Below are 72,089 nucleotides of genomic sequence, written 5' to 3' on the forward strand. Positions count from 1 at the left end.
ATGCAGAATATGGCACAGCAGGGAGCATAGGGCAGGCAGAGTATGGCACGCGCAGGGAGCATAGGGCAGGCAGAGTATGACACACACAGGGAACCTAGGGAAGGCAGAACAGACCAGGAGGCAGGGAAACCTAGCAGGACCTGTACTACAGCACCCCATTATTTTGTTGTACAAGGTGTGAACAGTGTGGACAGTTTCAGTCTGGGTTTCAGGCATGAGCAGTACAGGGCTTTAGGGATGTGAACAATAGAGGTGTCACAAGTGTGAACAATACAGGAGATTACAGTGTAAATTTGAGGTTTAAACAATGCAGGGACCAGTTAATCTCTGTAGTGATACCTTTTACACATGGTAAACAGACACAGCTGGCAGACTTTAATGTGGGGGGTCACCAGTTGAACAACCCTGGTCTAGAATAATGGAAACCTTAGTGAAGGAACTGGGTACACCACAGATAATGGACCCAGCAGTCTTGTTTGTTAGAAGTAATAGACATGGTACTACCTACTAATGCAGGTAGAGTTCGGTTATGAGCTCTCACATTCTATGCCAAAAAAAACTGTGAGCATGCAGTGGATGGGAGAAAATCTTCCCTCTCTAACCTCCTGGAGACGCCTGGTAGATGGAGCTCTTCCTCTTATAAAGTTAACCTATGAGACAAGGGGAGCTTATAACAAGTTTGACAAAATATGGGGGGACTGGTGTGATCAAGACTTGGCTACAATATAACTAGTGATGGGATCTACTCTGCAAACTATTTATATTTACACACAGGAAGTCAACTGCTATATCTAGCAATAAAACTACTGTACCTGTACAAGCTGATACTGAACTTGACATCAACTATATGTTGCACTACGAGATGTTGTATTGTAATTGTTTGTTTTGTGTTTATTGTTGTAAAATCAATAAAATTTTACCTTTAAAAAAAATAATATCCTACGTTAATATGTACAAACTTTAAATGAACAATACTTTTCAATCCTTCACAAGGAATCACATACAAAAATTTTTATTATAGCAATTAGAGGGCTGAGTGAAATAAAATCTTTCCATTCATTCCCTAATTCAGGCTAAACTCTCTTGTTCATAATCCACTTGTAACTTGATTTGAGTTTTATAAAAAAAATTTAAATGAGATTTTTGAGAGTTATCATATTCTGGCCCTTTAAGAACTCGAATTCAACTGTTCACCACCTAAAACCTGCCAAATTGCTGTTTAAGTCAATGGGAGAGGTCCATTAATCAATTTTGAGTTGTTTGCAGCCTTTCTTACATTCGAGTTTTTTTTGGAGAAAAAAACTCAAATTGAGTTTTCACAATTCAAATCAAATTTGAGTTGAGTTTTTGGGTTGATTCAATCCGATTTAAATAATTTTTGATAAGTCAAATTTTGAATTTATGGGAGTTTAGGGGAGTTTTTAAAAACTCACATGAATTCAAATTTGACCTTTGATAAATGTGCCTCACTGTGTTAATAATCAGCTATCCAGCATGATTATATTACAGGAAATGTATTCTTTCACCAATTGCACAGGTATACACTTTTTATGTATTTTAAAGGGAAAAGGTGGGCACATGAGAAATTGATCAAAGATTGCAGTGAAGGATTGCTTCAAATTGTAGTAAAATAACTGCAAAAAAAATGTTGGTTAGATTTAATACGACCTTCAAACACATGGTACAAAAGTTTTATTTCTTTATTTCCATGTATTTATATAGTGCCAACACCTTTTACACAGCACTTTACAGAGATTTTATATCATTCACTGCCCCAATGGAGCTACAGTGGAAGGCCCCTAATTCATTCACACAGTAGGGTCAATTTTATTTCAATGTTTATGCTATCATATTAAGACTGGGATGTCAATAATTTGTTAGTAATTTTTCCAGATCGGAAAGAATATGTTAATTTGTGAATCGAATAACAAAGTTCTGTAATCTTAATAGTGAAACAATGATTTGCAGAGCAGAAACCTGGTTCTGTCAACTTATATTGTAGTAGATCAATTACGGGTTGCTCACCATTCAGTTCAGCTGTTTTCAGATAGTACACCAGAAATAATTGCCTCCTACTCTGTAACACTAGAGACAGAACATTAAACTGTATGCTCATTCTGCTCTAAGCTGTTAGCTTAAAGGAGAACTAAAGTCACACTCACTGGGGGTGCCAAACATTAGGCAGAAAACTGCACCGGCCCAGAAATTTCTGCAGCAGTTCTTTGGTGCAATCTTTCTTCCTCTCCTCTTTTCTTTTCTCCAGACAGGGGATGCACATGCACACTAGAGGGAAAAAGCTGGCATTTTGTTTCCAAGTTTGGCTTTCACACTACTGCACAAGCACTGGGACTGTAAAGAAAAGAAGAATTTGAAAAAGATCTTCTCCAGAAATACCTAAGCCAGAGCATTTTTTTAAGCGAACAGGAGCACCAGCCTAAGTATCAGGTAAGTGATTTAATCACTAGGAGATCCTAACATATTGGAACCCCCCAGTGATATTAAACTTTAGTCATATTTTAATGGCACCTATTCCACCTGTAGTCCCCAGTCCTAAATGAGATTGTTGCACAATCATAAATGTACCTCAATGTATTTCACATCTCATCATAAAAGCATACATAGTATAATTATATGTAAAAATTGGATCTATTATATGCTCCACCATATAAAAGATGTGAGCCATATAATAACTGTATGATGGTGAATCCAATGCATCTATATCTACAGGCCTACTTCCAATGAACCTAAATGTTAAGTTGTATCTCAAAGTTACACACAAAGTATTGTCAGACTTGGAAGACTTGTGTTCAACACAACACACTTGCAGGGAAAGATATACATTATTGTCATTATATATTGCCTTGATTTCATTTTTTTTGTGAGGTAAAATATACAGATTACAATATCTAAATCCATGCAGTGTCAGGAATAGTTTATTTATCTAAATCCATGCAGTCAGGAATAGTTTATTTATGCATGTACATTTAACAACATTTATAAAAGCATTTCATTTTTCATTACAGTGGAAGTGTCAGTGAACTCTGCTGTGAGTATAACCAGTTAAATATGCGCCCCTGTATGAAATTGTTTGAAAGGGACATTTCCTCGGAATGATTGAACAATGTGTGTACTGTACATGAAAAAAACATTTGTTGTTTGGCACCTTCGGTTTCATCCACAGTGTAGTCAGAGAGCAGAGTGAAAAGAGATAACATTGGAGCCTGCAAGACCCTTCCCCCATGAACATGATCACACATACAGACAGGAGCAGGAGGTCCAGAAGGTAGGGTGGTGCCTCAGGATAATGGCAGCAGAAGGCAAAAGAAGCAGACAGCTGGCATGCTCTGCCCCAATATGCTTCCCTGAAAGAGGCGAGGAAAATTCTGAAGATGTGATGCTTGAATGGCCAGCTCTTCAGCAAAGAAAATGATTGCAAATAAAATTCAAAACATCTTGCATATCACAAGACTCTAGCACAATCCCTTTTGTAGCAATAATGTAAAGTTGAAAGAACGACCAAATCTCTAACCCCAGGCATATGGATGCTGCATTGATTTGTTAGGACTTTGTATAAAAAGTACCAGACACAAACTTTGTACAATAATGCTTTTCATGCTTAAATGCTCATTATTCCTTTCTAAAATTCCCAAATAGCAAGCATTTTAATTGTCCATACCTCATTATGCTCATGTTTTTTTATTGTCAGTTGTATTCACTAGAAATGTGTGGGTTTTTCCTTGCCTACAAAACATATGCATATCTAAAATTCAAATTGACTGCTGATTACCGCACAATTCTCTTTGTATTACTAATGCAAAAATATACATTAATGGTGGAAAGTTATTTAGTGCTGCACAGAGTTAATTGCTTCTAATCACTGCTTACATCCATCTGGTTTTATGGTAGACAACAAACCTCTTCATCACATTTGCTCATTAGACATATTGTAAATCACAACGAAGCACTGGCATCTTTCATATTGTGTTTCCATTAGTTAAAATGCATTGCTATACAGACCAGCAACAGTAACTATTCAAAATTTTAGTCCAGCCAGAAAGTTAGATTGGATGCAGATTTGCTGTTATAGCCTAAGCTATAAAACAAGAATTAAGGTTGGTATTGATCTTCAAAGCTAAACTACTGTGGAACGTGCAGATGTGTATTAAATTGAATGTGATGACATAGGTAAATAGATCACAAATCATAATTATTTCCTGTGCATGTCCCTCCTCCTTTTTAAGCAGCATTTTTATAACTTATATACATTGATCTACACAAAAGAAAATAATTTGCTCACAGCATTATACCATGGTAACTTACTGTACAGTTTGAGCATTTCTCAGTGCACCATACTGTACATTATATCCATAATATCCATGTTCTAGCATCAGAGCCATTTTTCGTGCATGTCTGCACTGCATTCAGAACTAATACTAACACTAAAGAACCCCTCTTGGTTGCTAGCAGCAGGGTTGGACCTGGCCAGCAGTAACCCAGTGGACCCCAGCCCTTGTGGGGCGCCGCTGACCCAGACCTGCCTGAAAACATGGGAGATTTTCCCCCAACCTCCCCTTGCAATCATAGCCACAACAGAGAATATGTACACACAAGGGAGGAAGGGGGTGTTGTGGCATCAGTGGAGGACCTTACGACTGAGGCCCCTGCCCCCCCAGTCCAACTCTAGCTATCAGTGCTGTTATAAACCCTATCTTGGACATGCTTTTAAACTAGGGTCCATAGGTAACTTTTACACAAATAAAAATGTGCATTTCACAATGTAATATTCTTCATTAAACTGTAATTGGATTGCAAATTTAATTGAGCACTTCAATAACATGCTTGATGGTGGCATAATCTTTTGTAGCAAACACATTTTCCAGTAAGAAATGTAATTACATACACTCCACACAGCTGTAAACTATAAGGTTCCAAATCTTTCTTCCACTGTAAGAAGTGGTGGTGAAACAGTTTCCGGATTCAACAAAACCTATACAAAATTTGTGTGAAATTTCTTGAGTAAAGGCATACATTTTCATATTGTCAGACCAGCATACTGTAGGTGCTGATTTATTATTGCTCGAGCCTTTGGACTCTGGACTTTGGTGATCATTTACAGAAACCATGTGTGAGTTCCTGAACTAATGTGTGGTTTCTGCTCCAATAACCTCAGCTTGTAGCCAAAAAAAGTTCAGCAGGTTTTAGGTGTAATTTTTTCAAAAGCCCCTTGGGGAAAAATTGCTTTAGTGCTAATAGCATTGCTGACATGCACTAACATGGATGTAGTGAAGATTATCTAGGATAATACCTGTATACAATTAAATTTTAAAATTATTATTAGAAGTCTCAGAGTTCTGGTAGCCTCATGAATTATAGCAGTGGATATGCTATTCTCTATATGAATAATGCCAAATATAAAGACCCAGTATTTTGGCTAACTAAACACCTTATAGATAGCTACCTGTACTCATACTGCTTTCCAATAAAGTCTCTATTCAAAATAAGTGCTTGGAACAATTGGCATTCTGCATTAAAGGGGAGGTTTACCTTTAAAAGAAAAAAGACTTAGGGGTTTATTTACTAAACTCCGAATGCAAAAATCCTGAAAAATTTATGATTTTTTTTTTTTAATAAAAGTCATGAATTTTTCGGAATTTATTAAACTCCTGGGGAAGTCCAAATCAGAAAATCCGGTATCTCAGACGTATCAAGGTTGCATATAAGTCAATGGGAGAAGTCCCAATGATTTTTTCATGTGTGCTGGGTTTCGTGCCATACCCTGAAGTTTTCGGGCAAAAAGCATAACATAAGCATAAGCATAACAAATTAAAAATCAGATAAAAAATCCGAAAAAATCATGAAAATCAGATTTTTACGCAAAGCAAATTTTCTGGAAAATTTTATAACAAATAAGCATTAAAAAACCTGAGCGGATTTTATTGGAGTTTGTAGCAGAAAATATTGAGATAAATTCAGACTATGATAAATACCCCCCTTACCCTCATATGTAATCAAAAGGCACTAAGTTTGCCCAGGAGCAGTAACCCATAGCAACCAATTAGATGTTTGATTTTAAACAGGTGACTGGTAAATTCTACCTGCTGATTGGTTGATTGGCCCCTGGGCAAATTTAAAGCCTTTTATTACATAACCCCCATAGTGTGTTATATATTTGTAGCTGTTATTCAATGCTTTAAGGGTTGAGATTTAAAAATTTGGCTAAGCATTAATGATATAATGCAATAATATATAATATAGTGGTCCAGATTCAATTCAGTGAGAAAAGGGTTTATCACTTGAAAAGTCATGGAGGAGATTCAATTTGAGATGCAATTCAATTCAGAAAAACATATCTCACTGTTTATCATATGTAAACACTATTGAAGTCTATGGAAAAGAAACTGGAACTGAATTTGAAGAAAAGTTCTCCTCCAATTGAATCTCGTCAATGACTTTTCAGTGAGATTTTTCTCACTGAACTGAATCTGGCCCAATATTTCAAACTGAGCAAGATGTGTTTGGGATTAAGACAAATCCCAATCTGAATCCTGGATTTGGTGTACCCAGTACAGAACCCTGAACAATTGGAACCATAGTCCCATTAGAGAATGCATCATAAAAATCAATTCTGTAGCCAGCTCTCTATCTATGTTTAAATAAAATTATCAAGAACTACAGACCTTAGCTTGGAATGCAAAGTGTTATGCTTGTATGCACTGTATCAAAACGTATTAAAAAGCAGTTGTGTTTTATTTGTCTATCCTTCACGCTGATTACAATATATAATGGCATTCTCCAAACATAATCTTGAATATGATCTCTTAATAAAACTGTACATTTCTTGCCCACCAAACTTTCAGACCTATAATTGCAATTTTAAAACCATAACCTGCATATTGGCTTTCTTCCAATCCAATTGTGCCATAACAGATGAAAGTAAGATCGGAAGGTGTAATAAGGAGAAAGTGCGGTAAGGAGGGTTTTTGGATATAGTACAAAAAGGCAAGAATCATAGACCAGGTAAGTTGTGGCTCTTAGTAAGCAGTAGCTCAACAGGTATAAGCACTCCCAGGAACTCAGGAACACCTACAATGTTCTGAAATGATTGTGATGATATCAACATGTTTGTGTGCTACGAATTCCGTAGTGAATTCTCTAATGCAGATGAAAATTTATAGGTGATATTCCCTTTGAATAGATAGAACTTTTTTCCTAATTTAGTTCCAATTATTCCCATCAATAGAGTTTTCATATGATAACATTGAGATGTGTTTTTTTTCATTAAATGCATCTGTCTCTATGGGACAATCTAGAATTGAATAAGGAAATAAAAGTTTTCTCATCTATCTGAATCTGGTCCAATATCTGAGAAATAAGAATTCAACATAAATAATTCATTTATAGGAATCGTGGATATCAGCTGGAATTTCATTTTAAGGCCACCAAAAATGGGGGACGTTATGTACCCTTACGCACTTCACAATATTGTTGTGCTGGAAAAAATTATTTTGCAGCAAATTTGATCAAACAATTATACAGTACCTGCACAAGTTAACTATTTGCTTTACTGTATATCTTGAACCTTGGCTTAATTATCCCCTAAGCATCATTACTATAAAATAGAGCACACAACTTTCCATAATTAAAAATCTTTGATATAAAAAAAATACATAAGAATTTTTTAAATACTTTTGGTCCATAACCCTAACTAGACAAGTAATGCTGACTAAAAAAGAAACAAGTAGGAGTAAATTTATTCAGAGAGAGTATTGGAAACCATCCAGGTTTCTCTAAGAGAAAATATCAAATTTATCACAAACATATGTTATCTAATTGTCAGGATAAGCCCAGGATCGATCCCTGGTTTCCTGGGTTCTGGACACGGCACCTTGCCAGATGAGCCACCAGGGGCTCTTGGGGCTCATCATGAACTCTTGTTGTTACTTATGTTATCTGCCTGTTCACAGTTTGTTCTTCTGTTCCTCCCTATTCTCCACCCACCTCGTTTACCCTCATGTGTTCCCCATTCCCAATTACCTGCCCTTTATTAACCCCGCCCTGAGCTTTGCTCAGGGCTGAGTCATAAATGTTTCTGTGCTGTTGTATCCTGGATCCTGTGCCCTAAATGCTTTGGACTTTGATTACCTTGTTCCAGAAATCCTTGTTTCCTGTGTGAGTACCCCATTACCTCGTATCCCGTGGAACCCCTGTTTTGACTTTGGCCTGACCCTATCTTCACCTTGCCCTTCTTGCCTTTGTTTACCCTTTTGTTGCTATTAAATCATCGTTTCAACCCTGCCCATGCCTCCTACCATCTTTGGCTACACCCCAGGGCTTCCCCCATATCCGCTCCCCAGGGAGTGGCTCTCCTCGATCACCCTGGTTCCCAGCGGTGATCATTACACTAATTGTTAAGTACTTGTTCCAAATGATCTAATTTTTAATAGAGGAAATAAACACGTAACAGTCATTGTTATAAGATGATAATGGGTCCACACATTGGATTGTCATCGAATGACAATTAACTGTGTATATGTTTTGGGTGTAGGGGACTGCTATACAATGACATTCATTTATGAATGAAAATGCAACAAGCACAGTTCAGTCATGTTTTATTACCCAGAATTCCAGAAAAATAATGAGCATATGTAAATAACATTGATCACTGATGCAGACATACATGAATTCTTTGGTAAAGTGTGTACAATTAGCAAAGCAAGGAAGTGTCACTTCTGATGCACAATGTCAATAAAAGTGTCAGCCAACAAGCTAAGGGAAAAATACTACCTCTTAAAAAAGTGTTACTTTTATTGCTTCTTTGAGTCCATGGGGCAAATTTACTAAAGGGTAAAGAGGCTGTAGATAGCAAAAATTTGGCAAAACAACACTTTGCAGGGACACTGCCAATTTACTAAAAGTTGTAGAGGACAATTCACAGGTTATACCTGATGAACCTGGTGATCATATCCTGTATGCTGAAAAGTCATAAAAAAGACAAAACTCTGGTGTTTTTTTCATATTTTAAAGTGGGATTATGTTGTAACTGTTAAATATATTTTTTTTATTATTTTTTTTAGTCAAGGTCATGCCACATTTGTTTTAGGGTAGGCTCAAGTCTCTTTTGTCTTTATTTTGCTTCCTGACCTACAGTATATGTACCCACCCTATTAATAAGCATATGCAATGTCCACTAAGCCAAAGCAAATTATCTTGATTTATAATATATGCAATTATGCATCTCAACCTGATTTTGAATATCTTGATATGCTTTCTATTGTTTCATCTTGTTTCAACATGTCATACATAATAAAAGATTAATGTATTGTTTACTGATATACTACATATACTACATTACATGTAAGGGTGTTTTCCTGTTTTGCCATACAGTTTATGTAAACAAACAAGCAGGTAAATTGTGGTATTGCTACATGATCTGTACTGATACATTTCTAAACAAAGTCATCAAAAATATAGTTCTCTATCCATGCTTTGGTTATTAAAGATATTTATATTTTGGTTAACTTTGGTTTTCAGGACTCAGCCAGGATAAGTAAAAATATTGGTAGGAAAACACCATAAAATTTTTGGCAAATGTTCTTCTACTAAAAATCCGGTATTATTTTTATCATGATCATCTTTATTATTGCATTTTCTACCAGTGAAACACAGTGCATGACAAAATTCCTGAGCAGGTACGCAAAAAGTTTGCTGCTAGCAAAGCTGAGTGTGAATGTTGAAACTGTACAATCCCTACTCACTACACCTGTCAGACCCAGAACACAAAAAGGGATAAATAAACATTGAAAAATTACAATAGCATTTAAATTTACATATAACTTTAAAGCTTCCATTTATATTTTCTTTCACTGTGTTTAACACAGTACAGGATTTTTAAATGTCTTTAAACAAATACAAATAACGGCTGATATATACACTGATACAAACACATACAGTATATAAACTTTACATATTTAAAATGTTTTTACTGTTCCTTTCCTTGCAGGCTTTGAATTCTACATAACCATAATGCTTGTCTGGAATGCCATGAAGTATCCATATGTCCCTTTGATGCAGTGGGCGGCCAAGAAGCCAAAGCTTGCCGGGTAACATAAGGATATCTGAAGGTGACACATGCTGTCATTTGATGAACAGAGATACAAAAGGGTATGCTGGCATTCAACACATTGGCCTAGACAACTTGTGATGGCGACCAGGTGGGGGTGTGTTATCTTAACAGTCTGGAGCTCTAGCGAATTATTTGCTGATAGATGTAAATAGCTGTTATTCTTAGTAATGGAAAGCAATTAGAAACATCTGTACTCTTGGCTATGACTAATGCCTCCTATCCTCACACCTCCCATGTGCCAATTGGATATAACTAGATCATCTGAATGGAGCTGGCAGTAGTACACTGCATTATGGACTGATGATTAGTACTGAGCTGTGAAGAACAAGAGGTGAAATGCAGTGCAACTCTACCTTATTGTTACAAGCAGGAAATTAAACTTTGCACAAAATCTTTCAAAGTATGATATAGTTACCAAGACATTGATTATTTATATGCATTACTACTATAAAGCTATAACAAATCGTATTAGGCTAAATGATAAATAGTAGGTATGCTTGTCATAATGTTAATTATTTATATCAAAAGATATATATCCCAAGGCTTGTTTTCAGTAAAAAATATTATTTATTAGTATTCAAAATTTAAAAGGTTTACGATACATACTGACCCCACATGGCCCACCTTACGTGTTTCGTACCCTCCGGCACTTAGTCATAGGTGTCTCACCCATGTGGGGTCAGTATGTATCGTAAAACATGGATTTGCTAATTCATTTAAAACTGGACACTTATGTCTCATGACTGACTAGTAATAAAACATATTGCCACATGGCTGCACAGACTTATACTGTAATTATTAATTAACAGTCCAACATGCATACTATTTATAAGGTTGATCTAATTAATCTTGTTTTCTATGGAGCCAATTTATTTTTTGTCTAATACAATTCAGGGGTAATGCTTGTTACAAGCAAGAAAACATGCCAAACAGCAACATCTCCTGGATAAAATGATACTCTTATGTATGAGTCTGAATAAAGACACAGTCAACAAACACTTCAAAGTACTGTATATGGAATGACTGAACATGTGTGGGCTGCTTCTAAAGCTGTTACTAACCTATTAAAATACCCTAAAAAGCATCTAGCTAGTTGGTGATTCCAACTAAAGACCTGATTTGTCCTTATTGGGCTCGTCAGTGTTATTTTAGGGTTTTCTGATCCGTATGAATTTTCCCTTCAGAAGTCTCTGCCATACTTTGCGCAACTAAGTCAGATATTATATCATGATGAATATTCTTGAAAATGTGCAATTACGTCTCGGAAAAAGAACGTTGACGTACCTTAGTCACCTTAGGTCACATATGTATGTATTTATTAGTGATGTTGGTTAAATTGATGGAAATGGCCACTTTTTATTAAAAATGTACAAGAGAGCAAAATGAAGACAGAGAACCTCTAGTCTATTAGGCCATAAGCCCACACTAAAATAAATGTGGCATGAGCTTCAAATGTTAAAAAAAAATGTAAATAAGATATGTTTAATAGTTACAATTTGTAAACATAATCACACTTTATATATGAAAAAACACCAGAATTTTGACCTTTGCTTATAACCTTTTTGGAATACAGGATATGATGACATAATAATAATGTTGAGGATGTAGCTTCATTGTATTAATTCGCCAGTCAGAACCTGGCAAAATAGATTCTGTTGAAAAGGGTAATGAATTGAAATTCTCACACTTTGATAAATTAGTGGATTTACGATCGCCTAGCAACACGCGCCGAAAGTTCTTCAGCAACAAGGTCATTTGCTAGTGAAGTGTGTTGCTTGTCTTTTAGTAAATAGGCAATGTTGCTGCAAATTATTTTCTGAATATTCTTCAGAAAACCACAATTTGCTCTTTAGTAAATGTGCTCCTTTATTGGTTGCAGTTTCAAAATGGTGGAAACCCCTTACTTTTTTTAAAACACAGTATACCATAAAGCATTATTTCAGTCATTTTATATTCTAGCTGAATTCTATTTCCTCGGCATTTCAAATTCTCTGTTTGATTTCATTAAAAACACTTCTTTATGGCTTGTTGCCTAGAAATTTCAGTAAGCAGCATTTAAATGTTGAAACATTTTCGTAAGCAGTCCATATGCCCAGCAATCAGGTTTGCAGAACGCTTAAGTAAATTTTTTAAAAATAATTATTTAATCTTTAATTAAATGGCTTAAATTGTTTGTCAGCTTGATATGGGTGCATATACACAGGTAGATTAATGGCACACTTATACAGAATTAGTTACTGGGACACTGTTTCCTGATAAATCTTTGCAAGCAATTCCTGATTTATTGCCTAATTCCTGTGTATGACTTGGTCTGTTTTTTGAGTACCCCTCTGAAAATAATTGGTACTGCATCTTAGAAAATTGTTTTGAAACCGCTATACCTCCAGAGCTGATTCCTGTGGTCAATCTCCCTATCATGTGGCAGCCTTCCCTGCAGGTTAACAGAACCTCGATTCCTCAGCTGTGAATCCTCTGGCTAAAGGGTTACGTATATTATTAGCTACATTAGTATCAAAAACACACACACACACATTTTCTCACTGCACAGCTTATTATCCACAAAACAGGGCCCTCAATATAACTGGAAACATGACCCTCACTTCTGTTGGTGGCATCCAAAGCCATTCCTAAAAGCATTAGAATCTGCCATCACAATATAATTTTTGCTGCTTCAAATTAAAGCTCAGTTGCTCTTGACTCTCTCTAGTGCCTTAATCCTTCTTAAGAACTGGGGCTCAAAATTGCACTGTATACTCATGGTGAGACCTTACCAGTGACCTATAAAAAGGCCAAATTATGGGGGGGCGTGGCCTGCATTTGATCTGATTAAGCTGCAAGTCTGGTCACAAAGTCACAAACAGAACATGGAGACTTAGCTCCTACTGGATTAAACACCCACAATTAACTGATCCTATACTTAACACCTCAATGATGATGGTGCAGCTGTTTTGGGAGAGAAGATGGCTAGACGGTTGGAGGAGATTTTAAACTAGGCGTGGGGGGGAGGGTTTAGTAAAAGATTCAGTGGAAGACAGGTTAGATGAGATAGTGGGCAAAGGAAGGTAAAATGGGGGAGGAGATTTGGTTGGGGTACTGTTAAGAATACTGGAGGTGCTGGAGGTAAAATATGATGTGATTGCTGTGGCCGAAACATGGCTGAATGAGTCGCATGACTGGACAGTTAATATCAGTGGCTATACTTTGTTTCGGAGGGACAGAGGCAATAGAAAAGGAGGAGGGGTATGTCTGTTTGTTAGGCAGGATTTAATAGCTTATATAAAGGAGGAGGTTATGTTAGAAAATGAGGGGGCAGAAGTCTTATGGGTGGAGTTCTTCACTAATTGTAAAGAGTCCAGCAAATTGATTGTAGGAGTAGACCCCCTAATGTAAGTGAGGAGAAGGAGGCTAAGCTCCTGATGCAAATAGAAAAGGCTGCTAGTTTGGGTAAAGTAATGATAATGGGGGATTTTAATTACCCAGATATTGACTGGAACAACAGTACTGCCAGATCAGTTAATGGGAACAAGTTTATAAACTTGTTGCATGACAATTTTATGGCAGGAGCCAACCAGAAAAAAATGCTATTCTTGATCTAGTGATCTCAAATGAACCAGAGATTATAGCAAATGTGCAAGTCATTGAACCCCTGGATAATAGTGACCATAATGTTTCATTTAGGGGCAGATTTACTAAGGGTTGAAGTGAATTTTCAAAGTTAAAAATTCGAATTTCTTTGGGTACTTTGAGCATTGAATAGGCCTTAATTCGACTTCGACTTCGGTTCGAAGTGAAAATACTTTGACTATTTGACCATTCGATAATCGAAGTACTGTCTCTTAAAAAAACTTCGACACTTCGCCACCATTAACCTGCCGAATTGCTATGTTAGCCTATGGAGACCTCCTAGAAGTTTTTAGAAGTCGAAGTATAATCGTGCGATCGTAAAAAAAAAAAAAAAATCCTTTTAATTCTACTTCGAATATCGAAGTATGCAATTCGATGGGTAAATTTCAAAGTTTTTTCCACTTTGAAATTCGACCCTTGATAAATCTGCCCCCATATGTCTGGTGCAAAAAACAAATATACACTGAGGCAAATTGGAGATGCTTCAGATGGTATTTTTTTGCCTACCTCTGGATGAGCTCGCAGTTAGGCGGGTCAAAAAAAAAGTTAAAAGGTTGAACTTGATGGACGTGTGTCTTTTTTCAACTTAATTTACTATGTTACTATGTAACTCAGACTCCTCCAGTCCCGATATCATTTGGTACACTCTGAAAGCCTATATAAGGGGAGAGTATATTAGTAACATTAAGGTACTCCCTAATATGCTCACCTAACCCGGGGAGACACCTTTGCAACAGGAATCCCCATTGTCAGAATGGCCAACAAAGAAACTTCCACATGCCCTGACCAGATTAACAACAGATTCGCGGAATATTACTCTGCCCTCCACTCAACAAAGCTGAATGCTACAGAGTCAGAAAAAGATGATTACCTGCAAGACATAAATCTGCCCAAACTTGAAGATAGAATAATGTTCTAGGCCAATATTTCTGTAATCTTTTGTATGAAGTTTCAAATGCTCACCTCCTCATAGAAGACAATTATATTTGACAAAATCCGTTGCATGTAAAACTGTTGGCAAAAACTCATAGTTTTTAAATGGATTGCTGTATTTTATGCTGTATTTTATGCCTTATAACCCCTCCAAAAGATGAGAACAAAATCCCTCTTTGAATAATGGCACCACATTAGCAATTTGTCAGTCTCTCAGCACCATGCCACACATCAAAGAATCATGTAATATTGAATAAAGTGGTTTGGGCCATTGTGTACAAGAAATGCCAGGGCCTATTTTGAATGCCAATCCAGATCTGAATTCATCCTTTTGTTTAGCCCTGTGAAAAGACATACAGGGGAATGTCGCAAAGAGCAAAACAATTCGCACCAATAAGACTAAAAATCCACATCTCGCAATGCAATGTAATATTGTTCCTTAAACGGTTATTGCATTGCGAATTTTAATTGCGCATTGCGAATTTTAATTGCGCACTCATAAGAAGTGCTTGAAGGTGTCGTAATCTTTTGGAGCAAACATAACGACTTTTTCAGTAAGAAGTTTTATTACATTGACTGCACATTGGCGCAAACTATAAAATTCGCAAACGGTCTTTCATTGTCGGAAGTGGTCGCTAAACAGTTTCTGGGCTCACAAAAGCTATATTAAATTCGCACAAAGCAAAATTTGCTCGCACAAAGGCATAACTTTTCGCATTGCGAATAGTTTTTCCGTTAGCGATTTTTATTACATTCCCCCCTTTGTATGAAAGGTAATATATTGCTGAGATGCCCCCATTCTAAAAAGGTTTGGTTTTAGTGTTAGTGTCACTGTTCCCTAAATACTCACCCCAATAGTGCAGATATGCGTTTCTTTATGGAGTAACTTAAAGAATCATAGTTAAATGTAGGTAAATGTCAGGTCTTGCCACTGTTGAGAGACTGGAAGGTAGGCGTCAGTGTGCTGAGTAACCCGGGATGCACCCATTAATCGCTAGATAACATGTGGAAGCCATTGTATGATGAAAATAGATTTAATGAGGAAATAAGGAAAACAGAATTGCAGGCCTATGGTTTAGGCTAGCAGCAGGCAAAGGCAGAGTCCGGTAACAGACAGGAAGTTCAGGGCTAGCTAAGACAGACATGATGTGAAAGGCAGGCCTACACAGACTGCAAGCGAGCATAGTCGAGAAACAGGCTGGAGTTCAAACTAGGGATTCCACAGCAACAGGAATTGGGAACCAGATGGGGACTGGAGATCAGGAACAAGGAGATGCATGAAGCAGGCTTATAAAGCCCCTTAATTGTAGACTGCTTACACATGGAGGCCCATTTATTAAAGGTCAAATTTTTGTGGTATTAGAGCTTTTTGAAACCATGATTAAACTCTCTTTCTCTAAAACCACAAATGTCAGGAAAGTTTTTAAAATATCAAAATATAACAAGCTCGAAAGAAAGAAAATGCTGATTGATTAAAAAAAATATAAATGTCTTTAAAACCTCTAAAAATTAACATTTTTTTGGACAACAACAAGGGAAAAAAATCTGAAAGACCTCTAAAAGTCTGAATGGCTTAAAAAAAAGGTTAGTGCAACTCCCATTGACTTCTATAGGACCTTGAAAGCTTTTACTTGGTGAAGTTTTTTGTGGTTTTTACAGTTAATAAATATAAAATTATTAGCAAGGAAGGTGGAGACAAGAGGGTAGCAGGGAGATACAAATTAGGACAGCTGGTCAACACAAGCTCAAAAAGCCTCCAGTGTTTCATTGGAATAATGCAGGCACAGTTCAGCATACAGTTCATAGTTATTCCAGTTTCTCACAGGTAAAGGTGAAAACATGTTGCTGGAGATTTCAAAAGAGTAGGAAAATACAGTAACCAAAGAATGACTTCATAGTGTGGAATAGTGGAAGTCATATCTGACCAAAGTAAGTAAGAAAGTGGAATTATCTGGTATAATCAATAAAGAATAATAAAGTCAATAACTATGAATGAACATAGAAATAATGTTATGATATAGAATGAACTATTGTGGAAGAGGTGTTTTAAATTTGTTTCAATAGGATGATTTGAGGGGTGGACTGGAGAATAGATTAATGGATGTTTAATGACATAATTTAAATATTTTTTATGTAGACCTGTAACATCATGTACTTCAAATGTGATACCCACTGTCATACAAAGAACAGTAGCTCTCAGTCTTCCAGAGGATATTGAATAGCAGAGTCATTATTGGTCCCTTATTTACTTTATGTATCTTAAAGGACCAGTAACATCAAAAAATGAAATTGTTTTAAAGTAATAAAAATATAAGGCAGTGTTGCCCTGCACTAGTAAAACTGCTGTGTTTGCTTCAGAAACACTACTATTGTTTATATAAATAAGGTGCTGTGTAGCCATGGGGACAGCTGTTCAAAGGAGAAAAGGCTCAAGTTACACAGCAGATAGAAGATAAGCTCTGTAGAACATAATGTTATCTGTTATCCATTATTTATCCTGTGTCATTTAGCCGTTTTTCAATTTCCGCCATTGCTACTCAGCAGCTTATATATATAAACTATAGTAGTGTTTCTGAAGCAAACAGATCAGTTTTACCAGTGCAGGGCAACACTACATGATATTTTCATTACTTTAAAACACTTTTAGTTTTTGGTGTAACTGTTCCTTTAAAGGACATTTAAAGGGGCAGTGACACCAAGTTGTGAGTTTTAGCATTTACACAGTATTTCTTTGCATTTATTCTTCAGTTAAATAGCAAAATAATTAACAATGTCACGACAATGAACACAGTTCATCTGGATACAGCAAGGGAGCAATATTAGTCACACATTTAGTATACAGACACCCGATACAAGACATAATAATCAAACAGGTCCTTTTAATAATATAAAATATTTATAATATTTTAATGACATAGACAATGGATTGGTGCTAAATACAAGAGTATTGTTTTTTGTAGACCAATACTATTATCTAATGCATATGCCACAAATAAAGGTTTCAGGTATTCTGCCCATGTGTTTCCATACTTAAAGCATAAAATTAAATCATCCAAACTCCGTAAAATTCCCAGGCTTTCGACAAAATTACATTTACAGAATATTTTGGGATTGTTCCAACTTGGATATCGATTTAATAGGATAGGATAATTCAATAAGTATTAATCAGTATCAATAATTATCATTGTATGAGCATCTGAACTCATTATCCCAGACAAACCAAAAGAACTGGTCTGGGAAGCTGAATCACATGGAAGACTAATGACAATGAGCATGCATGAATTAAAAAAATAGTTTCCTGTTTTTCTGATAAATATTAATAAATGTTATTTTTTTAGCAATGATAAGTAGTATCATATTGATGAATATTGCTGTATCTATTCAGAATAATTTCAATTTATCAATTAATAGATCAATAGATTTCAATAGATCAATTTAGAATAATTTGTTCAAAAATTATCTAAATCTATCAAATGTATAATCTGCTTTGTAATTACTTTGTAATTAAATCAAGAATTATTATACATTTATTAGAATCACGTCATGTCCCTTTTTATAATAGTGTTTACATGTTATTATTCATGTTAAATGAATGTCAAGTGCTTGATCCAGGGAATGTTTTCGATCGCTATTGGGGTCAGGAAGGAATTTTTTCCCTCTTGAGGCATAATTGGCAGTGGCTTCAGGCTGGGTTTTTTGCCTTCCTCTGGATCAAAACAGTTGGATATATGATAATATATTTAAGTTTTTATTTGTCACAGCAATGGTAGGACCTTGCCAGAATACTGCACAGGTAAATTTAGAAGAGGGAGAAAGGAGGTTCTCTCCTGTGAATGCACAGTGGGTTGAATGATCTAGACGCTACTACTGCTTGTGCTAGGTGACAGCCTGCTTGGATTTCCTATCATCGACACACTGCAGATTCCGGACCGACAACAGGGTTGCTGAACTTCTCTCATGGTGGGAGATGCAGCTCCTGCTTGTAGCAGAGTTTGGGGCCATCCTTTCTGTAGGTAGAGGCAGCCTAATACTCAGTGGTGGATATATTGAGATAGAGCTGATCTCAAGTGAGGAGCGGCAGAGCATAGTAGCGACCCCTTTTGGAATTCTGGCTTTGAATATTGCCTTGGGGAGAGGCTGGCAAGGTCCTATTTATTTGATAAAATGTTAATAAATGCTGTGGCCATTTTCACCATTTCTGACTCCTAGTGTTTCATTACTGTGTGTAACTAAGGGGTTCAATGGGATGGCTGAAGGCGAAGGGTCTATTGAAGAGTCCCATTGTCAAGAAAAAAACCTGTAAAATATGGGAAAGTGTAAATTGCGGTACATAAAACCTGGGGTTCTATTTAAAACAGTGTACACTACAATGAATGCGCAAAAAGTCACATACACATGGGAAAACATACATGCATTAGAACAGGAAGGGACTGTAAAAAAAAAGTAAACTCCAGCAAAAGTAAGACATTTTGTAATTAGTAGAAACACTTAATAAGTGACACTTAAGACACACAGGAAGAAGGAGGTTCCTGCACTGTACAGCTTGCAGTCCTCTGACCACATTATCGATGGCTGAACTGGATATGCCACCCATTTTTTATCATTACACATGCCGTGGATGTGATCTTCTAAGATTTTGCTAAAACATTTTATGAAGTAGTGCACAAAAAGTTAGTGCCTAAAATAAGTAATACTTACAGTACCTTGAATGGAATTGTGTAATCTAAGATTTGAGGGTTATTGGGGACAGCATACTTTAAAACGCTATGCAAAATTAGTGTTTTTGGGGACAAGGTATTAGTAGTGTCCTCCTCCACTGCCAGTTACAAGTATACTGAAAAAAATTGAATGCCAATACCTGTATCAAAAGTGGGTTGTTTCCTGGTTTATGGAAGTGCTCAAGACACGCAGGTTATGATCAAACGTTTTGGGATAACAGCTGCCCTTTCTAAAGTGATAACCCACCATAGATCCCGTCATTGCTTACATAGTAGTATTTGCATTGCCATCTAGTTTGCAATATTGTAAGCAATGATATACAATTAAAGGAGAAGGAAAGCTACGGAGGCATTTTATTGCCAATAGATTAGCTGCAATAGTGCAAGCTAAAATGCTATATTTATTCTGTAGAATGTTTTACCATACCTTAGTAAAAAGCTCTAGAAACTCTCTATTTGTTTAGGATAGGAGCTGCAGTATTAACATGGTGTGACATCACTTCCTGCCTGAGTCTCTCCCTGCTCTGGGCTCAGATTACAGTAGAGAAGGGAGGGGGGGGAGAGGTGCAAACTGAGCATGCTCTTGCCCAGGGCAATGAGGTTTAAGCTGAAGGCAGGAAGTCTGATACAGAAGCCCATGTGTACACAATAGAAGGAAAGAAATGCAGTGTTTCTTTTGACAGCGGACTCAGAGCAGCACTACTTTGGGGGTTTACTGGTATATTTAGATGGACCTTTCTGATGAGGCTTACTTAGTTTTAACCTTTCTTTCTCCTTTAACATACATATATCCCCGTAATGGTGACATCATAACTCCAGTGTAAACAACAAGTCCAAAATTTTTTTTTCAAAATATCACAAAAAGTTCAAAAAAGTTCATTCAAAGTCAGTTTATTTTGAGTCCATCACAAATGGGTTATAGTGAAAACAAGTCTGGTACACATATAACCTTTTGTTAATTATTGTTAACATCTGAATTAGTAGTTAATCATAATACTTACTAACTGCGGAGTTAGTATGTATTATGACTAACTATTAATCAAAATTCCATTATCCTGAACACACTCCACAAAGAATTAGCCACAGACTACAGTCACAATACAGGGCAATACTTCTCTATACCACATAAACTTAATACACTTGCATTTATTTTAATGTTGGGCCTCTTTGTATTATATATATTGCAGCTATTATATTAAATATTACAGTTCTTCGTAAACTACTATTTATAATTACTTGCTGATATATTTTACCCTAAGTATAACTTATTCTCCTTCTTAGTTCTTCACCTTGTTTGCAATTGTTTTTGCTTTGCCAACCTTAATTAATTCAAGCTGTTTTTCTTAATTTTCTGGATAGCATTACATATCCAGAAGGAAATTGTCTCAAAGCTCTATGCCAAATAAAAGGTTCTATCCCTGCCAACTTTTTACATGCTGGGTAGGGGCAGAATAGTTGATTGACAAGTCTGTAATATTTTTCAGCTTCCTAAAATGTGTCTAGTGCTTGTTTATGATTTTCACCTATTAAACTGCCTTAGCATCCACATGGGAAGATGATTAAGAGACCTGGATTAGATTGCACTGCATGATGTGCTGTTTTATATTAAATGTGAAAAGTGAACCAGCCACAGAAAAGGCATGGGGTTTAAAACCTGTTCTGCCTCTGTTTCTTGTGTATCAGAACCCCTTCCATTTCACAGCACCATTATATTCTGTTTAAATTGAAATTATACCAAACATTCCTGAATACTAAAAGCAATAATCTTTAAAAAAATTATTTTCATTTCATTCAGAGTAATAACTTGACAATTTGGTCACCAGCCCTGGAGCCAATGGCTTGGGAAAACATGATAACTCCCAATTTTTAATAAATAAACACACAATGTTGATGGAAATATTAAATACAATTTAAGCAGTACTGGGTTGCTAGTGGCTGAAATTCTGGAGCACATGACAAGGGGACTCCTCAATTTGACCTTTCGCCTTGAGCTATCCCACTGGACCCCATTATTACATACCTTAATGAAACCAGGAGACAGAGATGGGTGTAAAATGGCCACAGAATTTATTCACATTTTATTGCCAGCTTAACCCAAGGCAATATTCTAAAGCCAGAATTTAACAAGAGATCCCTACTACTCTGCCGCCAACATGAGAGAAGTTCAGCAGCCCTGCTGCCGGACCTGCATTTGCAGTGTGTCGGTGATAGGAAATCCAAGCAGGCTGCCCCCTAGCACAAGCAGTAGTAGCGTCTGTATCAATCAATCCACCGTGCAGTCACAGGAGAAAACCTCCTTTCTCCCCCTTCTAAACTTACCTGTGCAGTACTCTGGCAAGGTCCTACCACCACAACGTGCCCAACTGAAAAGCTTCACTTGGGCTCGCCCCACCAATCTTAATGTTAATTTTTTAATAAATAATAACATAGAAAATAAATTAAAAACACAAATAGTCATAAAACATACAACACTGTTGATTTATCAAACAAACCATACTTTAAAATAATAATGACTGTGTGCAACTGCCTGCAAAGCTAGCCACCCTCCTCTGGATGTATTTTGCTTGGTCAAGTTAAAACCTCCAGCCACAAGTGTCCAGCTCAGAGGGTAAGGCCAACCAACCCCTTTCCCATGCTACTACCTTAGCAACCCCTCCCAACTACATAGACCTCCCTCCAGCCGCAAGTTATCAGTTTAGACGGCCCAGCTTAGAGGGTAAGGTCTCCCAACCACTTTGCCTAAAGTCTTTATATCATGGTCACTGTAGTGACAATTAATCATAAAGATAACTGATAACCCTGCCATGACTGGGACGGGGGCCAATAATTTCTCGCTTGCGTGTACTCTCATCGGCCCCCCCCATATAAACCAAGTTTTCCCAGTACCCTATGAACTAAAACCTAGGGATTCCTATGAGAGTGGTAGTAACCTAAGTGTAACCCTAAAAGTATTTCTGGTCGTTAGATGCTCATTGGAACAAAATTCCAGCTATGCATTAATGTTACTGTAAATGTGACCTAAATGTGCTAGCTACGTACTACATTACCTTATTCCACCAAGGGTAGCATAACATATGCAGGACCCATAGTAGAAGGCCACCAGCTGCATGTGCCTTCCAGTATGGTGGGTAAGCCCGATTGTATGCTTCGACACAGGTATCTCAATGAACCCACCATGTGCCACTGTAGCCTATTGTATGCATGAACCAGGTAACACTTGCAGGATCCATCGTACCGACAACCAGCCTCTTGTGTCTTTCAGCATGGTGGGTACAGCTGATTGTATGCTTCGACCCAGGTATCTCTATGTAACATAACACCTCCCAGAGACCAACGCTCTTAGAGAGGAAGCATCCAACCATGGGCCACTGTAACACATTCATGATCCATGCACACTTGCATGATCCACCATGCCAGCCACCAGCCCCCATTTTTCTCCAGCATGGTGGGTATGCCAAATAGCATGGTGGGTATGCGAGATTGCATGCTTTGACCCAGGTATCTTGATGTAATGAAATACCTCACAGAAAGGAAACACATGCATGATCCATGCAACACTTGCAGGATCCCCGTACCAGCCACCAGCCGCTTGTGTTCTCCAACACAGCTTAACACGCTGTGGAGACCAGTGCTCCGACAGTGCTTCCATGCTGTGGAGCCTCGCACTCTAGCAGCAGGTCAGTGTCACAGCCAGGATTTTTATAAAATACAGAGAGTACCCCTTTTTGGGCCCCAGTGTGACTTCCATGCTGCCTGAGTGACTACAGTGTGAATGATTGCTGTAAAACAGCATATAAACAGTAAGAGACTAACATCCCCCCCAAAGCTAGCAATTAGTGAGGGACGAATGCAGGGCCGCCATTAGAAATCACGGGGCCCCGTACAACAAAATTTTTGGGGCCCCCTGGGCCCCGCCCACACTGACGACCAAGCTCCGCCCCATATCCCGCCCACATCGCAGTTAAAAGACCACACAGACATCAGCGCTAAAAAAGTAACCCCCCCCCACACAAGTTGTAAAAAGCTATTGATGGTCAGGGCCCCCTTATAAAAAAAATTGGGGCCCCAAAAAAAAAAATTAACATTTTTTTTTTTTAAAAAACATTGGTGGCAGGGGCCCCCTGTTAAAAAAAACTTGGGGCCCCAACAAAAAAAAATGTAAAAAAAACTAAAAAATAAACAAACATTGGTGGCAGGGGCCCCCTTCTAAGTTAAAAACAAATTGGGGCCCCAAAAAAAAATTTGAAAAAAAAATAATTTTTTTTTGAAAAAAAACTAAAAAAAAACATTGGCGGCAGGGGCCCCCTTATAAATTAAAAACAAATTGGGGCCCCAAAAAAAAATTTGGAGAAAAAAAAATTTTTTGGAAAAAAAAAAAAAAACTGGTGGCAGGGGCCCCCTTACAAGTTAAAAAATTTGGGGCCACCAAAAAGAAAATTAATTTTTTTTTTTAAAAAAAAACCCCAAAAAAAAACAATGGTGGCAAGGGGCCCCTTACGAGTTAAAAAAAAAATTGGGGCCCCAAAAACAAAAGTTTTAAAAAAAAAGATTGGTGGCAGGGGCCTATAGAATATTAAAATAATACATTGGTGGCCAGGGGATTAAAAAAAAAAAACCACAAACTGGTGTTCAGTAGAATTGAACTCATGGCTTCAGTACTTCAACTTCGCCTCCTTTCGTGACTTCGGGTCTTTTCACCGCTTCAGGACTTCGGCTTCGGCTGTTTTCGTGACTTCGGGTCTTTGTGCTGCTTCAGGACTTCGGCTTCGGCTGTTTTCGTGACTTCGGGTCTTTTCGGCGCTTCGGGACTTCGGCTTTTTCCGTGACTTCGGGTCTTTTCGTCGCATCGGCTTCGGCTTTTCGGCACTTCCGCATTCGGCACTGAAGAGGCAAGACGTACGGCTCGGGCGCTCGTAAGGGGGGCCCGGATCTTCAAAAAAATGCAGCGCTGCCGGGCCCCCCTTCATGCCCGGGCCCGGTACGCTTGTCCCCCCTGTCCCCCCCTGATGGCGGCCCTGGACGAATGTGTATATACTGCAGCTAATAATCTTATGTAAAATCAATAGCTCTGCCACATGTTCCATGACAAACTCACAGGGGGAACTGTCTTAACACCTTAGAACTACTTTACCCTATGCAACAAGCGAGAGTGACAGTGTTCAGCCACTATAGGGTATGACAGGGCAACTGGAATGTTGTACAAATAAATAAATATATATTGACACATGTCAATAAAGGCCAGTAAAATTAGAGTTGAGACTCTGAAGACAGGCTGCTGAATCAAGTAACAATATCTATAGAAATACTGCCCACCGCTCTCTCTGTATAGTCCAACTACAGCTCTCAGTATTAGGGATGTAGCGAACTGTTCGCCGGCGAACTTCGACCGTTCGCGTCCGCCTAATGTTCGCGAACGTTCGCATTTTGAGTTCGCGTTCGATTCGAATACAAATCGTTCGACCATTCGACCATTCGACCGCTAAAATCGAACGATTTCCATTCGTTCGAACGATTTCCATTCGTTCGAACGATTTCCATTCGTTCGAACGATTTCCATTCGTTCGAACGATTTCCATTCGTTCGAACGATTTCCATTCGTTCGAACGATTTCCATTCGTTCGAACGATTTCCATTCGTTCGAACGATTTCCATTCGTTCGAACGATTTCCATTCGTTCGAACGATTTCCATTCGTTCGAACGATTTCCATTCGTTCGAACGATTTCCATTCGTTCGAACAATTAAAATCCTTCGAACGTTCGATTCGAATGAAAATCCTTCGATCGAACGATTAAAATCCTTCGAACGTTCGATTCGAATGAAAAATCCTTCGAACGTTCGAATCGAACGATTTTAGCGGGTGTTCGAAGTTCGCGAACTGTTCGCGAACGTTCGCATTTTTTGCCGGTGTTCGCGAACACCAAATCGGCAGTTCGCTACATCCCTACTCAGTATACTCTAATGAGTTGCAGTCGCAGCAGCTCAGTGTCACAGGCTGGATTTCTATACAATACAGAGGGTGCCTGTTGGGCCAAGGCTGACATCCCTGCTGCCTCAGTTACTACAGTGCGATTAACTGCTGTAACACAGCAAATAAACAGGAATAAACTAACAAACAGCTGCCCAAATAGTTCTACCCCCCTACAGGCAGCAGTTTACTGAGGAGTTAATGTGTATCTACTGCAGCTAATAACATTATAATACACAAAAGCCATGAATATCTTGTAAATTATATCCTTATAAACGGTGAGTTCTGATGTCATCAGTTATAAACGGTGAGTTCTGATGTAATTTCTGTCACATGACTCACTGAAATTTGTGTATTATAATAAATAAAGTACCCCCAGTTGTAAAATATGAGGATATTAGAAGTTACCTCGGAGTTCCATGACCTGTATAAAAACACTCGGCCTTCGGCCTCGTGCTTTTATATGGTCATGAAACTCCTCGGTAACTTATAATATCCTTATATTTTACAAGAGGGGGTACTTTATTCACTATATATTACAGATAGAGCTCTGTCTCATGTTAACTGCTTCTTCTCTCGACATCACATCCTTCTCTTACTCTACCCATGGGTCTGGCCATGTCCTGCTTTAACTCATTCCTTCTCATCTAAACACAGCTACATGTGGTTCTGCACATCTCTAGTGATGGGCGAATTTATTCGCCAGGTGCGAATTTGCGGCGAATTTGCGCGATTCACCGCCAGCGAATAAATTCGCAAAACGCCCGCGAAAATTCACGGCAAAAAAACATTTTTTCCTGAAAAACGGACGCCGGCATCAAAAAAAAATTTTCCCGAAAAAACGGACGCCGGCGTCAAAAACGGCCGTTTCGCGAATTTTTTGCCGTTTCGTGAATTTCGCGCGAAATTCGCAAATTTTTCGGCGAAGCGAAACGGCGCAAATTCACTACACATCTCTGACCTAGAACAGTATAATTTGGCTGCTGGTCATTTCGGATCCCTTGTCATGCCGCCCCTGCGCTTACAGGTCCTGGGCTTTCCTATACCGGTTTAAAGTAAGGCAAGGAAATTCTATATTTATTTTATTTAAATGTTTTCCACAATATTACGTTTGGTTTATTAGTCCATATTAATGATGAATAAGTCAAAGAAAACAGCAGATTATGACTCATTTACAAACATTGGTGCTTGACTACCAGTTAGAAACTTAATTTTCTATGTGCAATTGCATTGGTTCAGTTTCGCAAGTCCCATTATGCCAGACCTGGAACATCAAACACAATTTGTAATAAAATATCTCAATATTTATTGGCCACTACACAGCTATTAAGAGCTAATGTTATCTACCATCATTAACCTCATAGTTATTCGTAGGCCATTCTTTGTTTTGTTCAAACCTAAAGATGTAGTTAAAAGATGGATTATCATATCATATTACTATTGTCCATTGTTCAAGTGGTCCAGGATGTGTGCCTTTGTGCACTGGCTTTAGATAAAATAAGTTTCTAAACAGCAAAACTTACATAAATCCTTATAAAACTCAAAGGGCCATATTTACTTTGCTGGCAGGATAATACACCATACATCTCCAGGCTTCTCTGTGTAAAAACAAAGTTTTACAGGTTTTTTTATAGTTTTTTTATAGTGACTTCTGCCGGAAGCAAGTAAAATAAGGGCGACAAATCTGGGGTTCGCATGGCATAACATTACACTTACTATGTGATACTTTACACAGCTTTTTTTTTTGCAGCATAATAAATATGCCCCAAAATGTATGTAAGTTTGTAAGACTGGGTCGCAATGTAGAGGAGACTTTCTCCCAACCATTCTGCTTTCAAAATATCTTTTAGAAAACACTTATTTAGACAATTCTACTCTCAATCTGTTTAGCTACCACTTTGCTTATTTCTGCCACTCCCACACCTTGGGGCAAATCTGCTTATGGTCGAATATCGAGGGTTAATTATCCGCGTACATGTTCCCCCAAGTGGTGGGAGAAAAACTTGCCAAGGAGGTTCAGCTGGGAAGGATGGCAGGACCTTTTAAAGTTTCGCCACTTGTCAGTTTGAGAATTTCCCCATTAGACGTGGTCCCAAAAAAGGAGAAGGGCAAATTTCGTATGATTCATCATTTGTCTCACCTAAAAGGGGAATCAGTGAACGACGAGATCGACAAAGATCTATGTTCGGTCACTTATACTTCTTTTGATAAAGCAATTGCGTTGGTGAGAAAGGCAGGTCGAGGGGCGCTTATGGCAAAGACGGATATCGAATTGGCTTTTCGCCTGCTACCGGTTCACCCCGACTCTTTTCATCTATTGGGCTGTTCTCGGGAGGAAAAAATATATGTCGACAAATGTTTGCCCATGGGTTGCTCCATTTCATGTTCATATTTCAAGGAATTTAGCACATTCTTAGAATGGGTGGTTAGGGAACAAACTACATCCCAGGCGGTTATCCATTATTTGGATGATTTTCTATTCGTCGGCCCACCGGAATCCCCTCAGTGCGCCTTTTTGTTGCACACGATGGAAACTATAGCCAAAATGTTCGGTGTCCCCTTAGCTCCCGAAAAAATTGAGAGCCCTCTGCCTATTATTAAATATCTAGGCATAGAGATCGACACATTGGAAATGGTTTGTCACTTGCCCCAGGACAAATTGGAAGATTTGTGCCAGGAGATAGGAAGGGCACGGTCCCAAAAGAAGTTGTGGCTGCAACAAGTTCAATTCCTGGTAGGCAAACTCAATTTTGCATGTCAGATTATGCCCATGGGGAGGGTTTTTCCAGGAGATTGGCAATGTCGTCAACTGGAGTGAAATGCCCCCATCATTTTGTGCGCATGAGCAAGGCAGTCAGGGATGACTTGGAGGTGTGGGATTCCTTTTTACACTCCTATAATGGTAGGTTGTGCTGGCAAAAAGAGGCGGCACACAATGGACAGCTAGAGCTTTACACTGATGCGGCAGGATCCATTGGCTATGGGGCAATTTTTGGAGGTCGTTGGAGTGTAGGGACTTGGCCTGACGGTTGGAAACAGGAAGGGCTGACGAAGAATGTAGCCTTCCTGGAGCTTTTTCCCATATTAGTGGCGCTGGAGTTGTGGGGGGCTATGTTGGAGGATAGACAGGTCATATTTTGGTCGGATAATATGTCAGTGGTTCAGGCAATCAACAACTTAACCGCTTCTTCGGAGCCAGTATTGAGATTACTCAGGTTTCTAGTGCTGGGTTGTTTAAAGCGGAACATGTGGATTAAGGCAAAACATGTACCAGGTGTTAAAAATGTCTTTCTCGTTTGCAGTGGGAGCGGTTCAGACAGTTGGCGCTGGAGGCGGATTCAGAGGGAGAAGTTTGTCCAGCTTACTTGTGGACACTGGGTTCGGGAACATGGCGAGGTTGGTGAGGCATTCTGTGACCCCGGGTACATGGTTGAAATATTGCACCATATGGTAAGAATGGGTGTCGTTCCAACAACGGTATGTTATTGGCAATGAGGTGGAAGGAGTTACCATAGGTTGGCATAGGTTGAGCATTTGTGTGCACAAGGGTGCAAGTAGCGGGAAAATTAGCCGAGGTTTCCTTCGGCTTGAGAATGTTTGGCTTGAGGGATTGGACAAAGGATGGGTTCATTAGACAGGTGGTTAGGGGTTTAAAAAAGACCAGGCAACGGAAGCCTCAGAGGAGGCCTATTACTTTTGAAAAGTTAAAGGAGTTGGTTGTAAAGTTGGGGGACATATGTTCGGGTGGATATGAGTTAAGGTTATTTCGAGCAGCTTTTGTGCTGGCTTCCTATGGGGCATTCAGAGTGGGTGAGCTAGTCTCGGTGAACAAAACTGTCCCGGGGGGGGATACTGGTGTCAGATTGTAGGATAGAGCGGAAAAGATTGTGTTTGAAGTTAAGGAAGTCGAAGACTGACCCGTCGGGAAAAGGGCATGATATATGGCTGGGGTCAGCGGTGGGGTCCGCTAGCAATTTACCAACAGTTCATGGAAGTACGGCCACCTGTAGGGGGACCACTCTTGGTTCACCAGGATGGGTCTTACTTGACAAGATTCCAATTCCAGGCAATATTAAAGTGTGCACTGAGCTTAGGATGGGATTGTGATAGTTTTAAATCGCATTCATTCAGGATTGGGGCTGCAATAGAGGCATCCAACTTGGGGTTGCCAGCGGCAACCATCATGGGAATATGGGGTTGGAGATCAGGCAGGTATAAACTGTATGTCCGCCCGCAGCATTAATGTGTTTATTGTTTTTTGGCTTCCACCAGGTCCGGTGTCGATATGGATTGCGGTTCACTCTTATATACATTGGGCTGCTCTGCGAGCTGCTTCCCAGGTTTACAAGAAACAATTGGGATTTCATCGCTCCAAGGCGTCGGTGAGATGGCTTGGGTTTCGTGGTTTAACTTGGGGTAGGTTGTTGCCTTTATTATCCCTTTACGCGGACAGGTTTGGGGCCCCGCATATTTTGGTTTTACACGCTGGGGGAAACGATTTGAGTTCAGTTCCCATGAGGTTATTGATCCAGGACATTAAATGTGATTAGTGGCGTTTAATCCGGAGCTTCCCGGGTACATCACTGGTCTGGTCTGACATAGTGGATAGATTCACTTGGAGGGGGGGCGTGATCCCATGATGCTATCAGCAAGGCCAGAGTGAAGGTTAACAGAGAAGTGGGAAAGTTTGCCTTTGGGACCGGGGGATTGGCGTTGAGACATATGGAACTGGAGAAAAAGGAGATGTCAGTGTACAGAGAGGATGGAGTACATTTGAATGACATCGGATTGGACATATTTAACATGTCATTACAGGATGGCTTAGAGAAGGCCCTGGCAGTTTGGGGAGAACAAAGGATACTAAGGGGTTAGTACTCTTTGCCGTGGAGGTGGTCCTGGGAAAAAACAGAGAGTTAAAGAAGGGATTATTATGAGTTACGGAAAAAGTAGGAATAAGGGTTAAAAAATAATATGTAATGTTATGGATGTTTAAAAATATTGCATATTTGTTAAATATGAATAATATTGATTATGGATTATTGATGTTTGTCTTATTTGAAGGAAGGTTCTGTGGGTAAGGCCTCAGCCTTGGTGAGTGTGATAAGTATAAGGTTAACCTCTATTCACCCGAACTCCCCTCCAGACCTTAAGGTGGCCATAGACACACAGATCCTATCGTACGAATCGAGGATTCGTACGATTTTCGGATCGTGTATGGCGTGTGCCGACATCTTTCGTCCGGCGGAGATCGGTCGTTTGATCGATCGGTCAGGTTTGATTTTGACCCGACCGATCCCGCCGGAACCCAGGGCACATCGTAATCGGATCGTTCGGCCATGCGGCCGAACAATCAGATTACACCCGATATAGCCATGTCTGTTAATGGCATATCGGGGAAAGATCCGCTCGTTTGGCGATGTTGCCAAACGAGCAGATCTTTGCATCTATGGCCACCTTTAGACAGTCAGGAAAATGAACTGCTATGGCTCCCATGGGTGGAATTTAAGACAGCTCAGACAGAGTCAAACTGGTTTATAGGTTTGTTGACCTTTCTTTTTCCCCCTTCAGTTTCTAAAAAAGCATTATCAACAGATTGGGCAACACCTATCCCACAACATATGGTGAGCAAACAAAAATAGTGGTAATAAAGAAAGCAATATGTTTAGACATTAAAGATAAAAGTGCATATGGCAGGAATAGATATCTGTATATAAATGCTTGAATGAATTGAACTGCCAATCTGTATCCATGTGACTGAAATCAATAATTGACTAATCATACATGTGTAAATGATTTGCTTGTAAGAGTTTTAAAGAAAAATAAAAACATTTAAATAATAAAAGATACCCATTATTATTATTATTATTATTACTATTATTATTATTATTATTATTATTATTAATAATAATAATAACAATACGTGTGTATATAGTGAATAAAGTACCCCCTCTTGTAAAATATAAGGATATTATTAGTTACCGAGGAGTTTCATGACCATATAAAAACACGAGGCCGAAGGCCGAGTGTTTTTATACAGGTCATGGAACTCCGAGGTTACTTCTAATATCCTCATATTTTACAACTGGGGGTACTTTATTTATTATAATACACAAATTTTAGTGAGTCATGTGACAGAAATGACATCACTACTCACCGTTTATAACTGATGACATCACTACTCACCGTTTATAAGGATATAATTTACAGGATATTCATGGCTTTTGTGTATTATATATAAATATATACAGAAGGTGCTGTTGCATCTTGTATATCAGCATCAAAACCAAAGTGGCTTATAAAATTGTATATTATAGAAACACATGCAAATAAAGGCTTCATGTCTATACTGGTATGAGAAACTACTTTCATCGATATAGCTATGGATTTGCCATGGTGTATTTCAGGAGGTGTCCGGCACAGATGGGAGCTGAAGAAGCATTAGCTGTTTTATGGGAACTCCATAACCAGGGATCAGGGTAGACTATGTTTGCAAAAGCTCATTCTATATGGTGGTTTAGCGATGAATCTGAAGAAGAATCTGCTGCTGAAAATGTACAGAATATCATAAGAAACTACTATTCCTTGTGTTACTTTGTAAGAAAAGTGTGTAAAGTGACCGGTAGGTGGGGATCTAAACTTATTTGCAATTTTGCCATTATCCAAAGGTTTTTCTTCACCAGCAGAGATAAAAAAAACATCACAAAAGGAAATCAATAGGCGACAACATTTTTTTTTTTACGTGTGGCAATTTTTTACTCAACCAACTTTTTATAAAGTCAATGGGTGTTTTTTTCTTGTGTGAATTTTTTTTTACTTGATGACTTTTTGTCCAAATGCATTAAAGGCATGGGAAAATTTTTTTTTTCAAAATGAATCAGTTAATAGTGCTGCTCCAGCAGAATTCTGCACTGAAATCCATTTCTCAAAAGAGCAAATAGATTTTTTTATATTCAATTTTGAAATCTGACATGGGGCTAGACATATTGTCAATTTCCCAGCTGCCCCAAGTCATGTGACTTGTGCTCTGGTAAACTTCAATCACTCTTTACTGCCGTACTGCAAGTTGGAGTGAAATCACCCCCCTCCCTTTTCCCCCACAGCAGCCAAACAAAAGAACAATGGGAAGGTAACCAGATAGCAGCTCAATAGTAAAAACCCATGTCTCACTGAGACACAGTCAGTTACATTGAGAAGGAAAAACAGCAGCCTGCCACAAAGCATTTCTCTCCTAAAGTGCAGGCACAAGTCACATGAACAGGGGCAGCTGGGAAATTGACAAAATGTCTAGCCCCATGTCAGATTTCAAAATTGAATATAAAAAAAATCTGTTTGCTCTTTTGAGAAATGGATTTCAGTGCAGAATTCTGCTGGAGCAGCACTATTAACTGATGCATTTTGAAAAAAACTTGTTTTCCCATGACAGGATCCCTTTAAAGTCAATGGGCCATTTTTTTCTCACTCCAAATGTATTAAAGTTAATGGGTGTTTTTTCCCATGGCAACTTTTTTTCTGCAGAAATTTTTTTTCACAGTTTTGTGAAAAAAATTGCTGATGCAAGTATGTCTACCTAAAAAAATTTGATCTTCACTAATATTAATATAATACACAAAAGCCATGAATATCTTGTAAATTATATCCTTATAAACGGTGAGTTCTGATGTCATCAGTTATAAAAGGTGAGTTCTGATGTCATTTATGTCACATGACTCCCTAAAACTTGTGTATTATAATAAAGTACCCCCTCGTGTTTTTAAATTGTCATGAAACTCCTCGGTAACTTATAATATCCTTATATTTTGCAACTGGGGGTACTTTATTCACTATATAATAAGCAACAAATATGGTGACATTTGGTTTTCATCTTAAGTGAGGACACTTTTCATGCTTGCACTGGGGATAAATGGGTCATAATTTTATTGCTGTCAGTGACATAGTAAAGAAATTAGCTGCAGTTCAGATGCAAACAATGGTCACTAGTGTATTTATACTAGCAATGTGCCAAAGACAGGATTTCTCTTAAGGAGAAATAAACCCTAGCCCCCCTCCACTGCCGCTCCATTGCTCTCCCTCCAAGCTCACTCCCTGCAGTATATATTCCTTTTAAAAGTCTGCCTGTCTCCTTGACCGCTGGAAAATCTTCTGTCAGTCTTCTTATCCTCTTCTGTTGTTGCTCATACAGATCATGAGCATGAGAAGCTTATTCAGGACATAGATTGAAATGTGCATGCTCCTCTAATATCCGTGTCGCTGCTCTACAGAGGATCAGAAGCAGACAGAAGATGGTGGCTTTGAACTCTGCTTGCACAACGCTGTAGATTTATAGCAGGTCAGCAGATGGCAAACTTTTTAAAAGGAATAGATGCTATGGGCAGGGAGCTTGGAAGGAGTGCAATGGAGCAGGAATTGGAGGGGGTGTAAGGGGCTAAGGTTTAGTTCTCCTTTAACTAAATCTGAGCATTTGTTACAGTATTCTGCTAAATTAAATTAGCAAAGAAAAATAGCAAAAAAAGGTGTGCCGTTCGTGGTTACTGAATCTCTGCTGTGCTCAATAAATTAACTAACTATAACTAGCGATGAGTGAATTTTTTCACCAGCCATGGATTTCGCCATCTGTACATTTTTCTGTGAAACTGCAGTAAAATGATAAGCTTGCAGCAACAAAAAAAGTCATCAAGACAAAAATGTTGCTGAGACAAAAAAGACCCCATAACAAAAATGCCCATTGTCTTTAATGCATTTGGACAAAAAAGTCGCCATAAGAAAAATGCCTAGTGGACCTGTCACCCAGACACAAAAAGCTGTATAATAAAAGTCCTTTTCAAATGAAACATGAAATCCAATTTTTATTTTTTATTAAGGCATTCATAGCTGTTGTAAGCTCATTTAAAAATCTCAGCTGTCAATCAAATATTGTCTGCCCCTCCTCTATGCCCTGGGCATAGAGGCGGGGTAGATAATTACTTTCACTTTCCATTCAGCACTCCCTAGATGTCACTGCTCTCCCCACATTCCCCCATTCTTTTTACCATTTAAATGTGTAGCCAGAGCATGGGGATGGACATCGAGTCCCCCATTCTGGTGCACAAACAAGATTCAGAGATGATACAAGACTTGCCTTAATAACAGCATGCACAAAATGCCTGCTGCCTGCTTGCTATAATTTTGAAATCCCAGACTGAAGGAAACAAGATTCAAATAATATATACAGTGTAATTAACGTTCATTTTGCTTGACTAATGTGATAAAATAGGATTTGAATATTTTTTTTGGGTGACGCTTCCCCTTTAATGCATTTGGACAACAACAAAAAAACGCCCTTTGACTTTAATGCATTTGGAGTGAGAAAAATAGTTTTGCAGTTTTGCTATTTTTTGGAAGTTTTGCTAATTATTGAGGGAAGCAAAATGGGACAGATTTGCTCATCACTAACTATAACCACTGTGATTTATTATTTGTATCTTAAAGGTGTTTAGTAATCATATAATTAATTGTACAAGCTCTGTTAGATTCTGTCACATTAGAAGTTCAGATTTTACATTTATATAGATAATAAGCATAACACATTGATTAACTTTCATCAGTTAAGCCTCCTATATTATATTTTTATTCTCACTGTTAAATCAGCCATAGGTATTTAAACTACAAGTGTAGTAAATGTTAATGAACCATTCAGATAAAGGATAATTGATCCTGCTTTCTCTTGTGGGTCAGGAGCTCAGATCCTGTGTATATTTTTAGAATCCTTTTTATGACAGGGCCTAAAGGATTTATAAACATTCACTAGTTTCTGGAATGTTACATTAGGCCTCATTTACCAAACAAAATCATGTACATAATTGCACATATTTAAAGGAATACTGTTGTGGGAAAACATGTTTTTTTCAAAATGCATAAATTCTGAACTGAAACACATTTTTTTAAAAGAGCAACCAGATTCTTTTTATATTTAATTTTAAAATCTGGCATGGGGGCAGACTTACTATGGTTAGAAAGGTAAATTAGAATTTTAAATTTTTTTGGGGTGTCAAACTCACAAATTCGAATTTAAAACCACCAACTCAAATCTGAATTTGAATGTGAGATTTATCACCCCTCGAACCTACAGTTTTGATTTGACTATTCTCCCCCAAAAAACCTGCCGAGTTCATGTAGAAGTCAATGGCAGAGGTCCCTTGAACTATTTGAAAAAGTTAATAGTATTGATGAGCCAAAAGTTTGGTTTGAAAATGATTCCCCATAGTCTCCAATGGGAGAAAAAAAATGTGGTGTGCCAAAAAAGTGCAAAAGTCTGTTTTTTCCAGAGGAAAACTCTATTTGAATTTGATTTGAATATGATTCGAATTTTTGGGTCGGGATATTTGATTGAATTTTAGACATTCTAATGATTTATCAGAGTTTAAAAATCTTCACATTACTCTAAAATTTGACCTTTGATAAATAACCGCCGTACTGTCAGTTTCCCAAGTGCCCTCAGGTCATGTGACTTGTGCTCTGATAAACTTCAGTCACTCTTTCTTGCTACACTGCAAGTTGGAGTGATCACCCCACTCCCTTCCCTCCCCGGCAGCCCATCAATAGTCTATCAAAAGAACAATGGGTAACTAAACATATAAACGCTACCTGACACCTCCGCTGAAAAATTTGTTTACATTGCTAAAGGTTCTCCCTAAAGCCACCTAGTGATAGACATTAAAACAGCACCAAAGCAGGAAGACCCTGCTTTTTCCTGTTTGGGTGCTATTCTCATGTCTACTACTAGGTGTGGCTATGGAGAACGACCTAGGTAATGGTGAAATACAATGAGAAGGGAAGAAACAATAGCTGTCTCGAAGCAGTTCCATCCTGAAGTGTTGGCTCCTTCTCAAAGCTTAGAATCAGGCACAATGCACTGAGATGGCTGACTCCACACCAATATTACAGCTAAAAAAATGCATTTGTTGGTTCATGAATAACATTTTAAATAGTAAAGTTATTATTTGCCATGTAAACAGTGTAATTTAACCCTTTAAGAGATCAAAGGATCAAAGTGCCACAGATCGTAGATTCTACGGTGTGCAGCACTTCCGGGTTTGCGAGCGGAGGAGCAGCTGTTAGAGCTGCTCGCTCCGTTCATACACGATCCCCTGCCCCTAGGCAACGAGCGCAATCGCCCAGGGGCCCCAAAGCAGCAGCATGGATGCGTTACCTATGCGCCCTGCTGCTGACTGCACTTCACTTCCGCCCAGCTCCGCCCCACCCTGCCTGATGACCATTGGAGCTGGAGATCTGCTGCATGGGGCCCTTTCTCATCGATCTGATGCATCTTCCCCAGGTTAGTGTAACATTTACACACACAAAAACACACCAACACACACTTATTACAGTAATATACACTAACATTCACACTTACACACATAAATTTTTGGGGATTGGGGACACACACACACTCACAGCACACTTGCACACGCGCACATAACATGCAATTTACCCGTTTAGCACACGCATATGTACATATATGGATTTGTGGCTTTTTTTTTTCTTATTGCATCGTCTCTTTTTTGGCTAAAAAAAATGTTTTATTGCCGTTGCGAATAGCGTATTCGCTAACCGTACTGTGCAATAGCTTTTGTATGTTATTTCGGTGATTATATTGCAATTTTGGGGATTATGGTGCATTTTTAGCCATTTTATTGAATTTTTAGCCATTGTATTGCATTTTCAGCTCTGCATTTGTGTTATTCACTTATTTCTGTCTGTATAATCGATTTGGCCAAGCTAAAATATTCAAACGGTAATTCTTTTTTTTTTTTTTTAAATATTTTTTATTAACCAAAAAAAATTCTGTCATAGAAGTGTACAGCATTTTCAATTTTGACTTTTTGTTGCATTATCTCACATTCTCTGGCATCTAGGCAAATCTATTTTACATTGCAGATCAGCTTACCATTTTTTCATGTAGGTATGGGGATGTGTTTCCAAGTTAGTCATGTTTAACAGATAGTACCACCTTGATGTCAATCCTCTTTGAATGTAACATAGACGGCATAGTGCTGATAATGGGAGGGAGTATGCCCTTAGGAACATTAGTCAAAATAAAATGTCTCAGTTGAAGATAACGAAATCTCGAGAGGTTACTCTCCCCTGTGTCCAAGTTACAGTCTTGATAACTTTTTATCTTCCTAGTAAGTGGATGAAATCTGGGTTACCCCAAAGAGGCAACAGTGGTGGTGTTGTAGGTAAAAGTTTATGTTTTGCTATCGTACATTGCCACAATGTTAGCGTATGAAACGTCGGCCTTAATAGAGTAGGGTAGCATGGAGGTTTATGTGTAGTCCACAGGTAATATGCCAAATGTGGAGTATTACAGTATGATAATTCTAAAGATGCCCACTTAGTGCGTGGAATATAGTCAACCCAATCCATTGCTTGTTTAAGTTGTGCAGCTTTATAATAATTTATTAAGTTTGGGATTGCCAGTCCTCCCTGCGTCTGATGGGCGAACATTGTGTGATGTGCTATACGGTGTCTTTTACCTGCCCAGACAAAGTTCATTATAGCCTTCTGTAGTTTGTCTATTGCTGCTTTCGGTACCATTAATGGTAGGGTGTCAAAAAAATACAAAAGTCGTGGAAGTAGATTCATCTTAGTTGCAGCTATCCTACCCATCCATGATAAGTTATACGTATGCCACGTTTGGAGATCCCGTTTTAAGGGGAACATAGTTTTGTTTATATAAGGTACTGTATTCCACTGTGAGCTTAATACCTAAGTATTTGGCATATTCCAAAGGCCAGCAATATGGGAAATTAATCTGCAAGTTTGATCCCGTGATGTGCAGAGAAAGTGCTTCAGACTTATCATGGTTAACTTTATACCCTGATAGGTTTCCATAGTTCTCTAATATCTGGTGAAGATTTGGCAAAGAAGTTTGCGGAGAAGTAAGCATTAACAATATGTCATCTGCGTATAATCCTATCTTATATGTCAGTGTCCCAACTTTAACTCCAAAAATTTCGGGAGATTGAAGTATGGCTGCTGCTAGTGGCTCAATACATAAAGCAAACAAAAGTGGGGATAAGGGACAGCCCTCTTGCGTACCATTACCTATTGGCAATGGCTGTGACAAGGCCCCTGGAAGCTTTACCTGTGCTGACGGTGTTTAGTAAAGCGAGTGCAGAGCTGAAATAAAGGGGCCCTGGAATCCCATACTGTGTAATGTCTGAAACATAAAACTCCACCTCAAATGATCAAACGCTTTTTCTGCGTCTAAACTAAGCAGAATTGATGGTATCTTATGTTTGTTTATATAATCAGTTATCGTTATTGCTCTACGGAATCTACGGCTCTCCTAGAATGAAGCCCACTTGGTCTGAAACTATTAACTTTGGAAGGATTAGGTTTAAGCGAGATGCTAGTAATTTGGTGAATATTTTCAGGTCAGAGTTAAGTAATGCAATAGGACGATAGGGTTATATACGAGTTAAGCACTGTATTAGGTATTGGTAAACCTGTCATCCATTCGTTAAATAATGGAACCATGTGTGGTGATAATAAATCCTGAAATGTTTTATAGTAGCTATATGGCAGTCCATCTGGACCAGGCGATTTATTTGCCGGCATACCCTTTAATACCTCTAGGAGCTCTTCAGTGGCAACCGGTCTGTTAAGGGATTCCAAGTCTATTGGGTTTAGTTTAGGGAGATTGGCTTTAAGGAGAAATTATTTTTGCTTCTGCATTAGTGTTTCATCGTCCCCTGTGGGAAATAAATTATACAACTGGGTATAGTAATTTTGAAATGCTTTGGCAATGTCTTGCGGTGCACTGACTAGCCCTCTTTTAGTATGGATAAGTTGTGGAGTTTGGAGAGCCTGCTTAGTTCTAAGCTTATTTGCCAATAATGTGTGTGCTTTATTGGCTTTTTCATGATATATCTGTCTGTACATATTTAACAGTTTATCAGCATCCGCTATCTTCAAATCTCGCAATGCATTTCGTAGAGAAATAAATTTAGACAAGGTACATATTGTTGGGTGATTAGCCTGTCTTTTTACTTCATTTTGTAGAGCAGTCGTGATTTGGTCTTATTGAAGAGCTTTGTTTTTCTTAAGAGAGGAAGAAGAGGCTATGCATAATCCCCTCATGACAGCCTTATGAGCTTCCCAAAGTGTATTTTGCGAAGACATAGAGGGTTTGTTAATAAGAAAATATTCTGACAATTGAGCAGCTATGTTTTCCCTAATGGCTGGAGACTTCAACAAATGGTCATTCAACCTCCATTGATTTTTGTGGGTATGTAGTTTGGTCGTCTGAATGATCAGTTCTATCAGAGCGTGATCCGCCCAAGAAATAGGATGTAATTTAGTTGTGTAAGCTAGAGAGGTAAGTGGAGATGTTAAAAAAATATAATCTATTCTAGTGTGCACCTTATGTGCATGCGAATAGAATGTAAACTCTCTAGAAGAGGGATTTTGGATCCTCCATACATCTTGTAAATAATAGGAACGCAATAGAGTGCGGAACTGAGCAGAATTTCGATCAGTGATTGAGGGCGGTAAAGATTGATGGAGGGCTTGCCTATACCTGGACGGGGAATGAATCATGTTGAAATCTCCAGCCACTATCATATTTACATTATTAAGTGAAGCATTCTTTAACAGTACTTTCTTAAGGAGAGCTAACGGTCTCTTATTTGGTAAATATACATTTAGCAGGTAAAGCAATAAATCCAGCAGCACTCTGATATGTGAATCAATTATTTATTCATGCCATTAGCAGAGCGACGTTTCGGGCTATTCCAGCCCTTTATCAAGCCAAATGCACTGTGTAACAACACACTTAAGTAAGTGATTTAGGGGGAGGGGTTACAACTTGGTTCCCACCTCCCAGTGTGGGACTCAATTCCCAGCATTCCCAGTGAGACAATCCAAAAAATTAGTGAATCATATACAATAATAGTGAATAATATAAAGGCAGTAACTGTTAAAACATTGATATATTAACAAATGTTAAAACAGTCATATTGTAGCAAATGTTAAAATGTAAAGTGTTAAGTATTCTTAAAATTCAAAAAATTCAAAAAATCCAAAAAAGTCCAAAAGAATCGTTTGATTCCAACATAGTCCACCGATAATCCGTGTGTTGTGCAATTGTGCCACTTTAAAAAAGGATTAAAAGATAAAAACATTCAAATTCTGTTTCCATTGACATTGATATTTAAACACTTACATATTTATGCTCAACATCTGGAGTGCTGAGTAGCTACCGTTGTCAAGACACCAGCAAATACACCTATGACTAAGCGCCGGAGGGTGCGAAACGCGTAAGGTGGGCTTGGTGGGGTTTTTTTGTAACTGAATTTTAATGCTAATTTAAATAAAATGACATTTTTTTATTGAAAAAAAGCCTTGGGACAGTTATCTTTGGATAAAGGAATCTCTTATAAGACACCAGCAAATCCCAAGATAAGAGCAGTGAAATTCTATAAAACAAAAATATTCGTATTTTACATTAAATCAGTATCACTGGGTATACTACATTGTACTACGTTGAAATAGCAATTTGTTACACTTAAAGCATGATTTATAGGAATTACCATTCTAAATAAACAATTCAGGAGTATATTCTCGATTTAGTCCCCCAGGACTCAAAGTACCTAATCTCAATATCCATTGCATCTCCAATTTTTTTAATAAATAGATTCTATTGCCTCCACGTCTAAGAGGGCCTACATCATCTATTACCTGATATCTCAATTGATTCTCTAAAATGTGACGGAATGGGTAAATGATTATAATTACACCTTATGTTGGATTTATGTTGTTTAATTCGATCCTTCACTTTCTGTGTTGTCTCCCCAACATATGCTAATCCACATGGGCATTTTATTAAATAAATAACAAAAGTTGAATTGCAAGTGTAGTAATTTGTAATATTAATTCTCCGTCCAGTATGTGGGTGTGTAAAAGATTGCCCTTTTGTGATATTATTACAGTTGGCACAACTCAAACAAGGGAAAGTCCCCATTTTGGGGGGTCCCAAAAATCTTTGTGTACCTTTTGCTGTAGGACCAACATCTGCTTTTATAAGTACCATATATACTCGAGTATAAGCCGACCGATTATAAACCGAGGTACCTAATTTTACCTACGAAAACTGGGAAAACTTATTGACTCTAGTATAAGCCTAGACACAACTACAGCCCTGTCTCCCAGCAGCGCACATTCTGCCAAAGTGACCCCCCCAGCGATCAACCGGACTTCTTTGCAAAGTTGATGGTGACAGAGAATTGCCAAACGGATTACTGTGTACATTGTCCCACTGTCCCACTACCATGTCCAGAGGGTGCTGTGTGATATTGCCATCACTGTTAATCTTTGGTATAACCAACAGAGGGCGCTGTGTGATATTGCCATCACTGTTAATCCTTCATATAACCAACAGAGGGTGCTGTGTGATATTGCAGTCACTGTTATTCTTTAATATAACCAACAGAGGGCGCTGTGTGATATTGCCATCCCTGATAATCCTTCATATAACCAACAGAGGGTGCTGTGTGATATTGCAGTCACTGTTATTCTTTCATATAACCAACAGAGGGTGCACTGTTATTCTTTCATATAACCAACAGAGGGCGCTAAATGATATTGCAGTCACTGTTAATCTTTCATATAACCAACAGAGGGCGCACTGTTATTCTTTCATATAACCAACAGATGGCACTGTGTGATATTGCAGTCACTGTTATTCTTTCATATAACCAACAGATGGCACTGTGTGATTTTGCAGTCACTCTTATTCTTTCATATAACCAACAGAGGGCGCACTGTTATTCTTTCATATAACCAACAGAGGGTGCTGTGTGATATTGCAGTCACTGTTATTCTTTCATATAACCAACAGACGGTGCTGTGTGATATTGCAGTTACTGTTATTCTTTCATATAACCAACAGAGGGCGCACTGTTTTTCTTTCATATAACCAACAGATGCGCTGTGTGATATTGCAGTCACTGTTATTCTTTCATATAACCAACAGAGGGCGCACTGTTATTCTTTCATATAACCAACAGAGGGCATTGTGGGGTATTGCAGTCTATTCCCAAGGGAACTGTTGGTATAGGAATGATTAAAAGTGACTGTAATCTCAGCTACTCGGATTGGGTACCGCTGACCCGAGTATAAGTCGAGGTAGACTTTTTCAGCACATTTTGAATGCTGAAAAACTCGGCTTATACTCGAGTATATACGGTATGTCTCTAAAGTTCTTACCTCGCTGATATGCCATCATAGGGACTTCTACAAAAGCTGGTATGTGTGGAGCACATGTTTGTAAGATGTGCCAATGTTTTTGAATAATCTTACGTAATCCATTACTGGCTACAGAGAATTTACTTACAAAAGCAAGTCTATTAACATCTTTTTGTTTTCTCTGTTCGTTCTGTTCAGTCTCCCTAACGTCCCGTATACAAGAATTAAGGAGCGTTTTTGGGTAGCCCCTCTGTAAGAATCTCTGTCTTATTTCCTCTGTTCTCCCTTGTTCATTCTCCTTATCTGAGACTAAGCGTTAACCCTCATAAATTGTGTTTTGGGTAGATTATTTTTCAATGCAGGAGGATGAAAACTTGTGTAATGTAACAAGCTGTTACGATCTGTCTCTTTTTTATACAGATCAGTTTGGAGACCAGAATTTTTTTCTTGATCCACACATCTAGGAAATTAATCCTCATCCAATCATGTGTGACAGTGAATTTTATGGTGGGTACCACTGAATTTAGATGTTCACAGAACGCCATCAGGCTCTCAGTTGTGCCTGTCCATAACATGATAATATCATCAATATATCTGTATGAAACCAGGATTTGTATACACATATGTGCGTTCAAAAAAATCCATGTATAAATTTTCATATGTGGGAGCAATATTGCTCCCCATAGCTGTGCCTTGTAGCTGTAAAAAGAAATTATCTTGGAATAAAAAAGAATTCTCTCTTAAAACGATATTCAATAAAGCAAGAAAAAATTCTTTGGCTTCATATGAATATTCGTCATTACCTTGTAATACTGTTCTTATGGCCTGTATGCCATCATCATGCATTATGAATGTGTATAGACTTTGAATGTCCATGGTTACCAGTATTGTCTCATCTGTCACAGTAAGGGTATCCAAAATCCCTAGTAATTGTGCTGTGTCTTTCAAAAAAGATCTAGTTTCAGTCACAAAAGGCTGCAAAATCTTATCCAAGATATATCAAAAGAGGAGCAAAAACGGAATCACTACTAGCCACTATGGGGCACCCTGGGGGTTGTTTCAAATCCTTGTGAATTTTAGGTAACGTATAAAAAACGGGGTTATAGGATGTTTCTGTTGGAGAAATTGCTGTAAGTTATCCTCTATCAATTCATCCTCTCTTGCCTTATTCACAATGTTGCGAACCTTAGTTTGTATAGTTTTGAGGGGATCTGATATCAATTTAAGATATACATTTGTATCACTTAATTGTAACATAATTTCATTGATATAATAGCTTTTATCTAACACAACAAGAGCTCCTCCTTTATCTGCTGGTTTAAATATTAACTCATTATGTGCCAGCAATGTTTCTAATTGTATTCTCTCTTTTCTGTTCATATTAGATCTAATACCTAGAAATGGATTGGTTTTAAATTTCAATTTATTAATTTATTAATTTATTTCAATTTATTAATATAATTTTTGACAAGTTTAATATACGATTCCACCACCACATCCGTGGTTGGTGGGGTGAAGGAGCTCTTGTTGTGTAAATTTACATTTTTAAGTGTAAGTTGTGTCCCATCCTCATTAATATCTACTTGTCCACTCTCCTCAGCTAAATGTGGTCCTGCAAAATACATTTAGCAGGATTACAGAAACAGTTCCCAGATGTCCAGAAAGAATAAGGTAATGACCAGAGGGGTCTGCCATATGGGTAGTACAGGTAAATTGACTATTTTTATGGATTTATATTTCGACCCCTGCTTTTTTCGTGGGTCCTGATGCTCGTAAGCATTGTGGGTAATCCCTATGTCGGACATACCAGGGATCCGACTTCTTATGGTGAGTTTCCTGGATACAGAAAATCGAGGAATTTAAGGATTTTAATTCCCTATATAGTAAGGCTCGTTTGAGCGGGGAATTGAATCCATTAACATTTAAAGAGGTAATGTTAGCCATCATTAAAATTGGGTAAATTACACAACTTATCTTTCCAGAATCTGATTACCTCCATATGCAGAGTTTCAAAAGCAGTTAAACATATTCAACATACATTGTACCTCCTAAATGCACATGTAAATACTATAAACCGTTAGTGAAAATAGTGCACAATTAGTCTAACAACCCCCAACACAATTGGACATATCAAATGATTACCAGGGTCATTCTACCACAGGGCTCATTTGCGTGTGCCATAGAAAAAATAAGAATAGTAGTAGAGTAAAAAACTGAACATAGTCAAAACATAAAAATAGCCAACTTGAGATTTGAAAAAGTTCCCATCTTTTCAACATTATTTGTATAGAAAAAATAAACCTTTTGACCCTTCAAGGCAAATTGGAAGATGAGAAAGTGAGCGGGGTTACCCTGCTCTTGGTGGGTGAGATGGTGTGTGAGCCTACCAGTAGGCGAGTAAGTTGAGAAGGGGAAAATCATGTACGCTCGACTTGAACCATGGATGATAGACATCAGGGGGTAGTGTTCAACAGCGGTGATGACCAGGTCTCCTATGTTGATGAATTTTGATATTACTCGACGTTGCATGGGCCAGAGTCATCATATAGGCGACGTCGTGGACATCTCTCACCAGAAGAGCCTTGTGAGCGATGTGGCTTAGGCGAGGCTGCGTTCCATAAAGGAGAGGGCCTAGAATGTGTTGGAGAAGGAGCTGTCGACGGGGAATCTCTCCCTTCTATCCCTAGTTGCGAAAGTAGTTGGGAGTCAAGTTTGGGGTCCCGAAGCACATATTGACGCCGATCCTTAGTGACTGTCAGTCTGAATGGGAATCCCCATCGGTAATTTAGATGATGTTCACGCAGTTTCTGCGTAATTGGCTATAACAGTCTCCATTTTGCCAGGGTGGATAAGGAGAGATCATTGAATATTTGTATGGTTGCTCCTTGATAAGAGAGTTGTTGTTGATTACATAGTTTTTGTATAATCGAGTCTTTACTCGATTATACATGCTTGGGTAAGTTGGATGAGTTGCTACCCAGAGCTCTATGAGTTCTATCCATTCTCCAGGCTTCCGAGGGTAATTCCGGGTTTATGGAGGAAAAAAGTCCCCTGAGGTATGTGTGCAGATCAGGAGTTGAGACTGTGTTTGGAATGCCTCTAATACGCAAGTTATTTCTCCGCTCCCTGTTCTCAGTATCCTCCTGTTGTGTCTTTAAATGCTCTATTTCCTCTCTGAGAGCTGCATTTTCATCCCCCAGAAATGCTTGGGGCTGTAAAAGCTCGTCAGCATTTCCCTCCAATTTGTCTGTACATTCGCCAATAGTAGCTAAGTCAGCTTTGAATTCCGAAATGGCAGACTTTATGGATTGGGAAATGGAGGCTATTAGCTGGTCATGAAGGGATTGGAGCTGCGTCATAAGATATGTGGTAGTGATCGCTTCAGCAGATTCTTCTGCAATATGTGGCATCTCCATCTGGCTATGTGTGTGTGGAGAGGAACCCCCCGGATCCCCAGAACTTTCACTCACAGAAGATTGCGCTGGGGAGTTAGGTGCCGAGTGCCTCAGACCGCCGCCATCTTGCTTCTCCTGAAATGGTGCCGTTCGGGTCTTTGTGTTTCCTCCGGCCCATAGTAATTGCTGCCCCTTTCGTCTGTACGTCAGCCTGGATGTGAAGAGGCTGCTTTAGTAGCTGTAAACAGGCTTAAATGTCGGCGTTGGTACGGAGCCCACTGACTATGCTGCTATCTTGTTCGAGCGCCAAACCACGCCCACCATTCAAACGGTAATTCTGACGGCCGATTACACTAGTCTGAAAAAAAAAGCATTGATTTTTGTGGTTTTATTAGATTTTAGTGATTTCTTTGCATTTCACACTGTTCTGTGTTATTTTGTGTTGCCTATGTAAATTTTATCTACTATATATCCATTTGGGGGTCTCTGTGCGCCACAAAGTCTGGTAAATCTATGTATATTGGGCATAAAAGTGTTCAGTAGACCCCTGTCGTTCATATTTAGGATGTTTTATACTGATACGTTACGAAATGTGGGGCATATAATAGGGTAAAATAAAGCTTTGTGATGATTTTCAGAAATTTGATAAAAACCGCTACGTTCAGCATAGCTTTGCTGTTTGGTAGTTTGCAGTAGAAAGATGTAATTACCTGTTTTAGATTCGTCAGAATGTGTACTTTCTAAAAAATATATGGTTTTCTAGGGTCGCCATACTGCTAGGGGGTCTTATGGTGCAATTACACATACTGGGTGCTTATATTGCAGCAGCCAGAGCGTCAGCCATGAAAATTTATTTACAATACTGTCATTTGGGCGCCTCTGTACACCACATAGTTTGGTAAATCTATGCATTTTGGACATCAAAGTGTTCAGTAGGCCCCTGACATTCATATTTGGGATGTTTTATGCTGATACGTTACGAAATGTGGAGCATATAATGGTGTAAAATGCAAGCTCTGTGACGATTTTCAAAAATTTGATAAAAATCGCTACGTTCAGCATAGCTTGTCAGTTTGCTAGTTTGCAGTAGAAAGATGTTTTTACCTGCTTTAGTTTCATCAGAATGTGTACTTTCTAAAAATATATGGTTTTCTAGAGTCTCCATACTGTTAGGGAGTCTTATGGTGCAAATACACATACTGGGTGCTTATATTGCAGCAGCCAGAGCGTCAGCCATGAAAATTTATATACACTACTGTCATTTGGGTGCCTCTGTATGCCACATAGTTTGGTAAATCTATGCATATTGGGCATCAAAGTGTTCAGTAGCCCCTGCCATTCATATTTAGGATGTTCTCTCTTGGTACCTAATTCTATGCTTTTGGGAAAGCATTGCGACTTAGTAGTTGGTAGTAGGAATACATGATTACCCACCAGAAATTTGATAAAAACCGCTACGTTCAGCATAGCTTTGCAGTTTTCTAGTTTGCAGTAGAATTATGTAATTACCTGCTTTAGATTTGTCTGAATGTGTACTTTCCAAAAATATAAAATGTGGTTTTGGGGGGTCAACGTATTTTTTTGTGTACCCATTTTAGATTCGGTAGAATGTGTCCTTTCCAAAAATATATGGTTTTGGGGGGTAAAACTATATTTCTGTGTTTTTACCCCACAAAAAATGCAGTCAATGTGTTGATTTTTCATAAGCTGATATATTATTCAAATTGGTGAGTGATTGCTCACTAAAGTTAATCACATCTCAAAGGAGATAATTAACTGATTAAAATACAACTGTCACTTAAATTAAAGTGCACTTAAATATGGAGTGTGAGGATTGTCTGAACAGAAACCAGGTCTGGGAATACTGAGCAAAGTACCCCATCTATTGCCCACTGGTCAGCAAATTCTTTCAACCGACCAGTAAACACTGCTTGAGTGTACTGTGCTCGGATGCGGGAACGCACCAGCACTCGGAACAAGACCTCTGCTGGCAGAGGATTCCCACCTTCCAAACATTGCTTTCTAGATTTATGGATGACTAATTTAGCTAAAGCCAGGAGCAAGTTTGAGAGAAGGTCTTTCTCTTGATTGTCCCGGGATACTAGGCGTCCAAAAATATAAACATGAGGGGAAAAGTGTAACCAGAACTGCAGATAAAGCTTCCTCAAAAGAGCCAATAGAGGTTGCAGTCTGGCACACGTAAAATAAGCATGAAACACAGACTCTCCTTTGCCGCAGAATGGACAAGCAGCTGGGGAGTCTGTAAAACGAGCTAAATACTCTCCCGTGCTCAATGCACCATGCAGCACTTTCCAACTCAAGTCTCCAGTGGGTCTAGGCACCAAACTGGAATAAAGAGCTCGCCACTGAGGTCTTTCACCCTCATTAAGCACACGTCTCCATAGTTACATAGTTACATAGTTAAATTGGGTTGAAAAAAGACAAAGTCCATCAAGTTCAACCCCTCCAAATGAAAACCCAGCATCCATACACACACCCCTCCCTACTTTTAATGAAAATTCTATATACCCATACCTATACTAACTATAGAGTTTAGTATCACAATAGCCTTTGATATTATGTCTGTCCAAAAAATCATCCAAGCCATTCTTAAAGGCGTTAACTGAATCAGCCATCACAACATCACCCGGCAGTGCATTCCAAAACCTCACTGTCCTGACTGTGAAGAACCCTCTACGTTGCTTCAAATGAAAGTTCTTTTCTTCTAGTCTAAAGGGGTGGCCTCTGGTACGGTGATCCACTTTATGGGTAAAAAGGTCCCCTGCCATTTGTCTATAATGTCCTCTAATGTACTTGTAAAGTGTAATCATGTCCCCTCGCAAGCGCCTTTTTTCCAGAGAAACAACCCCAACCTTGACAGTCTACCCTCATAATTTAAGTCTTCCGTCCCTCTAACCAATTTAGTTGCACGTCTCTGCACTCTCTCCAGCTCATTTATATCCCTCTTAAGGACTGGAGTCCAAAACTGAACTGCATACTCCAGATGAGGCCTTACCAGGGACCTATAAAGAGGCATAATTATGTTTTCATCCCTTGAGTTAATGCCCTTTTTTATGCAAGACAGAACTTTATTTGCTTTAGTAGTCACAGAATGACACTGCCCAGAATTAGACAACGTGTTATCTACAAAGACCCCTAGATCCTTTTCATTTAAGGAAACTCCCAACACATTGCCAATTAGTGTATAACTTGCATTTATATTATTTTTTCCAAAGTGCATAACCTTGCATTTATCAACGTTGAACCTCATTTTCCAGTTTGCTGCCCAGTTTTCCAGTTTAGACAGATCACTTTGCAAAGTGGCAGCATCCTGCATGGAACCTATAGTTCTGCACAATTTAGTATCATCTGCAAAAATAGAAACAGTACTTTCAATGCCCACCTCCAGGTCATTAATAAACAAGTTGAAAAGCAAGGGACCTAGTACAGAGCCCTGCGGTACTCCACTAACAACACTGGTCCAATTAGAAAATGTTCCATTTACCACCACTCTTTGTAGTCTATCTTTTAGCCAGTTCTCTATCCAGGTACAAATACTATGTTCCAGGCCAACATTCCTTAATTTAACCAGTAACCTTTTGTGTGGCACTGTATCAAATGCTTTAGCAAAGTCTAAGTAAATCACATCCACTGCCCTCCCAGAATCGAGGTCTCTACTTACATTCTCGTAAAAAGAAATTAAGTTAGTCTGGCAAGATCTATTACGCATAAAACCATGCTGGCACAAACTCATAGTATTATGATTTGCTATGAAGTCCAGTATCTTATCCTTTATTAACCCTTCGAAAAGCTTTCCTAATACTGACGTCAGACTAACTGGCCTATAGTTTTGAGGCTGAGAACGGGATCCTTTTTTGAATAGAGGCACCACATTAGCAATTCGCCAGTCTCTCGGCACTATGCCAGATCTCAATGAATCCTGAAAAATTAAGTAAAGAGGTTTGGCAATCACAGAGCTAAGCTCGCTAATTACCCTGGGATGAATACCATCTGGCCCTGGACCTTTGTTAATCTTAACATGTTCAAGTCTCTTTTGAATTTCTTCATGTGTGAACCATGCATCATTAGTTGTATTACTAGAATTGGGAGTGTTAAGAAGGAAACCTTCACTTACTGGTATCATAGCGGAAGATGAGGGCAAGGATGTGTACAGTGTGAAGCATTAGAGAGTACAGCTTTCTTGTTATATCAACCTGACTGGTTTTAGGTGCTATTATTATGTCTGGAGGTGAGGAGTTCCAAGGTGGACATGGCTCTCCAGCATGTAAAACCCCATCAATGAAGGTGTGAATATCAGCAGAGATTGTGTCCTTGATTTCCTTGAGCAGACGGTGTGGAACCCTAGTGGTGAGGAATCCCATGCGTTGCATAACTGCTTGAGAGTCCACCCAATCTGATTTCTCAAAATCCAGGAGATCTCCAACTCTGGTTAACCGAGCCTGGCAAAGGCGACGGCGGATGCTGATGGATTCCAGCATCCTAGTCTTAAAAGATAGATTGTAAAGTAGGGGCTCATTTAGAATGTCTTCCCCTTCAATGGCTCCTTGCCTTAACACGGAGACCATGCTCCAGGTCTTTAGAGTGTCTTGGTAGTAAGGCGGCAGGGTTGAAAGGTTTCTTAGGAAACCCTCAGGTGCAATGATAAACAATTGCCTGTCATATCCCATATTTCATACCTGGCGATAAAAAGTCGATGCTGGAGAAGGATCTGCATACAAGTATCTCTGTATTTGCTGGAGATGGAAGGTGTGTACTTGAGAACATATACACACAATTCCCTGCCCTCCCTCTTTCAACGGGAGGCTTGAGACACCTGCAGAAACCCAATGCTTTCCTATCCAGAGAAAGTCCAGTAACCTTCTCTGGACCTTAGCAATGAATTCTTGGGTTGGGCTAAGACATATCAGCTGGTACCAGATCTGAGAGGCCACCAGCTGATTAATCACCAAAGCCCTCCCCCTCATAGAAAGTACTTTAGTAAAACCCTTCCACTTTCCAAGGCGTGTTAGAACACACTCCTCAAGTTCAATGAAATTCTGTGAGACAAGATACTCCTCAGCTGATAGGTAGACGCCTAAATATTTAATGATATTACTCTCCCACGAGATGTCACGAAAAGCAGGAGGCAGGAAATCTACCTGTAGAGAACCCTCCAGAAGGCCTGAGCTCTTGGACCAGTTGATCCGGGCAGATGAGGCAGCAGCATAGACTTCTTGACACTCTTGTGCTCGCTCAAGATCAACTAGGTCCTGGGCCACAAGAATTACATCACCAGCATAGGCTGAGAGAACCACCCTCATGTCGGGTTCTTTGAGCACCAGTCCCGTGAGCCTTTTCCTTAAAAGACACAGGAAGGGCTCAATGGCCAGCGAGTACAGTTGTCCCGACAAGGGGCATCCATGCCGAACTCCTCGTCCAAAGGCCAGAGGTGCAGTCAGAGACCAGTTGATTTTAACTAAACACTCTGGAGAGGCATACATTGTTTTCAGGTAGCCCACAAACTGTGGGCCAAAGCTATAGGCTTGCAGAGTGCCTATAAGATATTGGTGATACACCCTGTCAAATGCCTTCTCTTGATCCAGAGTGAGAAAAGCAAGAGATAGACCAGTCCTTCTCGCAAAATGCAGTAAGTCTTGGATTAAAAAGACATTATCACAAATTGTCTGACCGGGGACTGTATTGGACTGGTCAGGATGAATCACCTCTGCCAGCACAGATTTGAGCCTGAGTGAGATAGCTTTGGCCACCATCTTATAGTCTGTGCTGAGCAGTGAGACTGGTCTCCAGTTCTTAATAAGACGGAGATCCCCCTTCTTAGGAAGTAGTGATAACACTGCTCACGACACGAAAGTGGCAACTCACCTTTCTTGAAGGCCTCAGTTAGGACCCTATGGAAATCAGGGCCCAGAGTATCCCAGAAGAACTGGAAGAACTCTATGGTCAGTCCGTCAAGTCCAGGAGATTTATTGTGGGGCATTAAACGGAGTGCTTGAGAGAGTTCATCTAGAGTGATTGGTGTTTCCAACCTCTCTTTTCTCCTCTCACTGACCACTGGAAGCCCATCCCATAGCTCCTCATAGGCATCTGGAGAGATGGTATCTGGAGAAAAAAGGTTTTGATAGAAGGACCGGGCTCTGTCCCGGATAGCCTCCGGATCCTCAAGGGGGGTTCCATCCTCCGCAAAAAGGCATGTGATTTGTTTTCGGTTCCCCTTCTTCTTCTCCAGAGCATAGAAGAATCGCAAACCACGATCCATATCACAAAGTAACTGCATCCGGCTTCGCACAAAGGCACCACGACCCTGTCGTTGTTCCATGTTAAGCAGCGCTTCTTTCCTTTCTAGGTATTCACACTGAAGGGCTTGGTCTTCAGAGCCTGATAGCCTTTGCTCAAGATCAAGCACCTCCCCATTCAGTGCCTCAATCTCTGCATTGCGCTGCCCGCTCACACTTTTGGTATACTCTTGACACAAGAGCTTTAGGTGAACCTTGCCTACATCCCACCACTGGTTCAATGTGGCAAATTCATCCTGAAAGGCCCTCCAGCCTCTCCATGTATCCCGGACTGACTTTGCAAAACCCCATCTTCTAATAAACTGTTGTTAAAGTGCCAGTAAGCAGCTTTTGGCAGAGCTGGTGCGATTGACATTCTCAGGGATACACAATTGTGGTCTGAGAATGGTACCAATCTAATGGTGCTCGACTGGGCTTGTGACATGAGATGGCTCGGTATATATATCCTATCAATCCGGGATTGAGAAACATGACCATCTCTCACCCTGACATAGGTAAAGGCAACTGTCTTTGGATTCTGTTCTCTCCAGACATCAACCAAGGAGAAATGAGCAATTAGTTCTCGCAAAACTGACTCAGACGAGTCCCTTTTCTTAGGTACATTGCGATCTCGAGCATCAAGGGTGTAATTAAAATCACCCCCTATAATCAAGGCTTTGTCAGAGTCAATTGTTTCCATGTTAGTCTGACAAACTTTCAAAGAACCGTGCCCTCTCTGGTCCGTAGTAGGAGCATACACATTCATTAGATTATATGTTCCACCTGACTCCCGGACCCGAAGATGCAATAGACGGCCAGGGATGACAGAGATAGCACTCAGAACCTCTGGCTGAAAGGATCTGAGAAAAGGGTCACCACCCCACATGATGTCCAAGTGAGGTGATTAAAAAAGATCCTCCCTTTCCACTCCAGATTCCAGCTTGCTTCAAGCTCTGGAGTGGTGTGGGTCTCTTGGAGGAATCTCACAGTACCCTCCTTGACGAAGAAAGGAGAGTACCTGAAACATTCGGAAAGGATTCCGACAGCCATTAGTATTAAGTGTGCTTATACTCAAGGCCATTACTGAGTCTTAGGAAGTGCTTTAACCTTCATCAAGGTCTGATGAGACAAACATTTTTTGTGAAACTTCATTATACGGAGATATTCCGCTGTTCCATAGTTCTTGGCCTCTTTTATGACCTTAATGTATTGTCTCACAGAATTGATAACTAAAGGCAAATCATGCCACTTCTCCAGAGCCTCTAATTTAACACCAAGGGTGCTCTCAAGAAACTTCTTGAGTTCCTCAGCAGAGATGATAGGGGTAGAAGGATTTGCCACTCCTATGTCAACCTCCTCTTCGATGTTCCCCTCATCCATGAGCTCTTCCTGGCTAAGTGATTGATAATCTCCCCTCTCCACTAGAGCTTTGAGAATCTATCCACAAGTTGTTACAGGAAAAGTATTAGAATCACTTTTCTGGCGACCCTGCAATGGCTCAGGTGTTCGCTCAACTTCACTTGAAACACATTTGGAAGTGTTTGACACAGGAGCAACAGAACTAATTAGCTCCCCAGCAATAGGGATGTAGCGAACGTCGGAAAAAAAGTTCGCGAACATATTCGCGAACTTGCGCAAAAATGCGAGCGGTTCGCGAACCCCATAGACTTCAATGGGAAGGCGAACTTTAACATCTAGAAAAGACATTTCTGGCCAGAAAAATGATTTTAAAGTTGTTTAAAGGGTGCAACGACCTGGACAGTGGCATGCCAGAGGGGGATCAAGGGCAAAAATGTATCTGAAAAATCTGCCTGTGTGTGCTTGGAAGAGATAGTGTAGGGGAGAGCTGTTAGTGATTTCAGGGACAGATGATAGTAAGTTTGCTGGCTAGTAATCTGCTTGATACTGCTCTGTATTGGAGGGACAGAAGTCTGCAGGGATTTGAGGGACATTTTAGCTTAGGTAGCTTTGCTGGCTGTAATCTACTGTTCTCTTTAACAACTGCCATACGTTGACCTTGAGCATTGTTTGCCCAGTTTTTTGGACGCAGCCACTGAAGCACAGTTGCCATAAAAAATATGCCATATAAATGCTGAAAATAGTATTTCGCCATACGTTGACCTTGTAGACATTGTTTGCCCAGTTTTTTTGGTGCAGCCACTGAAGCACAGTTGCCAGAAAAATATGCCATATAAATGCTGAAAATAGTCATTTTTGCCATACGTTGACCTTGTAGGCATTGTTTGCCCAGTTTTTTTGGTCGCAGCCACTGAAGCACAGTTGCCAGAAAAAATATGCCATATAAATGCTGAAAATAGTATTTTTTGCCATATACGTTGAGCAACGTATGGCAAAAAATGATATTTCCAGCATATATGGATATTTTTTCTGGCTCTGTGCTTCAGCCCTGAGCCAAGCAAAAAATGGCAAAAATGCCTACAAGGTCAACGTCGTTGACCTTGTAGGCATTGTTTGCCCAGTTTTTTTGGCCGCAGCCACTGAAGCACAGAGGCCAGAAAAAATATGCCATATAAATGCTGAAAATAGTATTTTTTTGGTCGCAGCCACTGAAGCACAGTGCCAGAAAAATATGCCATATAAATCTGAAAATATGCATTTTTTTGGTCTGCAGCCACTGAAGCACAGAGGCCAGAAAAAATATGCCATATAAATGCTGAAAATAGTGCATTTTTTTGGTTGCAGCCACTGAAGCACAGAGGCCAGAAAAATTATGCCATATAAATGCTGAAAATATGCATTTTTTTGGTCGCAGCCACTGAAGCACAGTTGCCAGAAAAATTATGCCACTATAAATGCTGAAAATATGCATTTTTTTGGTTGCAGCCACTGAAGCACAGAGGCCAGAAAAATTATGCCATATAAATGCTGAAAATATAAATTTTTTTGGTTGCAGCCACTGAAGCACAGAGGCCAGAAAAATTATGCCATATAAATGCAGAAAATATAGCATTTTTTTGGTCGCAGCCACTGAAGCACAGTTGCCAGAAAAATTATGCCATATAAATGCTGAAAATATAATTTTTTTGGTTGCAGCCACTGAAGCACAGAGGCCAGAAAAATTATGCCATATAAATGCTGAAAATATGCATTTTTTTGGACGCAGCCACTGAAGCACAGTTGCCAGAAAAAATATGCCATATAAATGCTGAAAATAGTCATTTTTTGCCATACGTTGACCTTGTAGACATTGTTTGCCCAGTTTTTTTGGTTGCAGCCACTGAAGCACAGAGGCCAGAAAAAATTAAACCAGTAGGGTTTGCACCCTAGTTTGTAACGGTGGCGGAGGGAGGAGGAGGACGCTAAAGGACAGCTGTGTGTGGAGTCATGAGGCTTGAAGAGAAGGACAGCTGCATAGAAGTCAGAACAAGTCTTCCGGCGTGCAGTAACCCTCCGAGATCCACCCCTCATTCATTTTAATAAAGGTCAGGTAATCGACACTTTTGTGACCTAGGCGAGTTCTCTTCTCAGTTACAATCCCTCCTGCTGCACTGAAGGTCCTTTCTGAGAGCACACTTGAGGCTGGGCAAGACAAGAGGTTCATGGCAAATTGTGACAGCTCTGGCCACAGATCAAGCCTGCGCACCCAGTAGTCCAGGGGTTCATCGCTCCTCAGAGTGTCGATATCTGCAGTTAATGCCAGGTAGTCCGCTACCTGCCGGTCGAGGCGTTCTTTGAGGGTGGATCCAGAAGGGTTGTGGCGCTGCCTTGGACAGAAAAACATTTGCATGTCTGACGTTACAGACTGGCCAAAGGGCTTTGTCCTTGCAGGTGTGCTCGTGGCAGGATTACTGGCACCTCTGCCCCTGGAATGTTGATGAGTTCCTGAAGTGACATCACCCTTAAAAGCATTGTACAACATGTTTTGCAGGCTGGTTTGTAAATGCCGCATCTTTTCGGACTTGTGGTATGTTGGTAACATTTCTGACACTTTATGCTTGTACCGAGGGTCTAGTAGCGTTGCGACCCAGTACAGGTCCTTCTCCTTAAGCCTCTTGATACGGGGGTCCTTCAACAGGCATGACAGCATGAAAGACCCCATTCTCACAAGGTTGGATGCAGAGCTATCCATCTCCGCTTCCTCATTATCAAGGACTGCATCATCCACGGTCTCCTCCCCCCAGCCACGTACAAGACCAGGGGTCCCCAAAAGGTCACCACTAGCCCCCTGGGAAGCCTGCTCCTGTTGGTCCTCCTCCTCCTCCTCCACAAAGCCACCTTCCTCCTCTGACTCCACTTCTGGCACCTCTCCCTGCGTTGCAGCAGGTGCCTGGGTTCGTTCTGGTGATTCCGACCAGAAATCGTGCGCTTCCAGCTCCTCGTCACGCTGGTCTACAGCCTCATCTGTCACTCGTCGCACGGCACGCTCCAGGAAGAAAGCGAAGGGTATTAGGTCGCTGATGGTGCCTTCGGTGCGACTGACCATATTTGTCACCTCTTCAAAAGGTCGCATGAGCCTGCAGGCATCGCGCATAAGCACCCAGTAACGGGGGAAAAAAATCCCCAGCTGTGCAGATCCAGTCCTACCACCCAGTTCAAAAAGGTACTCGTTGACGGCCCTTTGTTGTTGCAGCAGACGTTCCAACATAAGGAGCGTTGAATTCCAGCGAGTCTGGCTGTCAGAAATCAAACGCCTGACTGGCATGTTGTAGCGCTGCTGAATGTCAGCAAGGCGTGCCATGGCTGTGTAGGAACGTCTGAAATGGGCCGACACCTTTCTGGACTGGGTGAGAACGTCCTGGAATCCTGGGTACTTGGAGACAAAACGTTGGACTATTAAATTTAACACATGTGCCATGCAGGGCACATGTGTTAAATTGCCTAGTCTCAACGCTGCCAACAGATTGCTTCCATTGTCACACACCACTTTTCCGATCTGCAGTTGGTGTGGGGTCAGCCACCGATCGGCCTGTGACTGCAGAGATGACAGGAGTACAGATCCGGTATGGTTTTTGCTTTCCAGGCACGTCATCCCCAAGACAGCGTGACAACGGCGTACCTGGCACGTCGAATAGCCTAGGGGGAGCTGGGGGTGCACAGGTGTGGAGGAGGAGAAGGAGGACCCAGCAGCAGAGTAAGAAGAAGAAGAAGACGAGGTAGAGAGCGATGGAGGAGTAGAGGTGGTGGCAGAACCGCGTGCAATCCGTGGCGGTGACACCAACTCCACTGTTGTTGTTGAGCTACCCATTCCCTGCTTCCCAGCCATTACCAAGTTCACCCAGTGGGCAGTGTAGGTGACATACCTGCCCTGACCATGCTTGGAGGACCATGCGTCAGTAGTCATATGGACCTTTGGCCCAACACTAAGTGACAGAGATGCGGTAACTTGGCTCTGCACATGTTGGTACAGGTGTGGTATTCCCTTTTTAGAAAAAAAATTGCGGCTGGGTACCTTCCACTGCGGTGTCCCAATTGCTACAAATTTGCGGAAGGCCTCAGAGTCCACCAGCTGGTATGGTAAAAGCTGGCGGGCTAAGAGTGCAGACAAGCCAGCTGTCAGACGCCGGGCAAGGGGGTGACAGTCAGACATTGGCTTCTTACGCTCAAACATGGCCTTCACAGAAACTTGGCTGGTGGCAGATGACTGGGAATGGGAACAGGTGGTCAAGGTGGAAGGCGGAGTGGAGGGTGGTTCAGACGGGTCAAGGAGAGCAGAGGTAGAGCAGTAAGATGCTGGACCAGAAGGAGTGTGGCTTTTAGTTTGCCTGTTGCCTTTGAGGTGTTGCTCCCAAAGTGCTTTGTGCTTGCCGCTCATGTGCCTTCGCATAGAAGTTGTACCTATGTGGCTGTTGGGCTTACCAAGGCTCAGTTTCTGACTGCACTCATTGCAAATTACAATGCTTTTGTCAGAGGCACACACATTAAAAAAATCCCACACTGCTGACTTTTTGGAAGTGTGCGATCTGGCGGTAACAGTAGAAGTTGGCGGCATTGGCGGCAATGGCGGGTGCGTTGGCCGGCTGAACACAGGTGCCGATACATGTTGTTGCCCTACTGATCCCTGCGGGCTGTCCTCCCTGCTTCTTCTAAGTCTTATTCTCCTACTGCCTCTCTGACTCTCCGTCTCTCCATCTGAACTACCCTCCTCTTGCTCTCTTCTACTAGGCACCCACAAAACATCAATCTCCTCATCATCATTCTCCTCAGATGCATCAATTTCTTCTGACACATCACAGAAGGAAGCAGCAGCGGGGACCTCCTCCTCATCACTCATTATGTCCATCTCTATCGTGTTCTCTGCCAGAATTAAATCTGGTGTAAGGTCCTCATCTCCTTCATCTTCTTCTGGCAATAATGGTTGCGCATTACTCAGTTCAAGAAACTCATGGGAAAATAACTCCTCTGACCCCAGTGAAGAAGGGGCACCGGTGGTGGAGGAAGTGTTACGTGGGGTGGCCATAGCAGTGGAGGATGAGGAGGATGTTGTGGTAAAGTTAGAAACGGTAGAGGATGGGGTGTGCTGTGTAAGCCAGTCAACTACCTCTTCAGCATTTTGGGAGTTCAGGGTCATTGGCTTTTTAAAACTGGGCAATTTGCTAGGGCCACAGGATTGCATAGCAGCACGGCCCCTAGCACGGCCTCTGCGTGGCGGCCTGCCTTTGCCTGGCATTATTTTTAAAAAAACAACAACAACAACAAAAACTCAGTTGGTTTTTCTGGAAACGATAATACACACAGCTAGATGGCGGGTTGAAGAAAACAGTGTGCAAATAATGCCTACAAGGTCAACGTATACACTACTACAGCGGTGGATACGGATTACGTAAAATATATGAATGCTGCTTGAAAAAAAGTAACTCAAGTGGTTTTTCTAGAGACGATAATATTATCAATATTTAGACAAAATGTGAACAAGGTCACACAGCTAGATGGCGGGTTGAAGAAAACAGTGTGCAAATAATGCCTACAAGGTCAACGTATACACTACTACAGCGGTGGATACGGATTACGTAAAATATATTATGGCTGCTTGAAAAAAGTCACTCCGGTGTTTTTTCTGGAGACGGTAATATTATGGATATTTAGACAGAAATGTGAACAAGGTCACACAGCTAGATGGCGGGTTGAAGAAAACAGTGGGCAAATAATGCCTACAAGGTCAACGTATACACTACTACAGCGGTGGATACGGATTACGTAAAATATATTATGGCTGCTTGAAAAAAGTCACTCCGGTGTTTTTTCTGGAGACGGTAATATTATGGATATTTAGACAGAATGTGAACAAGGTCACACAGCTAGATGGCGGGTTGAAGAAAACAGTGTGCAAATAATGCCTACAAGGTCAACGTATACACTACTACAGCGGTGGATACGGATTACGTAAAATATATGAATGCTGCTTGAAAAAAGTCACTCCGGTGTTTTTTCTGGAGACGGTAATATTATGGATATTTAGACAGAATGTGAACAAGGTCACACAGCTAGATGGCGGGTTGAAGAAAACAGTGTGCAAATAATGCCTACAAGGTCAACGTATACACTACTACAGCGGTGGATACGGATTACGTAAAATATATTATGGCTGCTTGAAAAAAGTCACTCCGGTGTTTTTTCTGGAGACGGTAATATTATGGATATTTAGACAGAATGTGAACAAGGTCACACAGCTAGATGGCGGGTTGAAGAAAACAGTGTGCAAATAATGCCTACAAGGTCAACGTATACACTACTACAGCGGTGGATACGGATTACGTAAAATATATTATGGCTGCTTGAAAAAAGTCACTCCGGTGTTTTTTCTGGAGACGGTAATATTATGGATATTTAGACAGAATGTGAACAAGGTCACACAGCTAGATGGCGGGTTGAAGAAAACAGTGTGCAAATAATGCCTACAAGGTCAACGTATACACTACTACAGCGGTGGATACGGATTACGTAAAATATATTATGGCTGCTTGAAAAAAGTCACTCCGGTGTTTTTTCTGGAGACGGTAATATTATGGATATTTAGACAGAATGTGAACAAGGTCACACAGCTAGATGGCGGGTTGAAGAAAACAGTGTGCAAATAATGCCTACAAGGTCAACGTATACACTACTACAGCGGTGGATACGGATTACGTAAAATATATTATGGCTGCTTGAAAAAAGTCACTCCGGTGTTTTTTCTGGAGACGGTAATATTATGGATATTTAGACAGAATGTGAACAAGGTCACACAGCTAGATGGCGGGTTGAAGAAAACAGTGTGCAAATAATGCCTACAAGGTCAACGTATACACTACTACAGCGGTGGATACGGATTACGTAAAATATATGAATGCTGCTTGAAAAAAGTCACTCCGGTGTTTTTTCTGGAGACGGTAATATTATGGATATTTAAACAGAATGTGAACAAGGTCACACAGCTAGATGGCGGGTTGAAGAAAACAGTGTGCAAATAATGCCTACAAGGTCAACGTATACACTACTACAGCGGTGGATACGGATTACGTAAAATATATGAATGCTGCTTGAAAAAAGTCACTCCGGTGTTTTTTCTGGAGACGGTAATATTATGGATATTTACACAGAATGTGAACAAGGTCACACAGCTAGATGGCGGGTTGAAGAAAACAGTGTGCAAATAATGCCTACAGGGCAAATAATGCCTAAAAGGTCAACTTATACACTACTACAGCGGTAGTAAAATAAAAAAAAGTAAAATAAAAAAAAAATGAATATTAAAAAAAAAAAATTAAAGTTGGTGCTGCTGAACTACTAGGAGCAGCAGATTAGCACACCAGTCCCACTCCCCAACACTGCTAGACTAATAGCACTGGGCTCTTATAGTAGTAGTAGTAGTAGTAGTAAAACAACAAAAAAATAAATAAAAGCAGTCCTTACAAGGACTACTGTTATTGCAGCAGTCAGCAGATGAGATCAGAAGCAGGACAGCTGCCCACTGCAGCTACATACAGAGCACTGCAGTAGAAGGTAGATTACTAGCCAGCAAAGCTACCTAAGCTTAAATGTCCCTCAAACCCCTGCAGACTTCTGTCCCTCCAATAACAGAGCAGTATCAAAACGATTACTAGCCAGCAAACTTTCAACTGTCCCTGAAATCACTAACAGGCAGCAGCTCTCTCCCTACACTATCTCTTCAGCACACACAGGCAGAGTGAAAAAATGCTGCAGGGCTTCGGTTTTTATAGGGAAGGGGAGTGGTCCAGGGGAGAGCTTCCTGATTGGCTGCCATGTACCTGCTGGTCTGGGGTGAGAGGGCAAAAAAAAGCGCCAACAATGGCGAACCCAAAATGGCGAACGTCGCGCGACGTTCGCGAACTTCCGGCGAGCGCGAACACCCGATGTTCGCGCGAACAAGTTCGCCGGCGAACAGTTCGCGACATCTCTACCCAGCAACAGGTAGAGCTTTGGAGGCTCAATGGTTAGCCTCTGCCCTCTCCGCTGCCTCCTGTGCTTTCTGGATGGCAATAACATTTGGGTCAATGGAAGACAAAGGAGGAGAGATTTTAGCATGAACAGTAGAGTTTGTCTGGCTACCCTCCTCCGTATTTACAACTCCACCCTCACCATCCTTCCCAGCAGTTTCATCTGCAGGGTCCTGTATGGGGGTTAGCCCAATATTCTCCCCCTCCTGGAGTGAAATACCCTGAGGCACTAAAAACTGAGGCTGGTTGTAGTTCCCAAATCTCAGCACTTCAGGAATACTGACTGCCAACTCTGCAGGAGTCTCATTAGGTGTCTCTTTACACTCCAAGGGAAGATCTTCCAAATGATTTTGAGGCAGATACTGCACCCCTGACTCTGCGGGGAGACCAACACTGCCATGTTCAAGGCCATGCAGACCATTAACCTCATTATTCCCCACCTGGTCTGGAGGCAAGAGTGCATGGTCTGACACCGGTTGATCGTGACCAACAGTTGGGCCAGACAATGTCACCACATGAGGAGCAGATGTTTTGCTGCCCTTTTTACCCTTGGATGGGGGTGCTCCATCATTCACCACTGATGCCCATTCCTCAGGTACCAGCCAGTTTGATTTAAATTTCCTCTTTTTCTTGGCATCTGAAGAGGAAAGGCCACTATCTGCCCCAACCCCAACAGGTGTTGCAATCATGGGTACCCCCACACCCTCAGGGGTGCCCATAACAGGGGTACAATTTTTTGCGGTAGGAACAACTGTCTCCCTGGGGGATGCTTTGACATGTTTTCCCCCCTTCTCTTTTGCCACAATTGTAAGACATGCTGTAGCCTTAGATATCTTCAGTGAAGAAGGAGGAGGTTTGAGGTTCTTTAGTGAAGGATATATCCCCTTTGAGGACCCTGCTTAAATAGTCCCAGCAGGATAAGATGTTTTATTTGAGGCACTGGGGGCAGGAACAGGGGCTGTGGTCTTAATATGCCCTTTGGGGCAACTCTGGCGAGTGTGCCCCAGGTTCTTGCAAAGGAAGCACCTCCCGTCTTCTGTGCTGTAAAAAAATTTATACAGTACCCCTTCAAATGGAACCCCGAAAGACCCCTCAATAGTGTCTTTCCCCCGAGGTAAAAGTAGTTGCACCTGCCTTTTAAAGGAAAGGACTTGCCTCAGTCTGCTCTCCTTACATCCCAGGGGAATTCTAGACATATTTGATTTTAACTCCCCAAGGGCTTGCAGGTGGGGGTACAATAAGTGGTCTTTCAGGAAGGGGGGCACATTAGATAAAACCACCCAATCCTTCTAGGGGTTCTACAGGGACATAACCCCCTCCCACTGTGATACCCCTCTGTACCAGAGCATGCACTGCAGTTAGCGTACGGGCAAAGAATATGGCTTTCCCATACATTTTACTTGCTGCCACTACTGCAGAGTAGCCCACCACTTCAGATGCAGCCTTTATATAAGCCTCTATGCCAGGGCTGTCCAACTGGCGGCCCGTGGGACCCCCCCTTCTTTGGCCCCCCAGATGCTGTGTCTCTTTACCATATGTAAGATTTAAAAGGTATCACTGTAGAGAGAAACTGCACCCTGCATTATTTAAACCTCAAATTCAGACTCTAATCCCCTGTGATCCCCCACACTTGTGACACCTCTATTGTTTATATCCTAAAACCCTGTACTGTTCACACCTGAGACCCAGACTGAAACTGCCCACGTTGTTCACCTGTTCACACCTTATTCAAAATGCTAATGGGGCACCAGCACTGTGTCACTGTATGTGGTACATATTAGACTGAGAGCTTTCCTTTTGTCCTGCTCTGTTCTGCCTTCCCTCCCTGCAGGGCTGGAACTAGGGGCAGGCAGAGTAGGCACCCACCTAGGGCGCAATCATGGGCAGGGAAAACTTTTAAGGGGAATTTCCTTTCTTTCTTTTTTAAACCCTGATTTGCTTGGCCTTTAATAGTCTTTCAACTTTATAAACCCCCTGTTCCAGACAGAATCACTCCCAGCTCCCTTTTGGCAGCTGCTGGCACAGGTACATATTTGTGGTCAATATCTTGGCTGCTACTTGCACAGGTAAACAGATGATATGATGGATATTTGGCTGCTGCTGGCACAAGTACATATATGGAGGCAATAGTGTGGATTTTTTGGCTGCTGCTGGCACAGGTACAGTTTGGGGGCAATATAAGGGATTGGCTGCTGCTGGCTCAGGTACATGGGGCAATATGGTGGCTGCTGGCACAGGTACACAGATGTTTGAGGGCAATAGAGATGTCGAGAACTGTTCGCCGGCGAACTTGTTCGCGCGAACATCGGGTGTTTGCGCTCGCCGGAAGTTCGCGAACGTCGCGCGACGTTCGCCATTTTGGGTTGGCGCTTTTTTTTGCCCTCTCACCCCAGACCAGCAGGTACATGGCAGCCAATCAGGAAGCTCTCCCCTGGACCACTCCCCTTCCCTATAAAAACCGAAGCCCTGCAGCGTTTTTTCACTCTGCCTGTGTGTGCTGAAGAGATAGTGTAGGGAGAGAGCTGCTGCCTGTTAGTGATTTCAGGGACAGTTGAAAGTTTGCTGGCTAGTAATCGTTTTGATACTGCTCTGTTATTGGAGGGACAGAAGTCTGCAGGGGTTTGAGGGACATTTAAGCTTAGGTAGCTTTGCTGGCTAGTAATCTACCTTCTACTGCAGTGCTCTGTATGTAGCTGCAGTGGGCAGCTGTCCTGCTTCTGATCTCATCTGCTGACTGCTGCAATAACAGTAGTCCTTGTAAGGACTGCTTTTATTTATTTTTTTGTTGTTTTACTACTACTACTACTACTACTATAAGAGCCCAGTGCTATTAGTCTAGCAGTGTTGGGGAGTGGGACTGGTGTGCTAATCTGCTGCTCCTAGTAGTTCAGCAGCACCAACTTTAATTTTTTTTTTTTAATATTCATTTTTTTTTTATTTTACTTTTTTTTATTTTACTACCGCTGTAGTAGTGTATAAGTTGACCTTTTAGGCATTATTTGCCCTGTAGGCATTATTTGCACACTGTTTTCTTCAACCCGCCATCTAGCTGTGTGACCTTGTTCACATTCTGTGTAAATATCCATAATATTACCGTCTCCAGAAAAAACACCGGAGTGACTTTTTTCAAGCAGCATTCATATATTTTACGTAATCCGTATCCACCGCTGTAGTAGTGTATACGTTGACCTTGTAGGCATTATTTGCACACTGTTTTCTTCAACCCGCCATCTAGCTGTGTGACCTTGTTCACATTCTGTCTAAATATCCATAATATTACCGTCTCCAGAAAAAACACCGGAGTGACTTTTTTCAAGCAGCATTCATATATTTTACGTAATCCGTATCCACCGCTGTAGTAGTGTATACGTTGACCTTGTAGGCATTATTTGCACACTGTTTTCTTCAACCCGCCATCTAGCTGTGTGACCTTGTTCACATTCTGTCTAAATATCCATAATATTACCGTCTCCAGAAAAAACACCGGAGTGACTTTTTTTCAAGCAGCCATAATATATTTACGTAATCCGTATCCACCGCTGTAGTAGTGTATACGTTGACCTTGTAGGCATTATTTGCACACTGTTTTCTTCAACCCGCCATCTAGCTGTGTGACCTTGTTCACATTCTGTCTAAATATCCATAATATTACCGTCTCCAGAAAAAACACCGGAGTGACTTTTTTCAAGCAGCCATAATATATTTTACGTAATCCGTATCCACCGCTGTAGTAGTGTATACGTTGACCTTGTAGGCATTATTTGCACACTGTTTTCTTCAACCCGCCATCTAGCTGTGTGACCTTGTTCACATTCTGTCTAAATATCCATAATATTACCGTCTCCAGAAAAAACACCGGAGTGACTTTTTTCAAGCAGCCATAATATATTTTACGTAATCCGTATCCACCGCTGTAGTAGTGTATACGTTGACCTTGTAGGCATTATTTGCACACTGTTTTCTTCAACCCGCCATCTAGCTGTGTGACCTTGTTCACATTCTGTCTAAATATCCATAATATTACCGTCTCCAGAAAAAACACCGGAGTGACTTTTTTCAAGCAGCCATAATATATTTTACGTAATCCGTATCCACCGCTGTAGTAGTGTATACGTTGACCTTGTAGGCATTATTTGCACACTGTTTTCTTCAACCCGCCATCTAGCTGTGTGACCTTGTTCACATTCTGTCTAAATATCCATAATATTACCGTCTCCAGAAAAAACACCGGAGTGACTTTTTTCAAGCAGCCATAATATATTTTACGTAATCCGTATCCACCGCTGTAGTAGTGTATACGTTGACCTTGTAGGCATTATTTGCACACTGTTTTCTTCAACCCGCCATCTAGCTGTGTGACCTTGTTCACATTCTGTCTAAATATCCATAATATTACCGTCTCCAGAAAAAACACCGGAGTGACTTTTTTCAAGCAGCATTCATATATTTTACGTAATCCGTATCCACCGCTGTAGTAGTGTATACGTTGACCTTGTAGGCATTATTTGCACACTGTTTTCTTCAACCCGCCATCTAGCTGTGTGACCTTGTTCACATTCTGTCTAAATATCCATAATATTACCGTCTCCAGAAAAAACACCGGAGTGACTTTTTTCAAGCAGCCATAATATATTTTACGTAATCCGTATCCACCGCTGTAGTAGTGTATACGTTGACCTTGTAGGCATTATTTGCACACTGTTTTCTTCAACCCGCCATCTAGCTGTGTGACCTTGTTCACATTTTGTCTAAATATTGATAATATTATCGTCTCTAGAAAAAACCACTTGAGTTACTTTTTTTCAAGCAGCATTCATATATTTTACGTAATCCGTATCCACCGCTGTAGTAGTGTATACGTTGACCTTGTAGGCATTATTTGCACACTGTTTTCTTCAACCCGCCATCTAGCTGTGTGACCTTGTTCACATTCTGTCTAAATATCCATAATATTACCGTCTCCAGAAAAAACACCGGAGTGACTTTTTTCAAGCAGCCATAATATATTTTACGTAATCCGTATCCACCGCTGTAGTAGTGTATACGTTGACCTTGTAGGCATTATTTGCACACTGTTTTCTTCAACCCGCCATCTGGCTGTGTGACCTTGTTCACATTCTGTCTAAATATCCATAATATTACCGTCTCCAGAAAAAACACCGGAGTGACTTTTTTTCAAGCAGCCATAATATATTTTACGTAATCCGTATCCACCGCTGTAGTAGTGTATACGTTGACCTTGTAGGCATTATTTGCACACTGTTTTCTTCAACCCGCCATCTAGCTGTGTGAGCTTGTTCACATTTTGTCTAAATATTGATAATATTATCGTCTCTAGAAAAACCACTTGAGTTACTTTTTTTCAAGCAGCATTCATATATTTTACGTAATCCGTATCCACCGCTGTAGTAGTGTATACGTTGACCTTGTAGGCATTATTTGCACACTGTTTTCTTCAACCCGCCATCTAGCTGTGTGTATTATCGTTTCCAGAAAAACCAACTGAGTTTTTGTTGTTGTTGTTGTTTTTTTAAAAATAATGCCAGGCAAAGGCAGGCCGCCACGCAGAGGCCGTGCTAGGGCCGTGCTGCTATGCAATCCTGTGGCCCTAGCAAATTGCCCAGTTTTAAAAAGCCAATGACCCTGAACTCCCAAAATGCTGAAGAGGTAGTTGACTGGCTTACACAGCACACCCCATCCTCTACCGTTTCTAACTTTACCACAACATCCTCCTCATCCTCCACTGCTATGGCCACCCCACGTAAACTTCCTCCACCACCGGTGCCCCTTCTTCACTGGGGTCAGGGGAGTTATTTTCCCATGAGTTTCTTGAACTGAGTAATGCGCAACCATTATTGCCAGAAGAAGATGAAGGAGATGAGGACCTTACACCAGATTTAATTCTGGCAGAGAACACGATAGAGATGGACATAATGAGTGATGAGGAGGAGGTCCCCGCTGCTGCTTCCTTCTGTGATGTGTCAGAAGAAATTGATGCATCTGAGGAGAATGATGATGAGGAGATTGATGTTTTGTGGGTGCCTAGTAGAAGAGAGCAAGAGGAGGGTAGTTCAGATGGAGAGACGGAGAGTCAGAGAGGCAGTAGGAGAATAAGACTTAGAAGAAGCAGGGAGGACAGCCCGCAGGGATCAGTAGGGCAACAACATGTATCGGCACCTGTGTTCAGCCGGCCAACGCACCCGCCATTGCCGCCAATGCCGCCAACTTCTACTGTTACCGCCAGATCGCACACTTCCAAAAAGTCAGCAGTGTGGGATTTTTTTAATGTGTGTGCCTCTGACAAAAGCATTGTAATTTGCAATGAGTGCAGTCAGAAACTGAGCCTTGGTAAGCCCAACAGCCACATAGGTACAACTTCTATGCGAAGGCACATGAGCGGCAAGCACAAAGCACTTTGGGAGCAACACCTCAAAGGCAACAGGCAAACTAAAAGCCACACTCCTTCTGGTCCAGCATCTTACTGCTCTACCTCTGCTCTCCTTGACCCGTCTGAACCACCCTCCACTCCGCCTTCCACCTTGACCACCTGTTCCCATTCCCAGTCATCTGCCACCAGCCAAGTTTCTGTGAAGGCCATGTTTGAGCGTAAGAAGCCAATGTCTGACTGTCACCCCCTTGCCCGGCGTCTGACAGCTGGCTTGTCTGCACTCTTAGCCCGCCAGCTTTTACCATACCAGCTGGTGGACTCTGAGGCCTTCCGCAAATTTGTAGCAATTGGGACACCGCAGTGGAAGGTACCCAGCCGCAATTTTTTTTCTAAAAAGGGAATACCACACTGTACCAACATGTGCAGAGCCAAGTTACCGCATCTCTGTCACTTAGTGTTGGGCCAAAGGTCCATATGACTACTGACGCATGGTCCTCCAAGCATGGTCAGGGCAGGTATGTCACCTACACTGCCCACTGGGTGAACTTGGTAATGGCTGGGAAGCAGGGAATGGGTAGCTCAACAACAACAGTGGAGTTGGTGTCACCGCCACGGATTGCACGCGGTTCTGCCACCACCTCTACTCCTCCATCGCTCTCTACCTCGTCTTCTTCTTCTTCTTACTCTGCTGCTGGGTCCTCCTTCTCCTCCTCCACACCTGTGCACCCCCAGCTCCCCCTAGGCTATTCGACGTGCCAGGTACGCCGTTGTCACGCTGTCTTGGGGATGACGTGCCTGGAAAGCAAAAACCATACCGGATCTGTACTCCTGTCATCTCTGCAGTCACAGGCCGATCGGTGGCTGACCCCACACCAACTGCAGATCGGAAAAGTGGTGTGTGACAATGGAAGCAATCTGTTGGCAGCGTTGAGACTAGGCAATTTAACACATGTGCCCTGCATGGCACATGTGTTAAATTTAATAGTCCAACGTTTTGTCTCCAAGTACCCAGGATTCCAGGACGTTCTCACCCAGTCCAGAAAGGTGTCGGCCATTTCAGACGTTCCTACACAGCCATGGCACGCCTTGCTGACATTCAGCAGCGCTACAACATGCCAGTCAGGCGTTTGATTTCTGACAGCCAGACTCGCTGGAATTCAACGCTCCTTATGTTGGAACGTCTGCTGCAACAACAAAGGGCCGTCAACGAGTACCTTTTTGAACTGGGTGGTAGGACTGGATCTGCACAGCTGGGGATTTTTTTCCCCCGTTACTGGGTGCTTATGCGCGATGCCTGCAGGCTCATGCGACCTTTTGAAGAGGTGACAAATATGGTCAGTCGCACCGAAGGCACCATCAGCGACCTAATACCCTTCGCTTTCTTCCTGGAGCGTGCCGTGCGACGAGTGACAGATGAGGCTGTAGACCAGCGTGACGAGGAGCTGGAAGCGCACGATTTCTGGTCGGAATCACCAGAACGAACCCAGGCACCTGCTGCAACGCAGGGAGAGGTGCCAGAAGTGGAGTCAGAGGAGGAAGGTGGCTTTGTGGAGGAGGAGGAGGAGGACCAACAGGAGCAGGCTTCCCAGGGGGCTAGTGGTGACCTTTTGGGGACCCCTGGTCTTGTACGTGGCTGGGGGGAGGAGACCGTGGATGATGCAGTCCTTGATAATGAGGAAGCGGAGATGGATAGCTCTGCATCCAACCTTGTGAGAATGGGGTCTTTCATGCTGTCATGCCTGTTGAAGGACCCCCGTATCAAGAGGCTTAAGGAGAAGGACCTGTACTGGGTCGCAACGCTACTAGACCCTCGGTACAAGCCTAAAGTGTCAGAAATGTTACCAACATACCACAAGTCCGAAAAGATGCGGCATTTACAAACCAGCCTGCAAAACATGTTGTACAATGCTTTTAAGGGTGATGTCACTTCAGGAACTCATCAACATTCCAGGGGCAGAGGTGCCAGTAATCCTGCCACGAGCACACCTGCAAGGACAAAGCCCTTTGGCCAGTCTGTAACGTCAGACATGCAAATGTTTTTCTGTCCAAGGCAGCGCCACAACCCTTCTGGATCCACCCTCAAAGAACGCCTCGACCGGCAGGTAGCGGACTACCTGGCATTAACTGCAGATATCGACACTCTGAGGAGCGATGAACCCCTGGACTACTGGGTGCGCAGGCTTGATCTGTGGCCAGAGCTGTCACAATTTGCCATGAACCTCTTGTCTTGCCCAGCCTCAAGTGTGCTCTCAGAAAGGACCTTCAGTGCAGCAGGAGGGATTGTAACTGAGAAGAGAACTCGCCTAGGTCACAAAAGTGTCGATTACCTGACCTTTATTAAAATGAATGAGGGGTGGATCTCGGAGGGTTACTGCACGCCGGAAGACTTGTTCTGACTTCTATGCAGCTGTCCTTCTCTTCAAGCCTCATGACTCCACACACAGCTGTCCTTTAGCGTCCTCCTCCTCCCTCCGCCACCGTTACAAACTAGGGTGCAAACCCTACTGGTTTAATTTTTTCTGGCCTCTGTGCTTCAGTGGCTGCAACCAAAAAAACTGGGCAAACAATGTCTACAAGGTCAACGTATGGCAAAAAATGACTATTTTCAGCATTTATATGGCATATTTTTTCTGGCAACTGTGCTTCAGTGGCTGCGTCCAAAAAAATGCATATTTTCAGCATTTATATGGCATAATTTTTCTGGCCTCTGTGCTTCAGTGGCTGCAACCAAAAAAATTTATATTTTCAGCATTTATATGGCATAATTTTTCTGGCAACTGTGCTTCAGTGGCTGCGACCAAAAAAATGCATATTTTCTGCATTTATATGGCATAATTTTTCTGGCCTCTGTGCTTCAGTGGCTGCAACCAAAAAAATTTATATTTTCAGCATTTATATGGCATAATTTTTCTGGCCTCTGTGCTTCAGTGGCTGCAACCAAAAAAATGCATATTTTCAGCATTTATATGGCATAATTTTTCTGGCAACTGTGCTTCAGTGGCTGCGACCAAAAAAATGCATATTTTCAGCATTTATATGGCATAATTTTTCTGGCCTCTGTGCTTCAGTGGCTGCAACCAAAAAAATGCATATTTTCAGCATTTATATGGCATAATTTTTCTGGCCTCTGTGCTTCAGTGGCTGCAACCAAAAAAATGCATATTTTCAGCATTTATATGGCATAATTTTTCTGGCAACTGTGCTTCAGTGGCTGCGACCAAAAAAATAACTATTTTCAGCATTTATATGGCATATTTTTTCTGGCCTCTGTGCTTCAGTGGCTGCGGCCAAAAAAACTGGGCAAACAATGCCTACAAGGTCAACGACGTTGACCTTGTAGGCATTGTTTGCCCAGTTTTTTTGGCCGCAGCCACTGAAGCACAGAGGCCAGAAAAAATATGCCATATAAATGCTGAAAATAGTCATTTTTTGCCATACGTTGACTCAACGTATATGGCAAAAAATTACTATTTTCAGCATTTATATGGCATATTTTTTCTGGCAACTGTGCTTCAGTGGCTGCGACCAAAAAAACTGGGCAAACAATGCCTACAAGGTCAACGTATGGCAAAAAATGACTATTTTCAGCATTTATATGGCATATTTTTTCTGGCAACTGTGCTTCAGTGGCTGCAACCAAAAAAACTGGGCAAACAATGTCTACAAGGTCAACGTATGGCGAAAAATTACTATTTTCAGCATTTATATGGCATATTTTTTATGGCAACTGTGCTTCAGTGGCTGCGTCCAAAAAAACTGGGCAAACAATGCCTACAAGGTCAACGTATGGCAGTTGTTTAAAGAGAACAGTAGATTACTAGCCAGCAAAGCTACCTAAGCTAAAATGTCCCTCAAATCCCTGCAGACTTCTGTCCCTCCAATACAGAGCAGTATCAAGCAGATTACTAGCCAGCAAACTTACTATCATCTGTCCCTGAAATCACTAACAGCTCTCCCCCTACACTATCTCTTCCAAGCACACACAGGCAGATTTTTCAGATACATTTTTGCCCTTGATCCCCCTCTG

The sequence above is a fragment of the Xenopus laevis genome, chromosome 1L (assembly GCF_017654675.1).
Source record: "Xenopus laevis strain J_2021 chromosome 1L, Xenopus_laevis_v10.1, whole genome shotgun sequence".
Taxonomy (NCBI): Eukaryota; Metazoa; Chordata; class Amphibia; order Anura; family Pipidae; genus Xenopus; species Xenopus laevis.